This window comes from Amia ocellicauda, chromosome 6 (assembly GCF_036373705.1).
Source record: "Amia ocellicauda isolate fAmiCal2 chromosome 6, fAmiCal2.hap1, whole genome shotgun sequence".
Lineage (NCBI taxonomy): Eukaryota > Metazoa > Chordata > Actinopteri > Amiiformes > Amiidae > Amia > Amia ocellicauda.
The window spans coordinates 29352349-29424437 of record NC_089855.1 but is presented as its reverse complement, the minus strand read 5'-3'; the positions used below and the strand labels follow the sequence as shown (position 1 = coordinate 29424437).

Genomic DNA, 72089 nt, shown 5'->3' with positions numbered 1-72089 from the left:
TTAACTTTCTGCTGGGTTACTGTGCTCAGCATCTCTCAACATCTCAGCACAGTTCTGAAGACCACACTCCCTTCTCTGGCTGACACTCTGTGGATGTTTTTTAAACAACTAATTATAAAAAGAGTATTCAGGAAGCATTTTCTTCCACTCTAAATGAAACGCTCATGGTCTGATTTTTTTTTTAAGTAAACTAAATAAATAAATAAAATAAAAATTCCTTACATAAAATCAAACGGAAATGTTAACACAGTCTACAGGGACTCTTAAAGTAGTAACCTGAAAGATTTATGTGACACTTTACAACTCCTTTGCACTTCTTTCTGATTAGGATGAGTGCTAACTTAGGTTAGGTAGGTACATGGTTTATGAATAAAGCCCAGAGTATATTAACAGAGTAGCAGAACTTGTGGCTGTGTGCCTCACAGTAATATAAAAATATGAGGAAAAAGCTACTGGATGTCTCTATAGTACTCGGTATTAAAATATTGTCTGTGATGTCAATGTACTGTATGTCTTTGATCTTCACTCTTCCCCTGACAACATTCCTTGAATGGTTATTTTCTTTAAAAAAGAGAGGTTCTCTCCCAACTCAACTCTTTTCAGTTCTGTCCATATTTATACTATTTATATCTGCCCATCAAAATGATTAAGAATACAGTCATTTGCAAACTAACTCATATATATATATATATATATATATATATATATATATATATATATTGTACAAAAGAATACACCCAGTGTTACTTGTTTGATCACAGAAGCACTTTTATAAAATGGTTTTCCTTCCCTTTAATATTAAATTTGAAGTTTGATCTATTTTAATTTCTCTTTACAAACAAATATGAAAATGTGTTATAGTTACCACTAAGAGCTTGTGAAGTTAAGTGACAAAATGAGTTCTACATTACAAATACCAAAAAAATCACTCCTACTTGATAAAACTGGGTCTGAGACTGAAAAAAACGCTTCATATTGAAATTGCTTTCCCTTCTCTTAACAGCAGCAACAACAAAAAAACAGGATTCCACTGATATTAAAATTTAGTTATCAAACAAGAGGGTGATTTTTTGTGCCCCCCACAAAAGACTTCAATATCTGGAATTGAAATCAAGTATTTTGCTCCCTTCTATGTTTTCAAGACTGTTGATGAAATCCGATTATAAAATTGGACACATGGAATGTGGACTGAGGGAGATTTCTCATATCACCTCCATGCCTGAATATTGAGGAGATTTTGTATTAAGTATTAACTATGCATCTGATGCCCAATATATCAAAGGCAAATACATGAAAATCAGGGCATCACTGTCGAATGCAGAAATGAAGTTTCAGCGTAAAACTTTAAGTATGAGAAATACTACATACATACTACAGACACCCATCCTCGTGTTTTGAAACTTTCAGTATTTTAAAATGGAATTTTCAATATGCATTAATGCCAATTGCAAAGTTTCATTTATAAGCTATAAATCGTCCAGCTGCAAATTATCATAATATTCAGCATAGAGAATCCGCCACTGATTTTTTTTTATGATAATTACAGATTTGAGCACCATCCGCAATGGTGCTCTCATTACAGAAAGCCAAGATTGTCTCTCTGCCTGCTCCCCTGCCACTGACACAAAGATCCAGGCTCCCTCTCAAGTGAAACACAGCAATACATTTATAATAAAGCCAAAACCTGTTATTTCAATTGACCTTTTTCACATCAAGCTGTCAATGATCTCAACTGAGGACATAGAAAATCCCCTTCTTGCGGGTCGAAGGCATTGTAATGGTTATTTGTTTTAGAACATGGCCTTTAGGAAGAAGGCAGCCTAAATTTGGAGGAAAACGTAAATGATGTGACAGGGCATTTAGTCCAAGTGCATTTAAAAATAATAAGAGCTCAACAGCCAGGAGCAGTTATGGAAATTGCCAAAATGGTTGGGGGGGAAGCCCGGGCATACAGCAACACTTCTTCCTAATCCAAAAATGTATAATTACAGCCTAATGTGGCAGTCAGAACTCAAGTCATTTAACCTGCATAAGGAGTCTTGTCAAAGTATCTTCCCCCCTTTTTCATGGACTGCATTTTGTCCAACTGGGTCGGTTTGCAGTGGTCAGTAAAAAATAAAGCGCCAGCACCTTTTTACCCATGGAAGGACAGTGGCTGAGGGACGACGTGACAGAGGTTTTTTTAATCGTAAGGCTGAACCCAGAGCCAGTATTGCAAATTGCAAGGGTTGTCCAACTGAATACAGGGACACAAATGTGAACTTGGTTAAAGCAGCTCTCGAGCTAAATGAAGGCAGCGGTTCATATTTTGGAATAGTTTCCAAACTCCTGCTGTCACATCTATTACAGCACGAAACCTCAGAGTCGCAGTTTATTAGATTGTGATGAAGGGCCTCTTCGAGTGTAGGATTAAAAGTAGTTATGACTGACCTAATGGTCTAATCCTACTCTGGACTGTTGTTGTGTTCAGAGACTAATTTTCAATACCAGAATAGATTGGTATTAGTAGTAGTAATAATAATAATAATCTCCTCATTCCCAATATTTATTGAAATATAGATATATTTTCACTGAAGTAAACATAAAGGTACAAATCCCACATTTCAATGTAATTTTAATTACCACATGTATTTATTTATTTATTTATTTATTTATTTATTGTAGCATTTCTTTAAGTCTGTAGATAATATTAATACAAATAATAATTAATAACAATTATTTAGAATTTATCATGAAAAAGCAGTACACTAACTATCATCATCAGTGGAAGCAGAACATGGACAAGACAAGTCATACAGAACAATGCAACAGAACAGAATATAGCAGTCATTTTTACCTTTCAAAGCATGGGATATAGATTTCAAGTGCAGTATGTTGAAAGTATCTGTGGACATGTGTGATACAGACTGCCAGGAACAGGCAACGCACATCACTGGAAAGAGACATCACACACACACACACTCGCTCCAGACACCACCATATTTACTATATGGTTATTAAGTGAGACATTTCAAGTATGGCATTACTTGTGCTTGATTTCTTAACTGACTTCAAATCTATAGGCATTTTTTTTCCAATTCGAATGCTTCAGAATACCCTAGTAACCTGCTTTGAAAAAGAAAAAAAAAATCCGCCTTCATTGCTACATTTGAAGTTTAAATAAGTTTATAATCATACTTATATATATATATATATATATATATATATATATATATATATATATATATATATATATATATATATATATATATATATATATAATTTGTTAACTGCTAATATGTTATAAATATGTTAATACAGTGCTATTAAGTTGTTATTAATCAGTATTATTTGTTAGTTAGCAGATAATACGCCATTTATTATTGCTTATATTTTAATGATATCTGCTACGGGTTGCATCAAAATAAAGATGGAAACAAATAATAAATAACTAACAAAATGAATCCATACATTCATGTTTTTATCACGTGATTGCTGACAACTTGTACATGAGGCTTAAAAGATAGTGTTACCGAATATAATGAAGAAAAAATAAGTCGCTTTTTTTCTGTGTGTTGAATAAGCAGTCTTGCCACAATCATGAGCACAGGACTGAGTGGTTTGAGTCCCAGGCTCCAGGCTTGGGGCTTGCCATTAGGCCCTGTTAACAGTGTGTTAATGTGCTCTTGCTTTTAAAAGGTTTGTTCACACACTTTCCTTGGTGACAGAAAAAAAAAAGTAAGCAATGGCTTGGCAGACTCAGACTAGAAATACATTTGCAAACAGCCATTAAATAAACCAGAGCTCTTTAACTTAACTTTATAACTGTCATTACGAGTACGGTCAAACTCCGCTGACAAAAAGGATTAAACTTTCTATAAAAAAAAAAAAAAGAAATGTTTAATGTCACCAGGGCCTGGATTAAATCAAAAAGTTGTCCTGCTCACGAATGTCAAAAAATAACTTGATTGTGTCTTTCCATGAGGTAGGAACAAGAAGCCTCTGGCAAACCTGAAATTAAGTGACTTATTCGCAGACAGAGATTTTGCAGGTGAGACCGAATATTGATCCTTTCTGGGCCTTATTTTGCTTTTAAAGCTTTGTCATTTGGTACGTTAAATTGGCAGCTTAATAATATAATAGCTCTTTTTTAATATATATCTCTTTGCCCCTGGGTAGGTTTCTATATTATTTACCTTATGTCTCCTGATGCTGTCATGCTATAGGAAGGATAACTGTGCTCTTAGTTCTGAGCACGAGGAGCACCAGATCAGTAACTGAAAGAGAAAAGCAGAGCGAGAGAAAGGATGGATGTCAAAGTAAAACGCAAAAGAGACGCTGCACTTTCCTCCTCAAGCAAAGTCTTCTATCGATACGATCTTTATAAAAATTAGATGATACATCAGAAGGCCAAAAGAGTTTCTTTGATTGTGGAACTACAGCTGAAAAATATATTAGTTAGTGTCCTGGGCTCCAAAAAAAAAAAATCCTACATCTCCCCTTCAGTGTCTAGAGACAGGAGAATAAAAATACTCCGTGTCATTCTCAATTCCAGTGATCTAAATGTACAAGAATTGATGGTGCCTTCCACCAAATGCTGTTATAGGCAACCTGGTTTGTTTATTTAATGAACACAGTGTCACAGCAGATCTGCGCTCTGATGCCTGAGTCTGTGGCAGGTGTTGGTGGCAGCTTTCCTGAAACAGGGGCAACGAATTAACAAATTCGATTTACATAATAGCCGCCAAAGACAAGCACCTCTTGCTGGATATTGCCCCCTTTCCTCAGAGAGGGCTCTCCCTGACTGTGGCCCAGATGTCGGGCTTCACGTCACGTCAGATGCGGGGAGAAGTTAGCCACGGCTTTCGGGACGGAAGCAATGATTCACCAGTCCCGAGACATTAGAAGACACTTTCCTGGTACTGAATCACATCAGTAGAAAAGCCCATTTTGAGGGCTACTGCAGAGTCAGGCGAGACTCTCCAGTCAAATGATATTAAACTACATAATTAATAAACCACTAGTACAATGTATTAGGTTAAGATCCCTACAGTTTGTAAAGAAGGATGATGTGCAGAATCTGTGTCTTACATTGAATAAGTGATCATAACTGCTTACAATTCCCTTGAGTTGGACCAGTGTGTGTGTATGAAGACTGTGAAAGTAGAAGTGAACAGAATCCAAGTCTTTTGTGCTCCTGTTATCCCACAATCATAGATTTTGAAGCTCCTTTAAAGAGTTTCCTTTTAAAACACATTATCAATATGAAAATCAAGGAAGAAATTAAGAACATATCTGATAATATGTTTCCACTTCCTGATAACCATAAAAAGGGCCTGTATTATTTTCACAGCAAGGTTAGGTTCTCTTTATTAGTGTATCTAAGGCTTTGAATTGCAACTCAACAAAACAGAACCTGGCTTACTGTACAATTGAACTCTGAGAGTAATAAGGAAAAAATGCATTTGCTTAAAAGCCAGGAGCACATGCCGGATTTTCATCAGCTGGAAGGGGTGGCTAACCGAGAGCCCTACTGTGTACATTTCAAATTATTCAATTGTATGAATGAGCATATGCTCGCCTTAGCATCATAAAGTTAAATTATGCACGTTCTAATTGGATTTCTTCTGGGTTTATTGAGTTTGAAAGACAGCAATGCACAATATAAAACAGATTTTCAACTCTCCTTTAATGTCACATTAAATTGTGACCTTTTCTCCGACGGCGTCTGTATTCACACGTTCAGAAGGTTAATTTATTTTGGAAAAGCCACAGTGGAGAGAATTAGAAGTGAAGCTTTGGGATTCCAAAAGTCACCGTTTGATGAAGGCTATCCAGCTTTGACGGACATACTTGAAGTGTTTGGAAATAGATTTACAACAGGCAAGAAATATCTGTTAAATTCTAACAGTAAATGCAGATATGTAACAATCAAGCACAAAGTTGAAAGTCTCACTTATTTCTCATTTCCCAGAAGAATTTGGAATTTACTTAAAAATACACTTAATTAACCATTTGAGTTGATGATGAGGATGATTATGATTGAGAAAATACTTTTAAACAGGTGGCTTACATGGTTTAACTATCAGTAACCTACAATGTTTTACAAACAAATACATACCACTCAGAGTGTAAATTGGGTGATTATCGTTCACGGGGGTGGAGTGGGGTTGCGGTACTTGTGATTTAATAATCGCAATTGTTTGTCCAGATCCAAATTAAAGATCAGTCTACTGACAACAGTCTATTTGCAAGGCCAAGCTCATTTTCATTACTCTACTCAGATGATCTTTAAAGGAAATGTTGACAGAAATTGTAGCTATATAGAGACAGTACAAAAAGAAAAAAAGAAACGGCTGTAAACCACAACAATTCATATGACAGCGAATTTGGATGTGATGCGATTGAGTGACAGGGGCGGGTCACAGCATAGGACCACAGCAAAAAAAGGCCACTCAATAGCCTAGATAATATAGTTTATTTATATTTTTCTGTACTAGTCTTATGTCAGATTTGGGAAATTTCTTATAAAATTCTGACACTGAATGTACAAAGGCAAATCAGAAGTGGGGATATACAATGTCCCGACTGGGGATAAAATGTAATGACCGGGGGGGATAAAAAAAGGGCAGAAGGGGGGAACATCCTCACCATCCTTGTTGGCAAATCACACCCAGATACCATGTCACAATAAAAAAACATTTACCCATTACAGTGAATAAAATGCTGTAAATTGTAGCACATGGTTATTCTTGGTTCAAACTCAGCAATCACTTTTCAAATCTCCCATCTCCCAATGGAGTCATTACAATGGAGAGGAAATATTATAAAACATAATTTAATTGAAAATGTTTTGTCTTATGAGAAATACTGACAATGCATATTAATATTTTAAACTGTCACATTCCCTTAATAACCCACTTCTAAAATCATATACCATGCAACACTTTGGGATTGTCATGCAACTGCGAAGCAAGGATAAAGGCCAAAACTTTCAGATCTGGAGGGCTCAGGGTGGTAAAAGCACTCAAATCCTAAACATATTCACAACATAACAATAAAAATCTCATCCTCCTGCACATAATTCATGCTGCCTTTCAACACTTGTAGGAGGACATTGGTTACGTGAGGTTTTCGTTCATTAAAAAAGGAAGAAACAAATTTCTATTTAATGCAGGGAGATTTTGCAGAGGTTCTAGATTTTGCATTTTTATTTAATCTACTCATTTCTTTATTTATTTTTGCAGGATAATTACAGCACTGAGCACAGCACCACAGCTTTCCTCTACCAAATTGTTTGTACCGTCATTATGCAGTAGCACTTCCTGGACATGACATATAATTATTAGCTCTACTTATTAGACTCCCTTCAGACTCGGTTACCATCCTCAATTGGCTCATGTTGGTGGAATCCCCAATTTAAAAAAAAAGATTGAGTATGTTCTTAACTATGTAATTAAACTTCCTACCATGTCACCACTGTTCTTAGTCTTAGTCATAAGTCTTTAGATGCATTGTCTAGTATAGTCTTCAGTCTCTGTAATTGTAATTATAATTTGAACAAGGCACTGACACAGTTTTGTGAGAATGTGTAACCAGTGAAATGTGAAACTCTGCTACATAGCGAACTGAAAAACGATAAGATATGTAGTCAATTATCTGATGCCCAATACAGGCTGATATCAAACAATAATATTATTTTATTGAAGAGGGCAAACATTTATACCAGAAAAAAGTGTAAGAAAATCCCCGGCATGTCATGTCACTGAAAGAACTGGGTCAGAGAAATGCCAGAGACTTTATGTTTTGGATGTATATTTACAGCAGACCACCTTTTGATTCATGTTTCTGATGTTGACTATTAAATATTGATAGACATCTGGTGCACCATTCATCCGTCAGCAAAAATTAGCGGCGCACTGAAGTCTGTCCAGTTTTCCTCCAAGTTGTACAGTACATACCGGGGCAAGTTGACTGGATTTACTCTAAATCAAGGGGTCTGGAATAGCCAGCGCATACTTTCAATCTTATTTTGCACAAGAAAGAATGTGCCTCAAAGGCATGCTGTTTTGGCAAGCCTGCAGAGCATATTAGCAAGACTACTGGGGCAGGAGGAAAATGTGCTTGCCTAACACTTTCGTTAATATTGTGTACACAGAAAGCTGTATGTATTTATTCCAGAGTGTAACAATAGTGGCTTTGTTTAGTCGTTTGAGGAGCAGAGAGTTGGAATACCATTTAGCCGTTTCTTTTTTTTATGAATTATTGTGTGGTGTACATATCAATAGATCGAATTAAAGTTTAAACCAGACATGGCAAAGTGGGGACACTTCAGTGCTGTAAGACAAACGTTAACTCTCCAGTTTTCCTATCACTGGGTGGTGCCCAATAAATACATATCTGCTTTCTGCATAAGTGTCTGCAACCAGCCCCTGCATAGGGCACAAAGCAGCTGCTGTGTTTGTGTCTGCTCAGTTTTGTGTCTGGTGTTGTGTCACATGCTGTGCACCCTTTCACTTTTTCAAGACTTGTTTTCACAAGTCAGGGCTGTGCATAACAAGTGTATGGAAAACCACTACAGACAGTGCTGTAAAGCCCTTTGTTTAATATGACCACTTTCTTGAATGAAGAGAAATCTGTTTAGTCTTGTAAGCTTTCATTTCTTAAGCACACCTCACAACTGTGCCAGGCCTGCATACATCTACAACTATCTCTCTCTCTCTTTTGTTTTAAAGGATAACTCAGAAATGTTCTACATTCAATAGACCTGCTTTCACTAAGCCTCAATTTATGTATGGCACGTTTCAAATATTTTGTATAGGGTTAAATTAAAAACATGTGGTGGAAGTGGTCCCTAAGCACAAGATAAATGTTTCTCTTCTCCATCATTTCAGGGAAGGATCCAGAAAATAACAGACCTAGGCTGCTAGGCCTTAAAAAAAGAAAAAAAAAATTGACAAGCCTCCTTTGTCTTTCCCTAATTATTCACGGAGAGGGCTGTACTTTTTCTTTTGTGATTTGTCAGTCGAGGTGTCCACAGGTAGACGCAGGCTGGCGGTGTTTATGACACAGCCTTTTGCGAGCCACACAGACGAGGTAGATGTCTCTCCGGCGTGCCAGGAATCAAAGGCAGCAAGCAAAATCACCTCCAGGTTTATCTAAGATGATGGCTCTTTAGATAAAAAAACAACAACAACAAAAAACAAAACAGCAACCTTGCGCTGCGCTCTAATCGCTTCAAATAGAGTAATGAATGAGACATTGGTGATGCGAGCTAACTTTCCTGTTCAGCAAGGTACAAGACTTGTTTGTGAGAATGGCTGGCAATTAAAAATAATTGGGAAGCAGGTTTGCCTCTAAATCTTCCAAGAGTGCCAGTTATGATCTAATGATGCTTCATTAGGCATGCTGAAAGCTGAGAGCTCTGTATGACAACGGCAATTAGGCAGGATCATAGGAAAAATCATTAAAAATACTCCGGCTAAGATTAGCTTTTCACTTAATGACCAATTCATTAGCTAATTGATTTCTTATTAGTTACAGGCAAAAAAGCCTGTTTGGGCTTCTGCACAGCTAATTAACATCATTTACACCATTAGTCAATCGCCTAATTTTCAGGAAAACAACTTTGGAATGGAGCATAGCTCTGAGGCTTTGGGCCATTTGCTTTACTGTGTTATTCTTTCTAATTTCGACTTAATATTTTCGAGGATGTATTGGTTTGGAAGCTCTTTTGTAATCAGCAAAGCAATTTATTTTGTGCACTTCAGTAAGGGGAAATATTCCTTTTGGCAAGGCAAAACAGTATAGAAGCATTTGCTATGGAGGATATAGAATCCCCCTGTCATGTTGCACGTATGTTATGCATTTTATATTTAATGCGGTAGCACTTTTGGGTTAATTTAACTCCCTCCTATAGATCTGAGGTATCCAATGAATACAGATATGTAGGCAAATGAATTATTCCTTATGGCCACAGAGACCAATTTTGACTTTTAAAGGATTTTTTTTAACACTTTTAACACGTTTTTTCCACACTAAAAGATTACTGCACATTATACATTAAGAGCTTCAGAAATTGCGAGAGGATCTTAACTTTCCTCTAAAGCTCACATCTTTGACACCATGCAAACACTGCCTGAACATTTGGGCATTGCTATTCAATAAAGTGTCATTAATTCAGCCAGATTTAATTTGGAAAAGTGGCTACGTGTGACGTTCCTTAAAAAATAAAGCACATGATCATGTCAGTTTGATTTTAATTCAGAATTAATTGATGATGAATTTATGGCAATTTAGCTTCACTGTCAAATTCAAAGCTGCTTTCTTCACCTTCCAGTGCATTAATTGATTTACAAGAGTACTGTTCAAGATTAAATCCTACCTAATGGCTCCCACTAATTTTATAATGTTTCCAAAATGGGAAAGAGCTGGCTGTGACAGGAGGCTTGATTGGAGAAAGATATATAGTCCCACTTAACACGAACACTCCCACACCAAAACGTTCCCACCGGACCATGTCCATATATATATTAAAAATGAAGTAAAGAGGTTAAAAGAAAATAAAAAAACGACTGTGCTAAATTAATTTTCCCACATCAAAGAACTGTCACTCGACAGACTTGGATGATTCACTGTCTAAACAAAAGGGGACAGGCTGGAAAGAAGAGGAGGACATTTGGCCCAATGCAACCTATTCCTTGCCAGCAGACTGAGCCCCGGGATGCTTCCTAATTGTATCTTGAGTGACTCCTGTACATCCAAAGCAGTCCTGTGCTATCTTGCATTATTTTTCGTTGTGCAAAACAATAAGGTGCAGTCCCATTCCCCTAGCCCTGTTTCATTGAAATGGGTAGAATTGACAAAGAGAGATGCTGTATACTGCGGCACAATGCCAAACACAAAACGGAGCAAAACCCACACACACACACACACAGCAGCACCTGATGCAGATGCTCCTGCAGAAAGCTGATGAAAGAAATAAGGAGTAAAATTTGTATCAGGCATCTGGATTCAAAAAACAAGATCCATCCACCAGCCATGTAACATATCGTATCTTTAGACTTATGGCCAAAACATTATAGAAAACTGCTAAAATAACTGGTCATTTGTAATTATTTTAATTAACATTCATTATTAACAAAAGCCTAGCGGATTTGCATCAAGTGATTCATATAAAGCGATCTGATAAAAATGTGTTTTAATATTGCTGTGTCATATAGATGCCAATCAGAGAACTGTATATTCAAGTACAAAATAAAGCAACATAAACCTTGCATAGTAATGAAAGTCACTCTACTTAAGATCACTTCTCCACCCCACAACAAACATCATTCTGTGAAGAATTCATGCATCTCCTTTACACAGAAATTAATACATCATTATATATCCCAACATAATTGTATTTTCTTTATTCTTGTATTATTAGCTTTCTGTAAATACCAACTCGGACCAAGTCTACATAGACTTTTGCAGTACACCTACAGAATCACCAGTCAACCATTTGCCCCACCCTGTTTTCTAACATCCTCATTACAAAGATACCCCAGCTCCTTTCATATCAACACACCATGCTGCATTGGATAGGGATAGTATACAGTCTAATGATAGTCGATACAGCTTCGAAGGCAGGTGGGCCGGCCAGAAACAAACACCCGAAACGAAGGGTTCCTAAGTGTTTGTTATGCGAGGTAGGCGTTAGAGTTCTTAATCTCTCCCGGCAGTAGAGAATATCCAATCCACTAATCAGGCTCTGAGCCCAGGAGGAAGGAGCTCAGGGTGACAGATGGGAGTAGCTGAGACTGCGCTCGGGGACTCTTCCACAGATGGTTTTTCCCATCTCAATCCACAGCACTGAAAGACCACAGGAACCAGCCCCTGCCGGCTACATACCACGTACCACGCACACAGCCTCTTAAGCACTGGTGTCATTGTGAATCCCGCCTTTACTTAATCTTAACGAGTTGTGCTGTTTGTGACTTTCTCCTTCCTAAGATGGGTGCATAAATCACCCGCTCTAAAAGACTAATGCCACCATCTTTAGCTTTCATAGACAACCAGAGGGGCTTTTTTTTAAACAGTTTAATTGCATGATTGAGCAAGTGTAGCCCACTCTAATAATGCGTGGCTGTATGCATGTCAAATGGCTTTATGCTCCCTAATTGACGTGAGAAACCCTTAGCCAGGGATAAAGCTATGGATAGCATAAGCTTAAATGGAAACTCAAGTGGAACTCATCGGTCTCCAAAGGCACTGTTAGCATGTTGGGAGATGTGCATCCAAAGGAAATTTGATGCATCTCCACATTAGCAAAATGAACTATAGCTATCAGCAATAATAGACAGGGACTTCTTTAGTCAAATATAGTTCACTAAATTACTCAGAAAGCAAATTGATTCTATACTATCTTTCTATTCATCCACCTCAGTGTTGATCAGTGTTGGTATAAATAAATGTATGCCCCATAATCACTCTCAAGAGACAGTGTTACTGATGAGGTCCCATGAGTGAGAGGGGCATGTATCTTTTTTGTTTGTTTGTTTGTTTACCCCGCAACTATGTGATATGACAGTACATTTTACATCCATTGCATGAAACATATTTATCCACAAATTAGCGTGTCTCTAATGAAAACTTTTCCAAAACTCCCCCCCATTCTCTTGTACCTCTAACTTTAGACATTAGTGTTCAAAGCTGTGCCTTCACAACACACACACGGAAAATTACTGCTCTCCTCTGTCTTTAATGCAAAAGACTGCAAAGAGATCTGTAAACAGAAACAGAGTTTAAAGGAATGGGAAAACTACCTCCTTACAGTGATTGAAATATTATACCTTCATTAAACCCATTTGTTTGCTTTGGGGATATGTATCTGGGGATCATATTTAGCATATGAATTCTGTCCACCAGGAGCATCTGTTTTCAGTTAAGATAATGGGTCTGGTTTAATACCAAAGCACATTATGATATTTTTGATAAAGAATTTAACACAGTTAATTGATACTTTTTCAGGGCCTTTTAGAAGTTTTTTTTTTGGGGGGTGTTTAATGTAGGGCCTTTGTATGATTTATCTTGCAACAGAAAGCCTCTACATTACGAATACAGTAATCTATTTAACCTACAGTAGGATGTAGTGAATTTTCTGCTGCTATATCTTACCTTCACCGCTTGGCTTCCTACACAAAATGTTACTGTAGCAAACACATACGTAGCAAAGACATGCTTGTGAGAAAATGAGAAATAAAGAATTAAACTTCTGAGCATACAGTTTGTGTGTGTGTGTGTGTGTAGGTGCATGTGTGTGTGTCTGTGTGTTTATTTTTTTATTTTTAAGTATTGATTTGCACTTTATGGTTTTATTGTACTGTATGTTCTTATTTCCCAGGGGGCTGAGAGAGACAGATGCGCCTCTGATGTCATAAGGTAAACAGACTCCCTTTGCTCAATCCATATTGTCATGTCTCAGCCTGGAATGAACACAGACACAGCTCTCTTCTGTAAGGTGCACTTGACAAAAAGCTTCAGAGCAGGTCAATGGTGTTACCCTGTCTCATCAAAGCCACACACTTTGCATGTGAGCTGTTCCTATGTCATTCTATTCTGCCAAAAGCTACCTGGAACACAGATGCAGGATCTATATATTGTGACAAAAGCATGGAAAACAGCAAATATGCTCTGCAGATCAACCTGAAACATGCACCAAAAAAAAAAAAAAAAAAAAACCATATTAGAAACTGCTCTCGCTTTTACTCTTGGCTCATCAAAGGAAATGTCACTCAGGAATGTCCAAATGACCTGCTGTAAACAGTGCCTTTTCAAATCAAAATGTAATGTGAAAATTCCAAGCCCTGAAATTGGCACTTTAAACAATCAAATCAAATTGACATGTTTTTAGTATTGATTAGCAATGTGTTTGTTTGTTAGCCAGGTGTATATTTGATTACAGATGACCAGTATCAGAGATCCGCTGATTTTGATTTTGATTTTAATCTCTTTATGTCAATATTGATAATTTTCTTATTTCAAAATCAATCACTGCACAACCCCTGTATGAAGTATATATGGGAATAGTACCACTTTTAACTGCTTAAAAACAAGTCATTAAAAAAAAAAAAAAAAAGTAATAACTAAAGGCTGTCTGGGACTGTGCTGCACCAACACTTGCATGACTCCTTATTTTCATTAGTACGTGCAGCCTGAAATATCAACAACAGCTTCTAGTTTGTGTTTGCTCAGCGTAAATATTATTGAGCAAAATCAGATATTACTTGTGTACCTGGGGAGTGTTCATTATAGCATGCTGTTACTGTATAATGTAATCCCCAGTGAAGAGCTTAGAAGCACTAATAGGCTTGTATTGAGCTTGTTAGCCCCTGTAGTACAGAGAGCACGGTTTGATTTATGCAGTCAGGTGTGGAGCAGGGTAAGGACAAGGCTTCATGTTGCATCTTTGCTGCTGTTACAAAATAATACGAGGATAATATGAGTGGAGGGCTCCGATGGTCTAACTAGTCTGAAAGGTGCATTACATCAGTGCCGGCCTAGAAGAGTACACTGTACTGGCTCCTGCGGTTGTTTCCCTTTCAAACTGACCACTGCTGAGGCACGGAATGGTAATTCACTTTCAAATGATGCCCGTTCAATGTCTCGTACCAGTACAGAGGAAAAACTAAACGCTGCCACCCGTCGGAAGGAGAAATGGACAACCCAAAGAGAGAATGCGTCAGCCTGGCCTCAGTCTCGATTTCAGTGCCGAGGAGCCTGACCTATTCACTGTGACACTGTTCAATACAAAACAGCGGGATCCCTGGCCTTCTCATTACTCTATTGCTAATAATGTTTCCAAAGCAGGCATGGAGAGGGATCACTTTGTTCACCCACGCAAACAGGAACGCCCGTCTATCAGTTCGGCTTGATTACCGAGCAAAATCTTTAATGAAGACAAATTAACAGCTCAACAGCAAATATAAGAAAGGAAAAAACATGCTCTTCACAACACAGTAACCAATTACCTGGATATTACCGGGAAGGTGTTGGGGGGGACAGAACCTGCTTGTCTAGTCTACCAAGGGGAGTGTTTTTTGAAGCCCCAGAAATGTACACTGGAGGGGAGCGAGAGAAAGGATTTGTAGGGCTCGGATACTTTATCAACTTCTGAGTTCTTGAGAGACAGATTAGCTTTCATTACAGGAAGAGGCTGGGATACTGCGCGACGTTACACCAGCAGACATGTGGTAAGGTTTACAAATCCTTCCATGATGACCAACATATAATGTCTTTAAACAGGGGAGGTTGATTGGTAATGTAGTTAATGCCGTTTTGGGCGCGTCTTACTGCGTTCTCCAGTTAAAGGGGAAAAAAAAATGTTTTTGTAGGAATTGTAAATGGATTATGATGTTTTCCCAGGAAACCTGCCATGCATTTCAAGGGCTAATTTCAATTTCATGTCTCGTTTGGGTTTGAAGCGTGTGGACTAAATAAAAGGTGTTGGTTCCATGTCAAAGAAAGAAAGAGAGAGAGAGAGAGAGAGAGAGAGAGACAGAGAAAGAGAAAATGTAAAGCCGCAAGGTATTTATGTCTGCTGGAATTATGTGGAATTTGTTTTCGTGCAGTCTAGGAGTTTTACTGAACTCTCTTTCGTGGACTTCAAGGAAGTGTTTGGCTTGGTTGCTTGCCATTCAACCTTGGACACCCATGACTGAAATTCAGACAGGTTCATAAGGGAAATACATGGGGTTGTATCAGTTTAATACCCTAGTGGACAAAGGTGAACATGACAACAACCAAAGAAACTCAAAACAAGGCCATAATTACATTCAATACAGTGTCAAACCACTTTGCAAATAAATCAACGGTGAAGCTATGCCTCACATTCACCTAAGAAGCTGTTAATGTCTTGCCTAAGCAGAGTCCCTCGTTACTGCAAGCCAACAGAAGCTGCAAAATCCCTGTACTGTGGAAAATAAAGTTTGAAGGGATTCTACAATCATTGTTTCAGACCATTTGTTTACAGCCATACGGAGAACCTTCTAGCGATCGAAACTGAACCGTTATTTATTCCTTCTATAATTATTTTGCTTCCCAGGAACCTCTGGGTCAGAGATGGTTTTCTTAAGCTGTACCTCATTGTTCTGTGAGATTTTTCATGCAAGTTGCTGTAGTCTTCAAGCATCAGAAGAAGCTGCATCCAGATGTCAACGTCCCATTTCAAAGCCTTTCACCTTGGACCAGGCAGCGTCTCTATGCTAAAAGAAAGGCCTGATTAAAAAGACAACAATGGACCACTTAAGGAAAAATGAGCATCAAACAGAAACTCCCAAGGATATAAAGTTAGTCGAGGCATGTGGTATTAGGTTCTAATAATAAGAACCGGCTCCCTATCTCTTCCTCTCCATTTACGTGTAACTTATTCTGTGCGTTTGTGCTGCCATGTAAGGAGATGCAAGTGTACAAGACATTTTTCAAAGGGATGCCAGATGTGCCCCCCTCCTCCTCCTGATGACATTGAAAACACCATTACCCCACAGTGCAACATCTTGTTGGGTTGTGACTGCAGGTGGCAGAAGATTATTTTCTTTTCTTTTTCATTTTCTCACGAGGAATTCTCTGTTAGGTTCTGGGAGCACCCGTGCTGGTGCTAGGAAGTCCTAATGAAAATGTGGATGGGTTCTGAGACTTTGCTAAACAGTACAGCAATTGTACATTGGAATGTAAACTTATAAAGCAATTCATTGGCAAATTCCTAACATTTGTTAATGGATTTAATTATCATTTTATTTCTTTATCAATTTCTTATAACACATTTGCTTTCATTATCTTTTTCTAGATGATTGCTGTTTTACGATTTATTGTTTTGGTTGCCTTAAATATATGTGTATGCTTATATATGTGTGCTTGAATATGTATATTTACACATGTATATTTTTCCCCCCATTTATTAGTTCTGTTCAGTGCTTTGTGATTTTTCTATGAAAAGCACTATATAAATAAAATGTATTATTTTTTGTCTGATTAATTGACACACAATGAGTCCCACATCTTATTCAGAAGGATAATAATTACAGTGTGAAGCTAAAAAATCCTTCTACACATCTGTTTATGTAACTTTATTGTTTGTAAATATATCTTTCGGATACAATGGGATCAGAATCAGGACACCGTGCTATACATATTGGTGAAAAGCGCAACAGAGCAATGGGAAGGAGTGTTATGAAAAGATGAAAGTCTGTCTGAATGTTTCAACTTGCACATTACATGAACTGAAAACCACGTGGGAGGTTGTTAAAATGTTGTGTAGCATCTTTAGTCATATAAGGAGGTAATGTGAAGGTCGGAGGTTGTTTTGTCACTGCACAAACAGGAGATATATTAAAAAAAACAGACAGCACATTTTTAAAGCACCAAAATAATTCTATTCTATTCAGTAAAATGCAATAACCCTCAGGATGCAATTTGTGTGTGATTGGTTTTTCTCAATGGAATAATTACCCTAACACAAAGCTTTTGCAGGTCTCGGCCATCAAACCCACTGAAATGTTATGGGATAAGCTTAACAACATAAATATGTTGGAGTCAATCAGATTCAGATACAAGTTGTACATTATAATAGCTAATTTCTGTGAATCCCCAGTTGCAAACAGGAAGAGAGATTTTGGCAAGGAAAAAAGCAAGAACCCCAAAACAACAAATCAATCTTTTCTATTCCTGTTTGGGATGCGTAGTATATTTTCACACAAATCCTGTCCTTAGATGTATTTCAGAAAGAGTCCCCTTAATGTTGGGAAAGTTTAATGAAGTTTTTAAAGTATAATTAAGTGTGATGAGAACACCTCTTCATGTTATAAAGAGTGTTGGCCACATATAAATAGATTTAATTCTTTGGGGTGCCACCCAACGCCATGGAATTACATTTTTCCATGGCTTCTCAAATCACCAGACATTAAATGCATTGAACGTGGGTTGGCTGTTCCTTGACACATTTCCCTCCCTTTCCCGGGACTTCCTTGCTCCGAGTGTGTTTCAGGAACGGGCTGTAATCCAACAGGAGCACTGGCTGTTGATGTTACCCACACAATATGCTGCCTTTGCATTAGGCCAAATATTGCCAGTCCTTTCTTACTGTGCAAGACAAAGTTTTGCCAGACCTGGTCACTATGTATTTGTGTCAAGTCTCTGTTCACTGTTGATGGCTTAAATTTAGCCAGGGACAGCCTAGATGGAGAAGAGTGGGTTTCACCACCACTGCTTTAACTATCTCTTTTTTAATTAACTAAAACATTGGTGCGGTTGCACACTTTTTTTTAAGCTTATACATGTGTTTACTGTGCATCACCATGCTAAAGCACATGGTATAAAACATTGCATCAGTATGCTTCAAAGATTTTTGGGATTTTGGGATGTACCATAAAGCTTCAAAGCTTTATGGTACAACAAAAAGAACCACACTAATGAAACAAAGAAACAAAACAGCTCAGTGCCAATGAAGCCAAAAAGTGCATGTAATATGTTTGACTCATTAGCTATGCCCTGTTAAGAGAATAAAAGTAAAGAGAAGACGCTCTATGGTTAAAACCACACACAACATAAGGGAAATTGCCCCTTCAGTACAGGCAAGCTAACCTCACCACTAACTTGTTATCTGAGATTCATTTCCATATTCAATCATTTTAAACTTTGCATTTTAAGTCCTTTGTGTAATGACCTAAATGTATGCAGCAAACCAGAACTGGATAATTTAACTGTTGTCTCAGGCTAGAACAGACATCGTATTAATACTCTTGAGAAAAAACTTTTAGTAAAAAAAACAGCTAAAGGAGTTTTCTTTGCAGTACCTCTGGTGTGGCATGAAAACAAAAAGCATTAAAAATTATAACACAGTTTTGCTATTACTTTACATGTGTGATGGGCTGGGGCACGTTAAATGGAAAATTGACTGACCTTGTAAATATTTTATAGATTATAGTTTATGAGCTGAAGTAAAATAATGAGATGTATTTAGAAAACAAATATTACAACAGTAATGACTTGGCTTACTTATTGAGCTATTTGGAATTAAAGTATATTTCTGAGGGTTATTTAAAAAAAATGGTACAGATTTTCAGAGCCTATTTATGGGGGAAAAAAAACATAATTGCAGCTTGGTCCATTTCTACATTGTTTGACATTAAGATGGTTTTTCTTCATTTTAATTCAGAGGTACTTTTTTAAAATATACATTCAGATACATTGCATTTACTTGAATCTTAAAATGCCCAGTGAGAATGGTCTTGATAGTGTTATTAAGATTTAATTCCTGGACATATTAATCTCTTGCACATAAGGATTTCATTTATGTCAGTGAACAAGTTCAAAAGCTATTATGACATTTTTCAGAGAATGCTCTCTGTTTCAACAGAGAAGTCTTAGTGCTCAGTTATCAAATTCTTTAATAGCAAGTTGTCTGCTCGTTGCAAAAAAGCACAGTGATGCTTTAAAACCTGGCACTGGGACCCTGCAGTACAGAACCCAGTACACAAGTGTTTTTTCTCATGAAAAGGTGAAATCTCGGTGCCAATCCATATATTTTAGGAACAGTTAGATATTTTAGAAGACCACACAAGTTTAATATGTATTTTTTTACTTCTCAGCATGGCATCAAATTTAATAATACCTTCTTATTAGCTAATAATGTGCCAAAAGCTAATCAAAGGTAGGGAAGGGGAACAGCTATATCATCATACAATTATGAATACTAAGACGCAATTACGTCTACATTTAGCATAACTGGGACCAGGACTATATAAGCTATCTGTGCCAACTGTTTAAGCAAAGGGAAATTATTCAGTCCAATTATTTCTTAAAGCGGCAGCTTTCCATCTGCTGGCATTTATGAAGCAGATATTAAACACACAAAGTGGACTGCTTGTGGTCGTACAAAAGGACTTTATTAGAGATGACGAGGACCCATAATTCCCATTGAGATATACAAACAGAAATAATGCAGGCCTAAATAGGGATGAGTGTTGCATAGCAAATGATAGCTCTGCATATTGCAACTTTGTATATCTGTAAGCCACATGCCCCCTGATGTAAAGTTGATGAGTTGCTACAGTTTTATTTACTGCCCAAGTCAAATCTCTGAAGAAAAGAAAACAGGGATTTTATGTAAAACAGTTTAATATTTACATGCTTGCTTTTAGCCATCCTTTGGTAGAAATCAGTTAACAGTGCAACGGGGCCCTATTAAATTGCTGAGCTGCAAAAGATCTCAGATTGATCAAAGTTGCTCAAATTATTCTCCAGACTAGTTTCTGTGTGCCATCCATCTTCCTTGAAATAGATGAGGGTAAAGTTTGCTGAACAAGTAAGTATGGAAAAAATTAAGGATCGGTATAATCTGCATAACCCCCCCCCCCCCAATATATTATTGTAATTTGGACGGTCCAGATATATTTGCAGACACATACAGAAAGTATGTAGAAATCAATCAATCAATCAGGTGTTTGTAACTCGAAACCGCTTTGTCGCAATATAATTAACTTTCTTCGTACAGGGGGTCACCTAATAAAAACTATAGGCTACAATTGTTTATATTCTCAAGAAACACCCAAAGTTTCCAAATGTACATTAATAAAATACGAGGCCGAATAGCAAGCAATAGCAGAATGATTAGTCTTATGATGGAATAATCAATTAACAGAGACGTGCATAAACACAGATGTGGATTACCATTAATTCTATAATTATAATTATAGCGTCTTCTCACAAAATACAGTTAGTACTGAATCAAGAACAAATAAAGCACTGATTATAGTCTTAAAACGCAATAATCTAAACATAATACAATTATGAGACTATTCAAAAATACACATAGTAAATCAAAGGATCCCTTTTAAAAACAATGTAAAGCCTCTAAATTCAAGATAAATTGTTTCAGATTTATCTTACTGCCGTCGTATCATAATGCATGTATTCTTGTGGTATCATTAAAAGCTTTAATTTGTTTTATTTTTTTGGACGCTTATATATTTATTAATTAATTGAACTTCCTTGATCACTAAAATCCGAAAATGTGTGTGTATATGTGTGTGCATATACACATATAGTGTTGTTATTGACATAATAAATACTTAGCTACTTCATATTGAGATTTATGTTTAACATCTTATCCAAGAAACTATTTTAAAAATTCTTTAATAGTAATCCTAAAATAATAATGTGACGAAACTTGTACGCATTTAACATGTATCAACTCTATTATTCATAGTCTCTTAGAAACTGAAAACCAGTTTCCATTTAGAAGTTAAAAACATTTTTAATATGGGTTGCTTAAATCCGTAGTTTGCATCAAAAGTTTTTAAATATATTGAGCGAAATGACGGAGACTAATACATTTTGAGTAAATCAAACTTTTTTATTTGTTTTAGTTTAACATCTATATTAACTGGGAATTATATATTCTTATGACTATGTGCAGTGTCTGGAGTTTGTCCTGCTCTGCTCTGCTTTTATCCTCACGGGGCAGATGGGGAACCTATTGTAACACATTTCATAATTTATATAAGCGGGTAAAATCATGCACCAGTGTACAGAACTTGGGGAGATGCATTTCAATTTGCATCCTTCTCTCTATAGGATTAAAAAGCACGCTTCCATAATTGAAAAATAAAAATAAAACAACAGCAACTAAATAAACACACAAACAATTTCGTGTATTTCTGTCCAGCAAATGCACTCCTGGCAGTACATGTGTGACGCAACATTATCGGAATCAATTTAATTGAAAGCTTGGGGGGAAATCAATTAGCAGTCCCAAACCGACTATAATAGCCGGCTGTGTTGATAGTGGAGGCACATCTGACTAATCCATGATTGCCTTCAGGTTTAGATTTTTATCAAGCCCCACCTTAACATCGACAGTCGTCAAAAGGGGCTTCGTGTTTCAAACACCAGGAAATAATCCTGAAAAGAACAAGAAAAAAAGGAAAACTCGGAGCCATGAGGCTGGGAGGGAGATGTGCTGGTGCTCAGGCAAGCTGTGCAATTGAAAAACACGCGTCCTGTTCCTTTAAGCAGGTCTCCGCAGCGGAGACTGAAGCCGGGCTGTGTGACTGCACTGATGGTCGTTTTGGGCTCCACTATCCCTTTACCCTGGGGGCTGTGGTTAGATTGGGAACCACATGTGGATCATCTAAGTCAATCGGCCGACATTCAGTCATTTTCAAAGATTTATTAGGACCACTTTGAAGTCTCGCATTTGAATCTTGATACAAGCACCGCACAAGCGAAATATAGGGGCATCAGGCCTACACTTTATAGCTGTTCAACATTGTGTTCTCTCTAGCCACCCGCATCCACCCTTATATGTTAATGCTCCGTTTACTTGTGTTAAAAAGGCAATAAATCGTCACAGGAAAAAGAATAATTTTGAACTATACATATGCATATACATATATACTTACAAACACATTATATTTAATGCATACGAATTAAAAAGTAATCGGCAATAATAATAATAATAATAATAATATGAGATATAGGCCTAATATTAATTAATGTTCTGATAAATAAAAGGGCTTCTCTTAAAAGGACCATCTTTTCCAGCTATAATAACACCATGCTGCCCTTAATCGCACGTATAAGATACCTGTAAGAGAGCAACCAAACACCTGCCTCAGCCCTGTCATTGAGATGCGCTTTTCTTCTGGAAAGGATTGGATTTAGTCTAATACTAATAATCGCCCCATCGTACGAGTTACATTTCAATATTGACGCATGAGATTTGCTGCCATAATCATCGCGCTTGACTCACGTTGGAGGAGGAGGGAGGGTCTGATGTCATGAAGCACAAACAGAAAAATCATATTTTAGCTTTTGGGCAAAGCAACCAGATTCCTGGGGCTTTCAATTTTCCAAATGTGATCCACACTAATGGTGCTTATGTGTACAAATCAGCCAACGTGTGGAAACAGCAGACTGGAGAGACAATAAAGCAGGGCTGGCCGGTCAGCATTGGAGAGCAATGATTTGAGTGACTGCCGCGGCCAATTCGGCCATCAGGAGAGAAATAAGGAAGCCATAGTCGGATATAACTGCTGGACAAGTGCCAGAAAGTGACTCAAATACGCAAACATTTGTTCTAGTGAAGTGGCATAAATTGTATAGGCTATTGAAAAATGAAGTCAGGAATATGATGGTCACTTCAAAGCTGAAAAAGACCCTATATGATAAACACACACACATGCACACTGCTTTATTCATAATGCATTAACACCGCAGACTGTAATTGAGAGGTACACAAGCATTGTGAGCATTAAGGACGCCGTATTATATGTTGATAACCACAGAAACACACACACACACACACACACACACATATCTACATATAGATACTCACACTGCAGTTGATTTTTTTTGTTTGTTTAATTTCCTCTTGTTTTATGTAGTATGGTATGGTAAAGTATGTTTGTTAAACATGAATGGGACTTTGCTGGGCTAAACCAGATACTGCTAGACCCGGGACATTTCACATCACATCCATAACATAATTCAAATATTTCATTGTGTAAAATATGCAAACACACAGTTAACAGATAAAACATTGCCTTTAATGTTTGCTGTTTTCAACGGTTAGGCTTCATTTAATAGTCAAAACGATCTAACATGAAATTGCAGATCCCACAGATTTCTGTTTATTACATTCATGTCTGAAAACATTAGCTTACATGTTTTGTAACTGAGTCATCCCAATGCGTCACATTATCATAAGGATATCTTTATTTAAAGGTAAAACATGCAAATGTCCCAATCACTGGGTGTGTGTGTGTGTGTGACTTTTTTTTCTTTTATTGTAATTTGGATAAAAGTTAACACATGCAATGTTGTGCATGTAGCACATAAACATATTTTTATGTCACGATAATAATAAAATACTACAATTAACAGGGCAATACATTAACTATGCCTGCGTGTTATACGTGTAACTTAAAGCATTGGAAACGAACATATACAATATTAATATTGGCTACTGTTAATTTTAAATTATAATTTTCTCCCTGCAACGGTAGCGTGAAATCTATAGGCTACGTTACGGGTTTTTACATTAAGTTTTTGGTAATACAAAAATAAATAAAAATAAAAACAAATCACTATATATGAAATAAGGCAAAATATAAAAAATGTATCGAGAGCAAATTTTGACACATGCAAATCGACTGAAAAATATGTTATTCAAATAATATGTATTTATTTTGCTTATTTAAGGGCTACATTTGTATATTTATATTCCCAAAGGTCTGGGCGATTCCAAAAAACTTTTTTTTTTGTTCTATACTGTAAAGTATGCCGTTACAACGTTAAGTAAAAAATGATTATAAAACTAACTGTTAAACTAACTCAATGTGTTACATGGTGCTTGTTTGTGTGAAATATAAAACTACTCATCATTAGGATAATATCATTTAATTGAAGGTAATTATGCCAGTGAATGGCCGACAACGTTTTAAATAGTTACTTTTCTTTTACTAAACAAATAAACAATCAAAAAAATGAAATACATATATAAATAATAACATTTAAAAATAGTGTAATCAATCGAATGTGATAATTAATATAAGAATTAATGTCGAGAAATTGCAAAGGTGAACTTAGTAATTTATTTATTTTTGTATTGATGCGTTTATTTTTTTGTTTGTTTGTTTGTTTGTTTGTTTGTTTTTACCAGAATGGCATATTTAAAAATTAAACCCGGTGCTATATTCACATCTAACCCACATATCAATCGAAAAACAAGCATCAGTGCACAAGATCCACATTTCAAGATGCAGATTTCGGACCCTACCGACACGAAATTATAGTAACACTAATTAAACCTACACAATCTTCAATGCGCATTTGTACTGGAAAGCTGTTCAGGCCACTGTCGCAGGTATCAGGATGAAATGCAATTCAATTAGCAGACTCCATTGCTGCGTTGATTTGGGGAAAAGCTGCTGAAAGTTGCATTCAGACAGTGGGAGCCGTCTGTAATTGCTCAAGACATGGAGATGGGGGCTGGGCTGAGGTAGCCATGTATAAATAGTGTGATCTCCAAAACACAGACATAACAGCAGGAGTGATCTAACCTTCTACACCCCCATATCACCGCCTCCGTATCCGAGCAAAAGGACCCACATACCGTTAGTGAACATAAAGTGGATTTCTGTGAGCAGGACCACTAGACAGCCATGGAAGAACTTACTGCTTTCGTCTCCAAATCTTTCGACCAGAAAACCAAGGAGAGCAGCAAGAAGGAGAGTATCACGTACAGGGAAGTTTTGGAGAGTGGCTTAGCAAGAGCCAGGGAGCTGGGGACCTCAGAGACCAACCTCCAGGACATTACCGAGACCAGCAACCACTGTCCGGTGCACCTTTACAAAGAGCACGTCGAGCTGGAAAAGGACAAACTGAAGGAGTTTAATGTAAGCAGGGCTTCAGAAGGTAAGTTGCATTTCCTCTCCCGGTTTCTGCTGCAGCCATGGCATGCTAGTCGGTGGTGGGGTTTGTGAAAATCGGAAATCCTCTGTCGGGGAGATGGCTGTGATGAAAAAAAAAAAACAAGCAAGCAAGTGTGTGCATGGAGTCAATACATTTCCAGAAAGTGAAGACGTTATGGTCGGTGCAGCCTTCAGCAAACCAGGAGATCAAGAACAAGTCGAAAAACACAGGCATGGTTTCTCAGCTTGCATCTGAAGGCAAATGTCCAGTTTGTACGGGAAGCTGTGGTGTACACTTTTGTTTTTTTACATTTACATACTAGACCACGCGTGTGCTAAAAGGGATATATTTTCTTAACATTGCGCTACAGTATACATGCACTTTAGACATCCGTAAGTGTCTGATTATTTGACATTTGTTTGTATTTTTAATTATCCAGTTGATAATCAAATTAATTTGAAAATACACTGGTGTGCTACTACTACAAGCACTGTCTTTTCAATTGAATGCCACACATAAAAAGAGAGGCCTCTATTAAATTATAATTAATACTCATAATACAGACATGAAACAAATATTACACAATCTAAATTATAACACACCTGTTCTAATGTAACAATTTCAGTTTAAATTGGGATATCTTATTACGCGATTTTTAAATTGTGATATTTAATACGAGTTTAATCAAACGTTTCTCCGGGTGTTAAACTGCTTTCCCTATGATGCTACGATAGATATGCACTTCCTAAAATAGGGTTATTTAAAGCAATAACAAGGTAGTTTTGTTGAAACTTGTACACAGCCTAGTTGCAAACGAAATTGAATTTATATGTATTTTAATACCGTGGAAGTATGTATATTCCAGTCTGATCAGGTCGTGTCGTAAAATGCACGTATTTGTATTTAAATAAGGATGGGTACATTTTAAGTCAGAGGTATATATCACTTAGGATTTACCTTTGTACATATTAGCCTACATGTATTTAATAAAATTGTGTTTTGCTACAATGAACAAATAAATACACAAATAAATGTATAAATAACACACTTATGTTCGGTTTATAAAGCATATTTTTTTAACAGCAATAAAGTTGCACCTCTCCCTTTTTTGTTTATGTCCAAAAGAAATATTGAATCGATTGCTTTGGTAAAGTTAAATTTATCATGAAGTACTTCACACTTTTAATGCTGGCCTCAACATGTATATGACTTTATAGTATAGTTTACTGTACAGACAAACTGGACTAAGCTTTCAAGAGAAAATGTTATAAGCTTAGACCCATATTTCAAATAAAACAAGATTTTCAAGATTATTTTATGATTATTATTATAATTATGAGATTATTAGCAGTTTTATTGATCCAGTGGAAGTACGATTGTTATTGACTATATACGCACAGAGTTACTATTAAACGTAATGCATTTTTACTTTCTACACAATACATACCAGCTTCAAATACGAAAAAATAAAACAACAGATGATCTTAAAAGTTATAGATTTAATATCAATATTCTCCCTGGGAGTCTATTCTGAATAATATTGCTATTTCAGTTTTAATGTTTCACTTTCTTGTAGTTTATAAGACTGGACTGTGGGTAAAGTAAAATGAATAAAAAGTCATTTAAAAAATACAAAGTTAAATCACATGTCCGAATATAACTGAGTGCATTTTAAACTGGTTGTAATTGAATAATGGATTCGGGCCCAGCTCTTGCTGTCAGAGCATGCATGATGTCAGATGGTTACATTTTCTCGATCTGTCCGATAGTCTACTCTTTGAAGACAAATTCATTGTTTGTTTTCACACATCAAGGAAATGGTAAAATATAAAAAGATTATTCGCTGGTCTGAACAATAATGTTATCGTATAATACATGCATTATATATAATTCATGCACCGTGCCTATGCTTTGTGGCCTTTGTGTAATCTGAATATACTTCTAACAGTTTATAATAAAAAGTGTCAATATTCCTATACCCCCCCCCCCCCCCCCCACACACACACACACACCATCATATCTAAGAAATTATAGTCTGTGTTTAAGTTTGCATCACATATGCTGGAAGTGGAGCTTATTCGGAGATCCCAGTACACCCAAACATGTAGTAGCTGTTCTGCAATAGGCAACACCAGGATGGCACCGTCCCCGGACAGAACCGTGATGTGTCTGAACAGTGCTAAGCCTGGTCTAAGCATGTCGTTTTGCTCACGCAGGGATATATGAATGCAAGGAAAAGAAAGAGGAAGTGAAATCAGAAGACGAGGACGGACAGAGTAAGCTGAAACAGAGACGGAGTAGGACAAACTTTACTTTAGAGCAACTGAACGAACTGGAAAGGCTGTTTGACGAGACGCACTATCCGGACGCCTTCATGAGAGAGGAGTTGAGTCAGAGACTGGGGCTGTCGGAGGCTAGGGTTCAGGTAAGCCTGTACTTCCCTGTTACAATTGCATTCATGTGTCCTTCAGGGTTACTATATTGTAGGGCATGTGTTTGTTTGAAACGCATATGTGCACCAACCGATCAATGCACACATGATTAACACGTATAACACATGCAGGTGACATTAAATATATTGACAGATAAGCAATGTACTCGTTGTAGGTATGAATGCTTTAATGCAGTACAGATGTGATAAACACGTGTATCTTTTTCTTCATCTAAACATGCACACGGGGTTGTCTCATAGTTCTTGCTTTTGCACACACACACACACACACACACACACACACACACACACAAAAGTATTGTATTTAAAATGTCTGCTTCGGATTATTCAGAACGATTGTTAGGATCTTTTACCAAGAACTAAACAACAACCACCAACAAACAAAAAACGCCATTTAGTGGACTATGTATACATACGATACAGATATAAACGTGCATACGAGAAAAGTGTTTAATTGCACAAAGTTGAACTCGGTTTCAATTTAGGAAACAAAACTGAGCAGTGAAACGTTGGATAAATAGACTCGAATTGATACTGTCATGTTTTATTACAAACACCTTGTTTCATGGTTATCCAAAGCCATTTCTACATAATTTATTCCCCCCCACCTCATGAAAAGTGAGCAGGGTAGGGTTTTCTTGCACATTTAAATACATTATTTAACAATGACAGACATATATTGATTTTTGAAATTGATGTACAGATTACAGAACTGATAAAGAAGTGGAAGATATTACAAAACAGCTGGTCTATTCTCTGAAGTGCTGGCTATTATAGTGTTAAATCCTGCTCGTTATTATCTTTGTGAGTTAATACATGAGTTAAAACGTGTAAATCGCTTACTTTAAGGAAGTTTTATATTTCAGTTATTAATATACCAATGCCCGTGAGTCTCAAGGACGATTTCGCTTCCCAGCGTCACCTTTTCTTCATGAAGAAAAAATCAGAAATTAGATTATAACATAATGACGAATAACTGTACGTATTAAATGCTTTTAGGCTTTTGTTTTATTTTTATTGTACTATATTTTATGCATAGGCGACCAATAACAATGCATTTTAAAATAAAAAACGAATGATTATAAAGTGTAACCATTGAAACAGATTTTTAAAACTTTTTTCCTTTTCTCTCTAAACTTTTTCTGAACCAGTTTAAATACATGTTATATATGAATGTAGTTTGTAGTGCTTCTATTATAATCCGTCATTATATTATTACTACTCATAATAATACTATTAATCATAACAATAATAAACTCAAAAGAAGGCTACTATTTCGTTGTTAATTGTTTCTTAAAAACTTAAGCCGATAGGTAGGCTACAGGGCAAAGTTTTAAACATGTTTTAGATGTGCACTTACAGACTTCTTCTTTATAACTTTAAATATTGTCCACGAATGCCATGCAACCAGTTAGACTATATGAATAATAGTATATGTATATAATATACGTGTGTGTGTTTGTGTGTGAGAGTGTGTGTGTGTGTTAGGTGGGTTGATTTTCCTGTATGTTCACCACAAACTAATAATAATAATAAAAAGTAATGTTAATACAGAAGAGCTAATAAAACGGCTTTATATATTCCGCGTACACAAGAGTAACCTACATCTATACATAATGACTATTATTTCCAGTTGGGTGGAATCGCATTGTTCAGCATTAAAAAATTACATTTTAATTAACATGCATTAGTATTAAAGTAAGTCTTTGTCAGATTAATTCCCCTGGTGTGGTGTAAAAGATGTACTCTAGCCATAAACATGTATTGATTGAATGTGTTTTTGTTTAAACATTTGATGCCTAGATGCAATTTATAATCTGTTGATCTTTGAACTAGTATAGGACGATGTATGACCACAGCAACAGTAATATCTACTAATAATACTCACAGTAGCACCATCACTAAGCAATGGGTAATTCTAAGTATAAAGTAACATTGTTGCAGGTATATATTAGCTTTTAAAGGATTGCACAGGTGCAGAAATGCGTTTGTGCGTTGCTAACTTAGTCTGGTTTAGAAGTCCTTACTGCAGCTAAATGCACTAGTGAAAGTTGCTCATGTACTGCAGATACATCTAACCACATCATAAACATTAATGAAGAGATTGAACTGCCGCTGCAGGGGACACCTGCTTATGTCACTCACCTCATTTTGTCTAACGTTATCTCTGTAATATCCGCCAATGGCTTGATATACTGCTCCCATAAAAATGGATTAGAAATAATTGAATTTCACCGTAACTCTTTCAGTGGGATATCACTTGTTCTCTACGTTAATGGGAAGACGAAGCCACAACGCAAGGCTTTGTGACAGCTTGCAAGCACAACAACAGCCCAAAACGGTCCCTTTCAAACAACAGCAACAACAAAATGACTATACATCAGGGTAATACTAAAAAACAAAACGTTACAGTCAGGAAATCAGGAAAAAAGCATGTTAGCTCGCAGAAATATGCATATCAACTCGCATAACATGGCTCTGAATGCGCAAAAGGCTGAGAGGGACATTTGGGCAGTTTTCGGATATTGTACAAAATTGCGGTATATTTCACGTCAGTCGCTAAGGGACCCATTTTCAATTTACGCCGAAAATCTATTGTAAGTAAATTGTGAGTCCTGTGGTAGAGGGAGCTCATATTAACCCATATTTTTAGTGTGGTACAGAAAAGCCCACACCAGCCAGCTGTCACAGGTCTAATTGAAAGTTATGAGACCGTAGTGAGGAGCAGGCAGTAATTCAATTACGACTAATATCTTTTGGTTTCTGGTGCAGAGCTAAATTAAATGTCATTATTCACTGTCTCTAATAAAAATCAAAAGGAAATCAGATTAGAGTATTTGTGAAGCGCATCATTGAGTGATCCTTAATGAAGAAATAACTGTCTAAACCAGTGTAGTTCACTTTGCTTAGCATATTCATGGCTAATTGGGATTGATCTTGAGCTGTAAAATGCTTGATTTATTAGCCTTATGAGAGTCTCTGTAAACTAGTCCTTAATAATAATAATAATAATAATAATAATAATAATAATAATAATAATACATATAACACATATCCATGCGTAACCCTATCACTTGGTCATGTTTTGGTTTACATTACATATAAAACGGAAAAGGCTGTGTAGAGACAATACCTGTGTCTGATGGATTTGTTTTTATCCTTGATACAATTATAAATATATAAAGTTTTTAAACAATCTCAAACACTTTCATAATATCTAACATACCAAAACATCACTGCGTCCCCTGGAGCAACTATCTCTAGAAAGTTTTATTGTAATTGTTTCTAGTAAACAGATTATTTTGTCAAAGATGGCTAGATTTCAGTGTGTGTGTGTGTGTGTGTGTGTGTGTGTGTGTGTATATATATATATATATATATATATACACACACACACACACACACACACACATATATATATATATATATATATATATACACAGCTCTTGAAAAAATTAAGAGACCACTTAACATTGATTTCTGAACTTGGAGTGGTCTCTTATTTTTTTCCAGAGCTGTATATATAATTTTAATTGGGCTATCTTTAGCAGTTTATACACAAATCGACTGTGTTAATCTCCAGTACTGTGTATTTTATTGACAAACACATAATTACTTCTGCATTGAGTTGTGGTTTAGAAAATTTAAACCGTGTAAAAAAATGGCGTCGCCACCTTGGGTGATTAAACAATGCCCTTTGATGTCTTTCTATCACTAATTACACTCTTGCAAATGACCATCATTAATGCCGTCGGGGGAAACACGGTAGATTAATTTAATGTGGGAAGTGAAGTTAATATTAATTAACCATATGATCTTTTGGCAAGTGGGATAACATCAAAGGTTCAAATTCCGAAAATTCCTATAGCTTTAATCACAACAATAAATTAAAGTAAATAACCAGGGATTTACTCAAGACATTAAGTATATCAATATAATTTTAATTTTGCACTGCATTAGAAAAAAACACCGGTGGACTCTTTCGTAAATTGCAAGTTCGGGAATCACCTAATGTCACATTAAAACCATGTGCCCATATGCTTGATTTTGGAAAATAATTTAATAATAATAATAATAATAATAATAATAATAATAATAATAATAATAATAATAGATTATATTTGGCCAGTCAAATTGGTTTTGGCTTAGTATGCTGAGGTTAGAAATCGAGTGTAATTTACCGTTTTACCGTCTCACGTACTTTATGAATTTAATATGAATGACTTCAACCAATGCTTGATTGAATTACTTACATTGTATTTTAAATTAATGACGATGTAACTGAGAATGTGCTTCATCTATCTTCTCTTAAATGACAAATCGAATCAAATTCATGTTCATCGATCCAGTTTCACTTCAATTTCCAATGGCCTTTTATTTTTTAGGTTTGGTTTCAAAACAGAAGAGCTAAATGTCGAAAACAAGAAAATCAAATGCATAAAGGTACATTAATTTGACTTTTGAATCTATATTTATTTGATGTGATTAAAATGTACGCCCTAATATATCATACCGAGTAATTGGTAAACATTGATGAAGCCGCAGGCTTTGATAGAGTCAACGATTTTGTAAAACCTAGAGTTAATCGATGTTTGTATTGTGAGCATGTCGAATATTATGTTTTATTGTTGTAAAAAATGGCCACGCAGTAACAAACCAGGCATTTACAACAGTGCTGTGCGCCGTTTGTGTAGTTAACGACAATATTCGCAATGGGCAATGCAAACGAAACCTGCATGCTAAGAGAAACGCATTTTTACTGCTTAATAAATTGAGGATACCAGTACGCTTTAATTGTGTGGTTCACTGACATGCTATTGTTTTTCTCTAGGTGTAATTTTGGGTACAGCTAGCCATTTGGATGCCTGCAGAGTTGCCCCCTATGTGAATATGGGCGCTTTAAGAATGCCTTTCCAACAGGTACCTATTTTTCATCTACATTAAACTGCTCACCTAAAAAATAACCAATATTCTCACTGAGGTACACCAGAATGTGTCAGACCAAAACATTGACACATTTCACAGGAATGTGTTAATGTGTCATCTGACCTTTATCATACAAAACAAAACACATACACAAATAGAAAAACACACAAAAATACTCAAGTCCTGATTTAGAGTAGGTTCTATATGGGAGGATCTTTAGGGAATTCAAGTTATGGTTTCATGAAATTAGCATGTGTAAAGCCAGGTTCGAATATGAATAACCACTTTTCAAATGAATTTAAAAGCACGGATGTTATATGAATAGGCTTCAAGATCATATTTGGCCACTCGTGCTCTGCCTTGTTTATGAACACAGACATTTGCTTTGTTTGAACTTAGCAATATGTGCAATATCAGATTGTCAGATGCATAAACACTAAATGGAGACACTTTCCTTATTATCCCCCCCAACCGCCAAAAAAAAATAAAAAAATAGAAAAAACATAATAGAACAATTGCGGTTATATGATAAGCCATTCAGCATGATTTTGTAATGGAAATGGCTTATTATTTTAAGACAGTATATATGAAAGGCATTTTTGAGAAGTAAAATACTTTCAAATTATGTAATTGGAGATATAATTGTACCAGTTTACACAGACCGTACAGTATATTCAAGGCAATCGACAGTGGGTCCCATTGGGCCTTCAAATGCTGGTCAATTTTCAGATTAGATGCAACAGCTGTCTTACCATCAGTGAAATAAACATATTCAATCACCGCATTCAAAATGTAGCGGGGGAAGGAAAGCAGTTAATTTCCAGAAGATTTGCTAGAGTTATTGCCTCTCCGTATGAAGGACGCTGTGAAACAAAGAATAGCACAGTGTAAATGTAGCTCAGTCCAGGGTCTTCTTTTACCTCAGGGGCTCGGGTTTGAAAGCGAAACATTAGACCCACTCTGTGCCATTTGATTTGGGGTGTGTGTGCATGTGCGTGAGTGTGGAGCGAGAGGGAAAAACGTCTGTGTTTCCCGGCACTAATTAAGCCAACAGAAAACGTAGCAGAGGGAGATAAAAGAGGTAATGAAAGGCAGAAATATAGAAATGCTGGTGATTGGCTGTGAGCGACACGGGCAGCACAAGGGTAGGAGAGTTGCATGCCGACGGGTCTGTGCTGGTACATACAGAGGAGTTCCCATCTCTCTCAAATGGCCACCACCTGTTGCCCTGCTGCTGCGATACACTGCTCAACAATGGTATTTCCAGGAATGCAATATATACTTCAAAAACAAAAGGAGGAAAAAAAAAATATATATATATTTTTTCCCCCCAGTGTAGTCATGCTACACTGAAAACATGCTACTTCCCACTCTCCCCACCCCCGCGCTTTCGGTTGAATGTATATGCGTAGTATACTTATTCTTTCACAAGGGAGAGAAAAAATATATAATCTGAAAATCACCACAATAAATCAGACACCCGCAGTCCCAGTCATAGTGACGATTCACGTTAGCTTATCTCCAAGTCTGCTTATCATTCCCTAACTGTTCAATTACGGACCAGGGAGGTTGGTAGACAGTAGCCTACAGTGATTAATGGGGGCCTAATGGGGGGATCGTGGATGTTTGCTGAAGATGCACAGGGCCCTGACACATGAACACGGGCAGCCTCCACAGATATGTAGGCAGAAGCACACCAAGCACTCAAGCACCGCAGTGGCGTCGAGCCCGGCCTTGTGCATCATGCGGGGGCGGAGGCCAAGGGTCATGGAGATGGCTGAAATTTCGACCAGTGGTGCCGAATTAGTGTTGTGGGGGACTTAGACAGGTTCATTTTAATATGGGTCGATGTGTGATGCGTGATTAAAAAAAAATAGCATCCTGAAAATAATTTGTTCATTCTGCTGTTTTTCTTTAATGATTTCTGGAAACACAGTTTTTATTTCCATTTTCTCGACTGCCTGCAACACACCCACAATGCAGTTATTCCGTTAAATTAAAATTAAGTTCCAGCTGGACAAAAAACAATATTTATAAAAATAAATAATTTACAGGAAAATAAAATCATCATAAAAACATACAGTTATGGTATGAAATTGTATAGTGTTTTAATGTAGCTTGTAAGATGAAAGTGGTCATATTATTACACCAATTTCTATTTCTTCTTTAAATTGACTGCCTCAGAACAACATGGTAAAATCCCTGTGCTTTGTTTTGAAGAATGTATTGTTTTGGCCGGCAGAGAAAAAGCATTCACCTAGTTCAGCCCTTATTCTGCGTTGTCCTTTTTCTACTCATCATTTTCAAAAGCTAATTCTGGAGGGGGTGGGGGCATTTTAAAATATAAAACTGAGAAAGAGAGAGAGAGAACATCTGAAGATATAATCATTTATCTGGAACTCCTGGCATAGTAGATGCATTGATAACACACCACTGAGAGGCGATGGCTAACTTCTGTTCAGCGTTTAATTCAAATGTTTATAATCTCAGCCCCTGTGTGAAGGGACTGTAATCAAGAATATCAATTCTGACGGCTGCCCGTTTTCTTCCCCAGGTTCAAGCCCAGCTGCAGTTGGAAGGAGTAGCGCACACCCATCCTCACCTCCACCCCCACCTGGCTGCCCACGCCCCGTACCTGATGTTCCCACCCCCTCCTTTCGGACTACCAATCGCGTCGCTGGCAGACACTGCCTCTGCCGCGGCAGCTGTGGCTGCTGCCGCCAAAAGCAACAGTAAGAACTCCAGTATCGCTGACCTCAGGCTCAAGGCAAGAAAACACGCAGAGGCGCTAGGACTCTGACCTCCACGGGCATCTCCGGCGCTCTGAACTCTAATAATTGCTTCTCACACAAGACTGTGGCTGTGAAAAGGCCATGACACACACACAATTAAAAGAAAAAGAAAGAAAGAAAGAAAGAAAGAAAGAAAGAAAGAAAAAACCTAAAAGAAAAATGTCACAGAACCAGCTGCCAAAACAACCACTTGTAGAAGATAATAGTTAAATACCAATGAAATCAACCTTTCCTATTTCACCAACAGGCAAAGACTCGGCTGGGAGGCATCTCTACAGGCCCGTGTTGGTCACTTTCCTCTCGAATGAATACAGCCCAAGGAACATACAAAAATTGTGTGGATCTCTGTCTGATGACCTGCTTATATGATAGTAAGACTTTAAACAAAAACTAGCAGGCCAAACAAACAAAAACAAACAAACAAACAAACAAAAAAAACAAGAACGTCACTGATACCGACAGACAACCTGTGTTGACAGAAAGACACTGAGGCCTTGGATACTCAAACTTGCAAAAATGGCCATATTCGCCTCCAACCACTGTGTTCCTGCCTTTGCCCAGTGCATGCGTCTGACTGAACTAATGACTTCTGTGGGGCTGGCCTCCATCGCACCTGAGATGTGTCCAACTATATTAATCACTGCCATGAAAACAACTTCCACTATTTGAAATCTTCTGCAAAGATGTTTTAAATTATTACAGCTTATTATTTAAGCTGTGGATGCCTGCGAAACCGCAGTAACACAGCATTAGTTTTAACGTGTTTGCTCATTTTAATTCTTTTTTTCTTTCTTGCTTTTGGAAGGAATTGTTTTGTGTGTTGCTGTATTTCTGCTGAGTATATGTTGGCAGGAGCTTTTTTTTTTTTTTCTATTAATCATGTTTTTGACCGGAAAATTTAAGTGAAAATAGCTTTTGCATTTCGGGTCATGCTTTCTAGTTGTTTACAATCCATGCTACAAGCAAATACTACTTCTAAATGAGGGGGGTTAAAAAATAAGAAAAATGCAGATTGGGGTGAAGCTCAGTTTTGCAAACCCTTCTCAAATGTCACCAAAAGGCAGTATTGTGACATGTTTGAAAAGGACAAAGGGTAACTGCAATTATTTAATTTTAAATATGAATGAAGCATCAGTCTAACTGAAATGCAATTAAGTGCAGTAAAGTGCAATACTGTAAATATTAAAAAAAAGTTTAGTCAGAATAGCAGTAAAACAGTGATTTTCAGTCTTTTTTTGGCACTGATAATCAATGTGTTGAGTTTCTTTGCCAAACGGACAGGTTTTTCTGTTTCTTTTTCTTTTTTTTTCAAAAAAATGTAAATGGTATGAATTCATAAGCAATCATGAGCCATAACTCCTGGAGTTTGGTGGTAATTAAACATAGTTTTGTACACATAAAACAAAAATCAACAAAGAAAAAAGTATTTAATTTGTTGAGGTAGACAATAGCACTTTTATTTGATGTTGTACAGATCAACACTAGGATCTAGAAAATATTCACACACAAAAAACAACAAACAAAAACAACTGGTGTAAAGTATTGACACTGGTAAATCCATTTTCAAATCCACCAAAGTTTAAAAAATGTCTTGTTACTTAATTTAACAAAATACTTAAAAGCAGCTGAGTAATTTATACATTGTTTTTCAAAACAAAATGTAGTTTAAATGCCAAGCTTATTCAATTACAATAGAAACTACCTTTGTCATATTCAGCTAAAACCAATGGAACCATGCTGACAATTATATTTTTATGCTGCTTTTTGTAAAATATAACTTAACATACTTTACCCTATTTTTGTTTTACGTTGGTAGTTTATATCGCATAATTCATTTACTTTGCTTTATGGTTATTAAAAATGAATTTAAAATCTTAAAAATATAAACAAATGTATTAATTATTATTATTATTATTTTGAGTGGTGGTGTAAGAGGATGACGCAATTCCACTACCAAATGAAATGGACTGCTTTGTCAATACTTCATCATTGCCTTTGATCTCAGTAATGATCCTAGTAAAGGTCTACCTCTAACAATATATCACTAATTGTGAAAAAAAAAACATTTTTTCGGTTCACAAGCCATCTTAGCCATTGTTTAGCAATGTTTCCATTTCTTTTAATGATTGAACTCATGGGTGCTTTTTATTTATTGTTTCGTTTGAAAGTTTATAAATGAGGAATATTTTAATTATGAGTGTAAATTTTTACATGGCTTTGCATTTATTTTTATATTTTTTTAAAATGTTACTTTTGCAACCTTTTGAACAGAACGTGTGAGTGTAGTACACTGTGTGCTTAATATGTAGTGTGTCTGAGTTTACAAACATTTCAGGGATGGTAAGAAAAATGATGAAACTTTTCAAACATGTCAAAAGTTTTCTTTAAGCTCCATAGAGATCTTGTTGTACCCAACATTATTATAACTATTATTATTATTATTTTATTTTTTATTTTTTGTGATTTATGCAAGCATGCTTAAACATGGGCTCACCATACAGTTTAGTTAAAGGGTGTTTTTTATTTGTTTGTTTTTTTAATCACACAATATGAATGTACATCTTGTACAAGTAAACTATTAATAAAGTTATAAGTATTTGTACTGCAGTCTAATGATAATTTTATGCCTATATTTAAATCTGACAAAGGATGCACTGAGTAGTCTATATGCCTGAAGAAAGAAGGCAACATATGATGGAGCTTCCTGGCCAACCTACGCAATTGTTATATTTAGTATATCTACAAGGCACTTTATTCTCGACTGACACAAAATAAAGAAACAGGGAATTTCAATATTAATCAATACGTATTAAAAAAAGGGGGGTGGGTGGTGGAGGCAAAAAACGATTACAAAGCGATCATTCAATAATTAAGGCAAGTGGGATGATGGGTGGATCAATAGCAATATCAGTCTAGTGCTGACATTTTTACAGTTTCCATGTGAGTGATCAGAATTCTTACAATGCAATTCAACATGTGCCAAGAGAGAAAATTGAGCTAGCTCGAACCAAGATCTAAATGCCCCTGAAGGCAGACTTGACATTTTACCCTTAAAAAAATAAAAAAAAATACTTGAATATAAATATGATGTGCATGAAAACTATAAGTTGTTAAAATGGAGCCAACTTACAGGAAGAAAACAAAAAAACAAAAAGTTAAATGGTAAACATTCTGGGAAGAATGCGTTATAAACAAGTAAGGTGACAGGGAGCTGTCTGCCTGTGTTTTGTAATGAAAAAACAAAGTTGATAAGTATTGTTGAGACAAACCTTCCCCTCCCCAATAACAGTTTTTCAAAATACAACCCAAATTCACCGCTTGACTATACAGGTTTTGAAATGTATTCTAGAGCTTTGCTCAGTTGGCACACTTAAACTTTTCTTTTGTGCATTACAAATGTCTACATTTTTGATGTATATTAGTTTCCTTTGAGAACTTAATTCCAGATGTGTGTACATGGAGTAATTATAGCACGCGGCATAATGCTTTCTTGTCTGAATAACATCAGGGAAATAGTCAAACAGCTTCCTGTTAAGCTAGTACCCTAAAAGGTTGCTGCATGTGTAATTTGTACTTCAGCAAGTCATGCATGAAGACTGAATGATATTGGCCCAAGATGATAACTATCTATGTAGCCAGTAATGCTTATATCACATCTAAGAGACTAGCAAAAACAACAAGGAAATTGAAATATATCAACACATAGCAGCGAATAAGCAAACCTCTCAACGACCGTTGTGTCATAATGTTCTGCATTACGCATGGGGTCATGCTATTGTCAATGAATCTGCAAACAGTCTGAAACCCTAAGTCCACACCACCGCCTGTGTCCAATTTCTAACCCACACTCCACATCGGCATATTCATGAGTGAACATCAGAGACAAAGTGTTGCCAGGTTAAGTGTTACTTCTGAGCTTTTAAAACGTCTGAGGCTATACTCAGTATGGCAAAGTGAAAATACGACATCTTGTTTGAAGTTGAAAATCGCAATCTAGGTGCTTGGCTCCTGAAAGAGTGGCTAACTAGTGGTGTCAAGTGAAGCAGTGATTTGATTCCCCCTCTAGCACAGGGCCCTGATATGTTGCTGGCAAGGAGGTGGAGAAAGCTGACTGATATAAATTCACACTCAAATTACAATAAATTCTCTCAGCTATTCGGGGGCAGTTGGCTGCCCTTTTTATCCAGAGGAACGTGAACAATTTTTGAACATTAAAAGCTGCTATTTTTAGCGCAGGCCTTTATTTTATTTGCAACAAGACTAACAAAGAATGCTTTCTGGATTGCAAAGGGCAACTAATTATATTTGTTGTCCTGCCATTTAAAGCACAATTTCCATGTTTTCTTTCATTGCCGATTTATTTTAATTATGATTACAGGGGAAATACTTAATGCAATTAAGCAACAGCATAATCATGCAACCAATTCATAACATGAAAGTTATGATTGTTTTTTCTCTGAAAGCAAAGTGGAGACCATGTAAAAAGGTCTGCTTGAAGTCTGAGAACACAATCATGAGACACATAAGACAAAGAATTAACATTTTTAATCTGCTCACTTCAAAGGATGATTGACTGTCAAGTCCTAATGCTTTTGCAGCAGCATTTATCTCCCCTAAATTTTCTTTCAGCCGCAGTACTGTAGTGCATCAGTTTGCATTTTGCTTCGAGGAGCACGAAAGGTAAAGGAAAGAGTGATATTTTAACAACACAAAACAAATGGATGCATTAGGAAATTATATATTAAAAATAAACCACAGGGGATAGAGCATCTTCCTGGCAAATTACCTAAAAAGCAGCACAATTATGTTGTGAAAAAAAAGAAAAGAAAAGAAAATGGATGCTGCAATGGAACTGAAATGAAAAGCTTTGCAACCAGCAGTCTCCAAATTAAGCTGTAACAAAGGGTGGGCACATCCACTGTGTAAGAAATGCAGACTCGCTGTTTCAAATTAAAATCTGGCTTAGTCCCCCTTGATCAAGAATGTGGGTTTCAAAACAAGAAGCACAGAACCACAATAAATATTACGCTAAACAGAGAAGGGGACCCTCTTACATGCCTGATTGTTTAAATGTTATTCGAAAGACTGAATACAAGCTCCGTATATACACTGAATATACGACAATGGTTAGCAGGGACATATTGGTGGCCTGCTCTATTTTTTTCTGCTTCCCTTTCTTTCTTTCATTTTTTTCAGCACGTCATTTAACAGATGTGATCAAGGGCCTCTGCTGAACCATGATGCGATTCACAGCATATTTCAAATAGACAAGCATTGTGGCACGAATGGAATGTGCGAGAGTCATCACGAAAACCTAAAGAGTTAGCTAATTAATTAAATGAGTTTGCTTTACAAATAATTGTACTGCATGTCCTTATACATATCTAAAAATAAATAAAACCAACTTACTCACTCTGTGGAGAATATTGATTGGTTGTTTATTATATGCTTTATTTTCCTAGATGCAGGTGAACTGTATAGTCACAATGTTCCATGTACAACGACTTGTTTGTTCCAGGTTATATATAATTTTCTGATGTCCCCACCTATTACAGAGTAAAAGAGAAAATGCAAGTGAACAAAAGGAGCCAAGAGAAAAAAAACAAGAAAACTTTACTATGGTGCCGTTAGATTTTTTTTTTTTAATGCTCTTACTCAGGCATCAATATGTCTTGGTGTATTCCTTCTTAAAGAAAGGCAGTTAAAATTGCCAGGTCTGAAATATTCATACACATTAACGTTGCAAAATATCACATCTGGTCGTGCGTAAAAGACACTTAACTGCATATTCATTGGAGGGCCCGAAACATGCAAAGAACTTTGCTTTAGCCATGCAGGAAAACTTTCAATACTAGGGTCAAATGGGAGCAGGTCATGTGAAAGTGGCATTATCAAATTTCTGATATTTTCATGATCGTCTCTGAATGTCAGGTTACACACTATGGCAAAACTGTTTGCTTAATAATATTATTCTCTACCTAAACTGCAATTCCAGCAACACAAAGAAATGTACATGAGGACAGTACTTACTTGTTCAACACTTCAGAAGCAGGGAGACTGTTTCTAAGAACAATACTAAAATAAAATAATTAAAACCCAAAATAAAAAAATAAAAAATTGAAGGCAACTCATTCAGGATTGAGACAGGATTCATTGTTTTTAAAAATTTTTACATAATAGAGTTACAAGGGTAAAAATGTATAGTTTTCATGTTTTAATCTGGATTTTAATAGGTTCATATGCTTTCGATTAATTCTCGTGCTCCTTCTAAAAGTTATTTGCAACCTTTTCACCTTTCAGCTGGAGTTTCGCTGCTTGTGTATGTATTGACAACATTTTTATTCCGCTTACTTCAATTAGTTTGGGACATTACACATGAAGCATTACTACTACTTATTCCAAGAATATACAATTTCAGCACTGTTCAGCCAATTTTAACAACAACCTCCCACTGAAACTTCAGAAGAAAATAATAGAGCGAGTGCTGAAGTCACTGTAAGTGACTAGAGATCAAAGGCCATCTTTCACTAGAGTTTATTTTGGTTTAGCTTAGGTTTGCTTTGTTGGCTAATGCCTATAAATGTAGCAGGAGTCAACCACAGTGCAAAACTATATTAAAACCAACATGTTAATACTATGAAAACATTTTTACCTCACAGTAAGAAAAAAGCAGCCAAAATGAAACATTTTTCAGTGGATCAAAAATTAATTAAAACAATGGCATGAAAGGTGGATTACCCCTAATTTCTTGTACAATTTTTAATTTAATAAAAGCAAACAATGTACTCAGATGTTGACCCCCCAACCCCCTCCCTCACCAATTTGTTAATGAATGTATGCATAATTGTCTAAATTGAAAATGTTTGCCTTGCTTGTAATTAATGGCTGCCCATTCAAAATAAAGGATAATCAGTTTAAAGTAATGGCCAATTCGATTTTGATATTGTGCTCACCATCCCTGTGCAAAAAATTGAAAGTTCATTTCTGAAAATTGAGAATGTTTTAAAGGATGGTGCTTTAATGACAATCTCCCACTGAGAGAAAAGAAAGTAGGTGTTTGAGAATATGTACCACATTCCAGTCTGTCTTAATAATAACTGGCATCAAACATGTTTTTTCTATTAGTTTTTCAGTCTCATCCTTTTTATTAATGTTGGCAATGTTCATCAAATCACACAGCTCATCTTTCACCTATAAATAAGGCAGTATCAAAAACACTCGGCAGAGCAATTAATTAAAATGGTAGTTTATTAAATAAGGAAACCTTACATTTGGCTTCCAATTATTCTCTTCTCAAATATCTATTTGCATATTCCTGCTTACTCTAACAAAGCCAAAATATACAGACCATAGCAAATACATTTTATAATGTTGAATTAAATTGCCTGACAATGCCTCATTCTAAATCTTCTCCTCTTGGCCTGTATTTACATTTAGTTTTTACACAACATTATTGTTTCCCATGTGCAAGAAGACCCCTGCCTAGAAAGTGAAGAACTATTATTTGGACAGGTTTCAAAATGGTTTATAAATGCTGATGGAATGCCATTTTTACTGAAAAAACAGGATGCTTACAATATAATAAAAATTCTAAAGACTTATTCTAAAGAATATGTAATTTGTAAATGTTTTAATCTGGGCTTCTTCTACACCACATTGGCAGGAATGTCATAATTATTATATACAATAACTGGCAGTTGATTGATGTATGCTTTAAAGAGGTCTTAACCATAAGAGTTGACCCAGGGGAGAGTCTGGTTGCCCTGAAACCAAAGCAAAACAAAACTTTTGTAATGGCATAAAAATATGCTACTTAATTAAAATGTTGAGACATAAACTTTATCAGCAGTCACAGACCAAGATGCCTTCCCAAACAGTAGGAAATAGCCAAACAGACTATTTTGGACATGTTATCTTTGTTAATTTGTTTTCTTTTAGAAGACATTAAAAAAATGTTTTCAGTTTAATGAAATTGTTCTAGAAACGTTTTGATCGAATGTTTGAAGTTGTAGTTTGTCTGTGTTGAAAGACTTACAGTCCCCAAGGAGTTCATGGTTTTGAGGTAATATTGAAATATATTCAACTCCTGAATTTTGCAGTCATTGTAAAACAGGGAGATTAGTTACCTGGCACAATAGTGATCATATTTGCTCCTTTTATTACTAGTGAGACAAAGGTAATTCATTCAAGGTAATGGTGTTACAGTGTGATCCTATATTTAATCTTAAAAGACCATAAGCTGCAGTTGTGGATGCTACTTATAAAAACTAAATCTGCTTTAATTGAAATGTTGAAATGTTCTTCATGTTCTTCATGACATTGACTGTAAATATAGTTTTGGGACATGTATTTAAATACATTTAAATGCACATTAAATTATGATTGTGTTTCAGATGCCCTTTTTAATTACTATTGATAGAATTAATAATAAAATGACCTGAAAAAAGTGCTTTCAGAATCATACATTGGTGTCTTGCCGAGAATTAACGTACATATAATATAGAATGGCATGAAAAGGCTTGGTGTACATGATCAGCTAATGAATAGAATAGGCCTTATTAACGAAAGGCAAATTAAACACATTTGACAGTCTTGAGTCAGTCATGCACTGGCTACTGCACTAACAGTTTTCCTTTTCTCTTTATTGTACCCTTTCGTATCAGGCATGTATTCAGGATGTGAGTCCCATTTGTTTTTAATTTAATTAAAAAGTAATCCGTCGGCATTAGTAATATGAATAGGTGCTCAAGAGCTCATTTTCTACTCCAAGGTTTGATTGCCTGCTGACCTTGTAAGTTATAGTTGATTTGTAATGTGCAATGTTTAAATGGACAGAAATGTGCTTAGCATAGGATCGCATTCCATTTCTCTGACACATGACAGCCCGGGTCCTTTTCCATTTCAAACCCGAAAACCAACATGAGGTCAATTACAAAGATTGATTGTTTAATAATAGCGTTATGTTCTATGCCGCGGCCATGCAATTACAGTGCATTTATGAGCGTGGCTTAATCAAGAAAAACAGCAGTTAATAAGGTGTCCTTTGTGAAGCTCTATGAAGTAACACAGGAAGAGTAGGAACTCTAGGGCCACAGCATTCCTGCAACAATACAGGGTATGTTAACTGTCTGCCCCTTCAGCTTGTTACTCAAAAGTCAGGAGGGCAGGGAGACAAACAGGGAATAAAACTAAGTGAATAAGACAAACAACTCCCCCACACACACACACATGCACACGCACACACCCACACACACACACACACACACACGCACAACGTAATCTATGCTGAATTGGATTCTTTCAATGCAGAAATGGTAAATAAGTGGCTACAGAAGGGAATGGTTCCCATGATTGTTGAGATCCAAGTAGGTAAGAGAGCTTGCAATCAGAACAACCTTAACTAGCTGTTCTTTAATGGTTACATGATACTGTTCTACATAATTACACCCGGTGCCTGTGTTAGCAGCTCATACAGTATGAAACACTTTCAGGAAAAGAAGAAGCAGTAATAATTAAAGGAGAAGAAACATTAAAATGGCAAATCCCCTTACTTACAATATATGCAAATGTAATTGGTCACGTGACAGCAGGTGATCCACTAGGCCTACAGAGTTTGACCAAATTAAAATTATCCAACCCCAACCATAAAGGAATTACCCAGTTTTCCAATAAATTACATCCTGCTGCATAAGCATTTGTGACACAACCTGCATGATGCTCCAAGGTAGTATTGACTGCAGTGCTTGTGCATGCTCTGTTCTGTGATTGGTGTTGTGCTGCTCATCCAAACAAACTTTAAATTATTATACTAGTTATGCTAAGTTATTATATTATGTTAGTTTAGCAAAGCTCTACCCATACGCAAGACGCAAAACACCTTCCATTCATGACTCATGTATTGTGTGAAATACAAATCCCTTCCAGTACAGTCAGCGTACTGACCTAATCCCTAATCTTGAACAGGCAAGCAGTTCCATCACTTCAACCCCATAATACACACACACGCACACACACTATGAAGCACATAGATTTATTTGCTAAACACATTTTGTACACTAACTAACCTCATGGCACATTCTACTGCATTAACCACATTAAAATGAGCCGTCTTGGCATAAGGATAGCATTATTATAGTCATTTTTCAGATGCTTAGAGAAACTAAGACATACGCCTTATATGTTCACCACAGCAGCCACAGTATAGGACCATTATTTTACAATCGCATCCCAAGGACCGAGCAGGAGGAGGGTCTGTAACAATAAGTTCTCTATGTTTTGCTAATTTTAAGATGGTAGGGTTCTCTACACTGCTGTAAATATGAGACTATAGATTTGTTGCTACAAAAGTAGCAGTTGTACCTAGTCAGCAGTGGCAAATTTCACTGACATAATTAATCAAAATACAGAAAACGTATAAATAGCATAGGTACAACTGAAGAAAAACAGGAAGTCACACTAAGATAAGACAGTTTAGATTGCACCAATTACCTGTGTCTGAACTTGAACTCGGTTCAGTCAACTGGACTCTTTATAGTTTAACCCAGGGTTACTCAGTGTTCAACAACCTCCATAAAAATAACACTGATATGTATATAACATTTATAAAAATGAATCGCCAAATACCATTTTTCCAAACAAAAGGTGTAAATACTTTCAACTAAAACTGTATTCCATGCAGTAAACAGGTGTAACTGTAAGGAGATGTCTTTTTTACATACTACCCTGTCAGGATAATTTTAAAAATAAAACAAAAAGATAAAATACATCTGAACCCTATGCACAGCAACATGAAACCTTGATTTTTCTTGATTTGTAGAAGGTTGTGCTAATTATAGCAATCGTTTTAATAAACTGTGTCAAATAACAGAAACATTTCGAAGCCTTTAGTGAGAAACACATTTTCACTATATTTAACACTTAAAAGTCTTAATATTGACAGCAAGACCCAGGTGCCTTTTCTTTGCTTTCTACAGTTAGTCTTGTTAGGTGTTGGCAGAAGTAGAAATAATCACCTTTAAATACTCAACTACAATGGAAGAAAATTCACAGTTTTATAATCAACAAGGGCAACCAAATCAACAACAGCAAAAGACTGGCTTGCATCATAAATGTAAAAAAGGAATTTCAATGTCATGTTCTTCAAAGCTAGTGGCAGACAAACAGGCTCCAAAAATCAAAACAAAACAAAATTAAAAAGCAATATAAAAATAAACATATTTACTTGGTTATTGAACCTACTGATAACATTCAGCTGTCAGTGACAGGGGTTATGAGCAGTTTATTAAAATCAATATATAGGAAAATGTCTGCTTACAAAATCAATGGCTATCTCTTGCAAAATGGCAAAAGTTAAAAAACGAGGCGGGTTGTCAAAAGCCTACAGGAAGTCTGGGTTGTTCTTTTATTTAGTTTCTTTCTTTTACCATTATAATAATTAACTATACCAACAGCAAGAGCAATATATTTGTAAAATACAACCATTGCAAAGAATAGATACAATTGAAATTTAAAAGCCTTTTATAAAAAAACAACAATTCTTACATAACAATAGTTGAGTTAATAAACACTTATGAGCTCAGTATGATAAAACCATATGCTGTGGTCGTCATATCACTTGAAAGCTTGATGTTAATCATGGTGTATAATCTCGGGGGTAATTTGGGGACTTTCTGAAAATTAGATGTTTATATCTTGGCAAGAAAGCATGTGGCTTAAGGCCTTAAAGGTGTAGGAATGCCAATTACAAAAAAGTGTTAAATAGTGTGAAAAACAAATGACCCTACAATTTGTAGAAAAAGTGTGGAAATCTTCATGGAGGTATGTTTGGACTCTATTGACTTTTAAATCAATAGTTAATACTACTACTACTAAGAATAATTATAATAGTAAAATAATCAGGGTTCCAGAATGACTCGTGAAGAAGATGATGATGAAGATGAAGAAGGAATTTCTAGGATGGCACTACAGTATATCTGACTACCATCTCTTTTAACCAACCCACCTTTTGAACAAAATGACACCCAACCAATGGAAGCAACGGGCAAAGGACCTCAAGTCCTTGACGTGAAAAACAGCATTAAGTCTGTGTTCCATGCTGTATGATTTTAGATCTATTTAATCAATAACGAGCTCCTTCAGTCAGTTGGAGCAGCTTGCTCTAAACTGGTCGACAGGTGGGGGCAAAAAAAAAAAAAAACTTTAAGGCATGAATGTTTGCTGTCAGGAAAGACATCACATAACACTTAATTTCCCAGTGAAAACGGGTTCTAATACATCAAACTAGCTAGACTGTCTTTGAAAAGAGCTGGCCCACATGATGAAAACAAAAAGCAATCATTGCTGGGAAAAAATGAATGTTTACAGTGACGTCCTTACAGGAAACCAGAAAACGAACACACAAGAACACACCTATAATCTCCCTTGTGCCACTGCAAATGCCAAATCTTAGAAATTAGAAGTTCCACCAGGGTAAAATAAAGAGTATTTGTATTGCCATTGCACAGCTACACCCACTGCTTGGCCAAAGACATGCACTCAAGCCAGGATTCACAACCACCTGCCCAACAAATGACAAAATTGAAATTGCATCCATTTATGGGGGCTTCAATAGATTTCTCCACTCCACCCAGGGAATTTGGAACTTTGGGAACCAATCAGGAGCCTATGTTAAAAGATTTAATTTAATTATTTAATTAATTTTGAAGACCAAACCTTTTCTAACAGAGGCTGTGCCAATCATACATATCAAAACATGCCACATTCCCACAGATCATGCTATATTGCTTTAGATTCCAAGTACACCATTCAGAGCCTTGGTAAAGAAAAAACAACAATACAAAAAGATGTCTTATTTTCCATGTACAAGGCACATTGTGTGTGTGTGTGTGTGTGTGTGTGTGTGTGTGTGTGTGATGTGTATATATGGACATAGCAGAGCATTCTGAAATGGAAGTGTACTGCGACTGAACATGTTTATTTAGACTAATGAAAGCAATTTATTTTTCGGCTCCATTGTTTCTCAGAGCAGAGTATCTGATTCCTGCTTTCAGCAATAGTTAAAAACATCAAACTACTGGATTTCTGCCTGTGAATGCATCAAACAATCCCCCTCTCTTCTGTATCTATACTCTACAGACAGGAGCCACAGGGGGCATCCAGGATTTCTTTGCTTTTTGCTTTAAGGCAATTTTTCTACCTTTTTTATTTTAGAAGAACACATATGACAAATTCAGTACAATCCATTGGAAGGTAAACAATTTCCCAAAATAGCACCCAGCATAACACACTCAGTGTACACTGAATTCATCTCTGCATCATAAAAGCAATGATCCCGTTCCCATAACAAGAGACCAGATGAAACAACAATACAGTATGTCAACTGTTTATCTTGAAATTAAGCTGACTCAGCATATACTGGTTCCTTTTAATTATGTTCCACTCAGAAGTTCTATTTTCCCCCCATTGTTATTTCAGTATCCCAAATTAGCGGTCAACCGTTTACTTTTTGATGCAGCATTCTCACTCCCTGTGCAGAGAGTGAGATGATCTTGGAGGAAGGACTTTGTCTATGTCAAAGGCGGTCAGGAAAAGTTTGCGAAGTCTATTAGAGCAGGAGAGTGAGAGAGAGAGAGAGAGGGAGAGGGAGAGAGAGAGGGAGAGAGAGGGAGAACAAGAGCCGTAAGTGCCAGCACAAAACATTGTATGATTACACAGTCCCCATATGACTGTTGCACAGCCGTCTGAATGTTACAAGCCGATGAAGGAAGTGCTGATCTCTGTTTAGCGTGGACACAAGGCATATAAAGAGTGTGAGGCAATGTACGCCCTTCCATTGTAGGGTAACTCTTCAAGTCTGAGTGGACAGGCATACCTCAATGATTTCTCACAGACATGTACAAGTTCTACACAATTTCCAGATTACCAAAACAGGGCAGATGGCTTTTACAACAAGCCAGCAATCTCACCCAACATGGCAGAGACCACACCTATAAGGAATCGAATCTGTATGTCTACCATAATGTTACCTCTTACCACTTAATCTTTGGAAGCCTGAGGAGTTTCTTTCCCTGCAAAGAAATGGTCAATCCAGGAGAATCATTTGGACATAGTGGAGTGCATACCTGTGTCTTTAAAGTTTCATTAAAATACTATACGCAAGCACAGCAAATGTGATTTGATTCTAGGGGCACAGGCTGATGGCATAACTGGAGTGTGACACAATGTGCATCAGTTTGTGAACGAGGAAGCACATTTGAAAGCTTTCATAAGAAGACTCAGAGTTCTAATTTCTGGAAATTCACTACTGGATCCTCAAGAAACAAAGAGTCACTGCTGATCAAAATGTCTTTCATCATTATATTTCCATGTGGGAAAAGCTAATTATATGCAATTATACTTGTATACAATAAATTAGTACAGCTTTAGCATTATTAATTAACATAGCCTTTTACAAGATGCATCGCAGCTCCAAACTAGATCAGTTGTAATAAAGGATGCAGCTTCATTCTTGCAAACCATAAATTCTGTCAACCAATCTTTGGCAGCAGGCAAGGAAAAATAATGGGTTTTTATGACTTTTTAACTATAGCTATATCATTATAAATACATTAAGACATTCTTTAATATTTAAAAGGATCACTGTATTTCAAGTCACTTTTAGCAAGAGTTCATTTTCACAGATCAGACATTAATTATTATTATTATTTTACTTTCTTACATTGTAAAATCTAGATGACCAGTAAACACATATGAACATTTTAAAATTATCTTTTAATGTGAGTGAAAAAAACAAAAACAGAATAGGTACAGAATAAGCTTAATGCTTTGCCCTGACATTTTTTTCTTAACTTGTTTCCTTTGAACATCTCAGAGTGCAGGGCAATGGTCTGGGCTGGACATGTGACTGGAGACTTTTGGGGCAATCAAAATTCTTTAAGGCCAACATTAATTAAGTCAATGCCTTCTCAGTTGGTTCTGATTTTAAAGCGTATAGAACTACTTAACCCTGGGCTTAAAAAATCATACAAAGGTCAAGAAGGAATTAAGGGAAATGTGATTTATCAAACCGAGTGAAGGTAAAGCCCTTGATAACCATTTGTGCCAGCCCTAATTGCTTCCCATTTATAGAAAAATACAAGAAAATATAATAAAAGGCATAAAATACAACACAGACAATAAACCAATCTGATGTGTACCTAATTAATCACAGTTTGCCTGAGGCATTTTGAGGAAAAATTATCTAATTTCAGAAGCCGGCCTAGAATTGTCTATAATGATCTTGCGGTAGAGCCCGCAAATGTGTTTTTGCTTATTTTGTGTCAAGTCAGGAGACCTGGCAAAACATCACAAAGTGCAGATAACCTATTAGGAGCGGTCCAGGCACTGGTAAAGTCCTTCTGAAGGCCTGCTTCAATTAGCTTTCTCTGTGATACCCAAAATATATATCTCATAAGTATCAAACATGAGCAAACGGTGTCTGAAAGAATTAAATCCATGTGTTGCTGGGTGCATTTGCTTAAAACAGAAACATTTTAGTTTTAGTAGGCCATTAGTATACTACAGAAACGTAGTATTTCAGTTAGACATTTCCTCATCCAATCCACATCCCGTAAGATATAAAAACAGAAACACTGTGACCTAGGAGTCTACGTGGACTCCTCACTTTCTCCATCCAAACAATGTGGGGAAGCAACAAAAAAGGCAAACAGGATGTTAGGGTATATTGTCAAAAGTGTAGAATTGAGAACAAGGGCAGTGATGTTCAGACTGTACAATGCACTAGTTAGAGCTCATCTGGATACTGTGGACAGTTCTGGGCTCCACAGTTCAAGAAAGATATCGCTGCTCTAGAGGCAGTTCAGAGGAGAGCAACCAGACTTATTCCAGGTCTGAAGGGAATGTCCTACTGAGAGACTGAGGAACTGAACCTTTTCACCCTGGAACAGAGGAGACTACATGGGGACTTGATTGAAGTCTTCAAAATCATGAAGGGCATCGACCACATCAAACCAGAGGAGCTTTTCCAGATCAGCAGGGATTCACACACCCGGGGACACAAATGGAAATTGGGCTTCAAGGCATTCAAAATGGAAAACAGCAGACACTTCTTCACACAGAGAGGCGTCACAATCTGGAACAAACTACCCAACAATGTGGTAGATGCTGAAAATTTGGGAACATTTAAAAATAGGCTGGATAGGATCCTTGGATCACTCAGTTATTAATGGACATCAAACGACCACGATGGGTCGAATGGCCTCCTCTCGTTTGTAAACTTTCTAATGCTCTTATGTTCTTATCAAAATAGGGCCATTTCATAGCACTTTGAATTGGGTGGTGGCATAGTCTTCCCCAGGCCTTTTAAGCTGAGGAGCTATAATTTGAAATGCACGATTACCAAGGTGCTATAATTTTCAATTGCTCTATAAATATTGTACCAATGCCCTTACATTTCAAGAATTTGAAGAAATATTGCCATTTTCAAGATTTCGAAACCTGGGCTGCCATTTTGGTATGTACAAAAGCCAATCTCGAATGTATGCTTCTGATTGGCTGACGAGCAAATTGCAATTTCCAATAATACCCATATTCGTGCCATCCCCGCCCCACACTTCTGATTGGCTGACGAGCAATTCATAATCTCCGATTATACCCAAAGTACCTTTCATTATACCACATGAAAAGTACCTGAAAGATACCATCAGTCAATTAATTACAAATATCAAAAATCTGCTAACTTGTTTCTCTCCACTAATATCCAAACAATCCTTCTACCTGTCAAGTCTTCCTTCATGGGAAAGTCAAAATTTCATGGCAGCTGCTATTCATCTGTTTTTATTCAACTGATGTGCAAGTGCCTACAACAGGAATTGAATTCAAAAGGAAAATTTTTTTGTATAAAGCAAAATGACTAAAGTGTTAAGCTACTTGCTGACCTAACCAACAATTTTTGCGGTAGAGTTGCCCCATCTCTAGTTCTAGATGGAAAAAAGAAAGGAAGAAAATCTAAACATGGGGCACTCACCGGAATCCAGAATCTTCCTACTAGTGCTATATGGAAGCAGAGGACGCAGAAGAGTGGGACACCAGTTGAGGTTCACAAAATGTACAGTGAATATGTGATCTCATCTCTGACAAGGCTCAGTTGGCAGGAAAATCCCAGAGCTCTCCCTGGAAAGAAAGGCACTGCAAGCGAAGAGCTCCTGAAATGAGGATTATTCAACAGCCTTGTACTGAGAAGCAGCTGGAGTCCAATGGTAAAGATGGCAAGCATGGCCTCTAATTTCCCTCTGCCTTGCATGTGCAACCCACTGGTATGTAATCTCACCATGTCAGGGATGCGCTTGAGCATCTATAAAGTGCCTAAGGGAATGCAACCAGCACTGATTATGGCCCGTTTCTCTATTTCCTGGCTGTTTTATGTTGCTGACTGTTAATCAATGCATGCAAACATCTCCAGCCAGCATATCCCTCAGAAGGGATGGCTCTGTGCAGGTCGAATCTCTTACAAGCACACAAAACACTCAGAAGCCATTTATGGGGCTTTAAATTAGCTGAGATCTGTGTTAAAGAATCCATAATCAAATTTCTACAATATTTTAGATCAGCAGTCCGGCCCAGCACAATTTTCATCACATTTAAGTCTAATTAGGTCAGCTTTGTTTGGCTCTTTCTTTCCTGTTGCTTTCTATTGATTTCATATTGATCTTGATGTACAGTTGAAATAGGTCTAGCTACTTAACCTTTTACCCCCCCCCCCTTTAATTCCAAACAATTACACGTTACAGTTAAACTGCAAGACTGTAACTTGGGGCTTCTTTAGATGGGGCCGATAAACTGGATTCCATCTCAGTACACTGCCGTTACTCAACCGCATTTACAATACAGCCATCAAATGTCACATGGAGGATGAATACCGGCTGCTGAATTCTGGGTAGCCCAATGCTTTCCACAGATATTGCGTGCATATGCATGTGAAGATCAGCATGGAAACTGCATAAAACACTTTAAGTATTGAATACCTTAAGGATTACATACAGCAGCATTTCCCTTAGGTTGTGTAGTGACTTTAAGGAGTTAGGATTCTCCGCGCAGGCACCCAGCAACTCAAGGAACACCTGAAGGGGTGGACTGGACTGATAGCAACAAAGTGAGGATCTTGTTATGGGACCTGTTTCAGTGTGAGCAGCCGACTGGGCAGCAAACACACCCTGGAAGCCATCTTGCCAGCTTAATACTCTTCTTTTAAAGATGTGATGCTGTTGCCCCAGGCACATTTCAAGGATAATTATATCACTGATTTGTTTTTTCAGATTGCAGTTATGTACATTGTGTCTTGGCTTTACAATATATAAATTATTATTACAGACCTGTTTGACCCTCTTCTCTGCAGTCCCATTCACACAGAAACTTATGCAGCCTTTTTCATAGCATTTTGTTGCCGGCAAGGTCTGTGTGAATGGGTTTATGCCAGCATTTCGACACCAGCAATTTTCCACATCGGGACCTAGTCTAAATGCCAGCATTTTTGCAGCAACACATCTGTGTGAATGGAGCAGGATTAGGAATGCTGGTATATGACGCATCAAGTCCTTGCATTGTTGACGTAGTGCGTTAGCTAACTGGTGTAACCAATCAGAATAGGGGCACGTTTTTGCGTTTTGACCACATAAGCCACCTTTGACCAAGAACTTGTGAACGTGACAGGAAAATGGACAGGGTCGTTAGAAATGGCGGAGATTGAAAATAATGTATTTGCAGCAATTCTAAATGTTATTGATGAACCAACAGGTTGATGATGTATACAATGCTAACTATTGTCACACATATGTGTTCCAAAAAATTGGAAGAAGTTTTTTTTTAAATATTATATCGGATTTTGAAAGGCCATTTCTGAGAATGGACCTTGCTTAGTCCCTTTGCTATTGCAGGATTTAGTGGCAAATTTACTGTATTCAGTCAGTACAGTTCGAGCAAACATAACTGGGCCATCTAGGTTATAAGTGTGCAATGAGATTAAGATATAAAGTCCCCCCCAATGCTGTTTATAAAGGTACTAGAAATTGTTTAATTGCAGCTGCAGTAGACAGTACAGATTAGGAAACTACGGGCTGGTTTCACAGACCTGGATTAACACCAGTCATGGACTGCTCGATGTTATTATAGGTAGAGTATTTCTAGACTAGCACTAATCAAAGGTCTGTGAAACCAGCCACGTCTTTATATTCAAGATTTCTTGAGCCCCGTAATGATTCCTTTCAAGAAAAGCGAAATACAAGATATTGAGAGGATCCAACGCAGACTGATACAAGAGATCATCTTTGCTTATATCAATCTGTGCACAGTTAAAACATAAATAAGATTCCAGTATGAATGTTTTAATTTTAACAATAGCACATCTACACGGTGTGCATTAAAAATCCACCATTTCAGCATTAATTCTGTGTCGAGGTTCTGTCTAACAGGAGGATCGGAGCTGTGAAGTTAGTGCATTATGTGCACACTGATGCATATGGAATGTGTAATAAGCACGGAGGGCATATTGATGTGTTTAAACCCACAGGGATCATGTTTTAAAGAGCGAAGACATTCTTAGCTCATAATAAACATAACCTCTTAGCACAGTTTGTTCAATTTTACCCTGTGATGATACAGAGGATGAATTTCAGTCTATGATTACTGGTTTTGTCTTCTTAGAGATCTCATGTAAAGCTAATAAATGTCATAGGTACATAATCCACTACAATGTTATGAAAAACTATCCCCTCTGTTAAGTTATTTCACCATCTTTCCCCCAGGGCTGGATATTTTATATTGATGAAGGCATTAAGAAGGGATGATTTGACTGGAGAAACACCTATATTAGATGAAGATGTGAAAGATGAATTCAATTCTAATTTAAACAGCACAGCAAAGACCCACATCTCACACACAATGAGGCAGGGAGCAAAAACTGCTGTACTATTGAATTTTACTTCCCTGGCAGAATACTCACAACCAGTAATGGCATTTTGTGTGACACCCAGAAAAAATTAAATTGCTCATTATTTATATTTTCCTTTTTAAGGCAGTTTTTTAGCCAATAAATCAATAATTTGCTCCTCTCAATAAATAAAATTGACTGTTATTTTTATGCACATATTGTGGCCCATCAATACAGAATTGGACAACCGATACCTCAGAATCAAGTTTTTCTCAGAAGACTTCCACAACATTTTAAGATTTAAAGGTGGCAGTGTGGAGCAGTGGTCATGGCTTGGGATGCTAGAGTAGAGAGTTGTGGGTTCAATCCCCGGGTGGGGGACACTGCTGTTTTATCCTTGAGCAATGTACCTTACCTACATTGCTCCAGTAAATGCCCAGCTGTGTAAATGGGTACACATACAAAAATAATGTGATATGTTGTAACAATTGTAAGTCACCCTGGATAAGGGTGTCTGCTAAGAAATCACATAATATACTCTTCAGACACTATGGACAGGTTTCACAGACCCATATTAGTACTAGTCCTATACTAAACAATGTTATTTAGATAGGGTAATCCAAGACTAGAGTTAAACTAAGGCTATGAAACCACTCAGGTTGAATTACATTTCTGTTCCAACTGGAGTGATTTAGCATTCCATTTTCCTTGCTGCATGTATAGATTAGTAACAGTGGATACTGGGATGGAGAAGGTTGAACTGAATCATCAAAGGAAAATCAGTCCGCTGTTTAACAGGCTGTGCAGCACAGTTTCATATCCCGCAGCAAAGCTGCAGTTATGGACAAGTCTATGTGGTTGAGTCATTAAAGTCCAATAAAATTCTACAACATCAACAACAACAACTGAAAACACACAGAAGAAAATCAAAAACATTCAATGCTTCATAAATGGTTTGAGTGCAATTTAAAGCGATTCTGTAACAGATACATCCAAGCATTGAAACTGACAAGCGCCTGATGTTAATGAGCAGAAGACAAACTGTTCAAGAAATACACGTCCTCAAATAAATGTGCTGTAGACAAACATAACGCCAATTGACATACTGTACATAAACACAGTATAGGCAGATAAACACATACCTGTTCCACAAATAGGCTTCAATATGTGAGCAATACACAGGGGGAAAGGGGAAATCAAGAAGTGGGGCCTGCAAACAAGGGATCCAGAGTTCGCTGGGTGGCTGATTAATGACAGTTGGCATTTTTTAATATTTGCGGTTGTCTGTTACACAGAATGCCTCTCTGGTCTGAGGTTCAATTAATTCAGATTGATTGATGAAGGCCAGCATGCCTGACCCAGATGGCTGGGTTTTGGTTGCAGGACGGAAGTGACATTGCCATCCGTCTACGTGGCATTTAAGATGAATACGGCTGGGTAGCCCACTACTTTACACACAAAGGTAAGGGGATTAATCACTGTGCATCATGGAAAAGGCCAGAAAGCAGAAAAGGGCTGGGCAGGTGCTCCATTTTGACTTCTAATTTATAAGGGCTGAAGACAATCCCCATGCAACACAGAGGTTAAGACACCTGATAACACCACAGCAACATACTTTATAGCATCGGACCAAAGCCTAATAAAAATACATTTCCAAGTAATTTCTATGGCTACCAGGTAGGGCCAATGTGTCATACATGACAATGGAGTACCGATTTTCCCCTCCAAAGGCAGAAATCAAGACATTCCAGTCTGTCTGTCGTCTTTGACATTGCACAAATTGGACGGGCAAACAATCTCAGGAGAGTGGTCAGACCCCAATCCCATTCATAGAACCTATAAATAGATGGCTCAGATGCTACTTTCCCAGCATTCCTTGTTTCACATCCCAAACTCCATCTTTGCAGCACCCTGCCTAGCTAATCCACAGTGTGGGGGGGTGGGGTTCCAATAACTCGTCCACCAGGCCATCATTCCCCCTCAGCCAAGCAAGTTCTTACCAAATCTAAAGACATAATTACATTCCATCCATACAAGTCATATAAGGTTTGGGCCAAAACTCCTGAACTATAAATACAGTGTACGGAATGTGTGCAATTAGCATATGATTTCAATGAGGTAGGAAGTTATGCAATCCACGTGCTTTTCAGGTAGTCTAAAGCAGGCTGGATTTCAAAACAGGTCAATCAGTGAAGAAGATGGGAGTGTGACTGACACAGCACTGAGCACCAAGAGGTCATCAGACATTCACTCATTGCATTGCTTAGGGATGTGCTTTCCTCTGTTCCCCCCACTGTTCTTGCCATCCTGAGCATTACACTTTGAAGGATTTATTCATTTTAGCATCCTGGCCCTGACAAGACCACCAACCTGACCTAGTATTTCTCCCTCAGCCTACCCGGCAGCAAGACATAATATTTCCACTCACCTGCTCCTCACCAAACTCATTGGCTGCATTGTGTTCCACCTGGTTAATCCACACTTCAGAGCTATGGTATTAAACTAATGGAGAGTGGCAAACCTAACAAGAAACCCATCTTTATTTGACTACCAACACAAAGATAATAAAAACAGACATGACCTAAAGACCTTGTTGCACACACTTATTGCCAAGCAGTAAGATGTAAAGCCTGTAAGAATGTATTTTCTTTCAAAGGAAAAAAATAATGCTGATATTTATTTTAGTATGAATTAAGAAAAAACTTGACAGAGATCAAAAGAAAATGAATGGCACTCAAAGCATTTAAATTTATATTTTCAATTTACTGCAGAACGTTTCCGAAAAGCACTAACAAATTGTCAGCAATTATTAGAACAAGTAAGTAAGAATATTGGAGTGTTTGGTATTTCTTAAAAGCTGAAGCTATTGCTTAATATAAAGTTTTCAAAACATTAATGTTTCCATTGAAACTGTAAGATCCTTTACAGTAGGTCTTGCTTGTTTCATGCATCTCAATAACTGGGAATGAACTAAAAATATACTCACCATGAGGCATTTCAATCCCAACTGACAGACGTCAATGAAGAATGACAAATTACAAAACAGACCATTGGCATCATGAAAATGCCCTGAAATTGTATATACCATGTGAACATCAACAAATTCACATTGTACCATTGTTGATTGCAGAAAGGTGGGGATGGGAGGATATAGTAGCTATGATGAATGGTAGAGGCACTATGTAAAGGTTACTGAATATTTTATGAATCGTGTTTAAAATTAGCAATTGCCTGAAAGGAAGACTTTGTGGAAGAGAATTAAAAAAAAAAAAAAAAAAAAATCACACATGAAAATATACTGTACAGTACAAGCCCAAGTTCTTTTGAAATTGTTTATGTGGGAATAGATCCCTATGGCCAGATAATCGCAAGGTTTCTGAGATCCCTATGGAGAAAAGGCTTTGTTAAGCTTTCCTTGTTTGCAATAGCCCTAGTGATATAGCCTCACAGGCTTGTGAACAGAAGTGTAATTTTCTGGATGGATGATGCCATGAAAACAGACAATTATCAGGCAGTCAGTAAGGTCTCCCAGGGTTATGGTTCTAGTCAGATTATTTGTTTTATATAGTTTTTGAAGCATAAGCTTTAAAGTTAAACAGCCCTGGGGTTTTTCTTCTTCGTATATTGAATGGACCAGTTTTTAGATAATTTAATTGGCTATTGTTGGATGTTTGCAGACACTTATTAAATGCTTGGTATTTACAAAGGTATATCTAACATAAAAATTAATTAATTTGGATTTTCTTTTTTGGGGTCATGTTCAAAGCACACGAACTGGAAAGAGCAGTGTCTGTGGCCTAGCAAGAACTTCAAGGCAATTGTCAAGACTAGATATTAGTACAGTACACATACAATTCCAACAAAGAGTAAGGGTCACAAGTCAAGCATGTTCCTGTTGCATTGCGTTATTCCTGATGATACTCAATTTACCTTTGCACAGACTGAACAAAAACATCCACACAGACACGATCCTTTCCTTAATGACCAAGCTAAAACTCATCAGGTCATTGGTTGGAACAGACATTGATATTATTCCTGTTAGTGTTGTTATCATGGATTGAGTACCATACAAATGAATAAATAGGTAAAACACACTATATATATATATAAGAATATACTTACATAAAAACTATATAGATATATGCGTTTGAGCACTAAGTGGCCTGCTTGAGGTTATATATTTGCCAAACAATTCCAGATTGTTTGGGACAAATAAGTACAATTTGTAGTTTCAGTGCTTTCTGAAATATCTCATTAAGCAGACACTTCCACACTGCGTTAAATGCTCCTATACTGTCACTTTAAATAAAATCTTAGCTTTTGCATCTAAATTATTGCACTTAATTTCCAATAATGCAACTTAGACTGATTTTTCCCTCATGCTTTATAAAGTCACTAGTGCTTGCTATATTGTAAATGCATTTTAATACACTTTTGATTAACTGAGTAGCATCGCACAACCTCTTGATTCTACTGCATTCTCAGGGGTATTCAAAGCATGACTTCTTTGGTCACTTCACCGTTTTAGTAATGAATACTGAAGTTGCTTTTAACTGCAGAGACAGATTATTTATTTATATTTAACGCTGATCTTGTTGAAATCTTGGACTGATTGCGCTTACCTTTCTTGTCAGCATGTTTGACTGGAGTTCTTCAAGCAAAACCTGACCTTTTTCAATAAGATTAGTCTCTCTCTGGTTTAGAAAGAAAAGAGAACAAAAAAAAAAAACATTAATTCTGTTTGTTGGAATAATTTTAATTCAGCGTAAAAATAAAACTTACATAAAAGGCAAGTGAGATGGAGAAATGTTGTTAGTATACATACAGTTTGTGTTTTATACCCTACGCTGCAGTGGAAATATATGGCAATAAGAAACACAAAATGAAACATTTACTTATATGACCTATTTCACAAAACAGCATCTAGAACAATTTACATTTTATATTTGAACTCAATGAACATTTCCCCCAAATTATGAGCAATGTTAAATAATTCACACAACCACTATCACTTAAATAAATTAATTTAAGTAAGCGGTATTCTTCATAAACACAATTGCTGTGAAACTTTGTCATGCGGAGAATATTACATTTATTTTGAGCAAAAGTATGTCTGAGGAACAAACCTGAACCCTATCTGATCCAGGAGTCTATTGTAGTTTGCCAGTCAGCTGATGAGAGTCTAAACTCTTTCCTTACAACAGGGGCTGGTGTGGGCATTCAATAAAATGCAATTAAGTTAAATCAAGGGTTCAATTAAACAATTGAGAACTCAGTTGGAATGAAAACTAGCAGGGTAGGGGTGGCTCCAGGACTGGTTTGGGAACCACTGTGTTAAACAGGATGCCAATAGCAAGCAATTAAAACATATGGAGTCTCAAATGGAGTCATATAGACATTTCGCAATACTCTGCTCCTATGGTTTGCTGATGGAAAAGTTTGATTACCAAAGCTTTCAGGATAATTTCTTTTTTTTTAAAATGTATTGCTTTGTAGGGAGCTGCTGGAATACTACTACTACACGAAAATTCACTCGTTTATTACAGATTTTTTGCTCTCTTCGCTTGTTTGTTTGTTTTATTTATGAAACATCGCAAACAGCTTCAGTGTCTCTTGTAGTTTTGGCGATTTACATTATTCATTTTAGTTAACATATCAAATATGGAACGACAACAGCTGTACCTTATTATTACAAAGTATTTCACGTGTTACAATAGATGAAGCGTTTCTGATTTAATTTGGTTTTAGATTGCTTTCACAGGAGAGGCATGATTGACACCCCAGTGTCCAGGATGTGTTAATTAATCACAGACCTTTGTCTTTAGGTTTTCAGAAGACAGCTCTTTCAGAAGTGTTCATCATCATCATCATCATCATTGTTATTATTATTAGTTGCAGTTGTATTTATTACATATATGAAAACCATTAATTTATATTAAATATTCCAAAACCATCACAGAAACTTCATTTCAGACATTACTAATTTACTTTTAAAGGCATTTGAATGCAGTATGTATATGCTTAAATGACATGAAATGAGTAATGTTAAAAAACAAACAATGACTGAGATCCATTTATGTTTATTTATGTTAATGGGAGTCCAAAATAAATAATTACTTTTTAAATGTATATTACAATGCTTTTTCATTTTTTATACAACTGCTGCCATTTTAGAAACAGACCATATTTCAATGTATAGTGGGAAATAAAATATATACATCCAGGCAACATAAGAATACCAGATGTCAAAATGTATTATTTTGGGGTATTATAATGGTATTCAGAATTCCAAATGGAACACTTTGATTTCTAAGCACATTATCATAATAAGAGCATGACTAGAGAATGCAGTGTTTGGTAGTTTGCTTAAACAACCCAAGGACATCTCTATATGAAATATTCAGTTTAGAACAGTCTGAGGTCAAAGGATATGATGGGTCATAGTTGGAGTGTCTCACAAGCTTTGAAATTAAGAGATTGACATATGTAAATAGTGTGTGTGTGTATATTACACACACACATTCATATATACGTACAGTATCTATGTATATATGTAAGCATACATATATGTATATAACTAAATATACAGCTCTGAAAAAAATTAAAAGACCACTGCAAAATTATCAGTTTCTCTGGTTTTACTATTTATAGGTATGCGTTTGGGTAAAATTAACATTTTTGTTTTATTCTATAAACTACTGACAACATTTCTCCCAAATTCCAAATACAAATGTTGTCATTTAAAGCATTTATTTGCAGAAAATAGTCAAACTTACAAAAAAGATGCAGTGTTGTCAGACCTCGAATAAAGCAAATAAAATAAGTTCATATTCATTTTTAAACAACACAATACTAATGTTATAACGTGGAAGAAAATCAATCAATATTTGGTGGAATAACCCTGATTTTCAATCACGGCTTTCATGCATCTTGGCATGCTCTCCACCAGTCTTTCACTTTGATGTTGGGTGACTTTATGCCACTTCTGGTGCAAATTCAAGCAGCTCAGCTTTGTTTGACGGCTTGTGATCTTCCTCTTGATCACATTCCAGAGGTTTTCAATGGGGTTTAGGTCTGGAGATTAGGCTGGCCATGACAGGGTCTTGATCTGGTGGTCCTCCATCCACACCTTGATTGACCTGGCTGTGTGGCATGGAGCATTGTCCTGCTGGATAAAACAATCCTCAGAGTTGGGGAACATAGACAGAGCAGAAGGAAGCAAGTTTTCTTCCAGGACAACCTTGATTCATGCGTCCTTCACAAAGACAAATCTGCCCGATTCCAGCCTTGCTGAAGCACCCCCCAGATCATCACCGATCTTCCACCAAATTTCACAGTGGGTGCGAGACACTGTGGCTTGTAGGCCTCTCCAGGTCTCCGTCTAACCATTAGATGACCAGGTGTTGGGCAAAGCTGAAAATTGGACTCATCAGAGATGACCTTACTCCAGTCCTCTACGGTCCAATCCTTATGGTCTTTTGTAAACCTCGGCCTGGCTCTTCTTTGTTTCTCATTGATGAAGGGCTTTTTTCTAGCTTTGCACGACTTTGCACTGTTTTTGCCATCCAGCTGGTCCTATTGCAAGAGGATAGTGATGACCACAGCAGTGGTTTTTATACTTTTCCTCGTTAAATAAGATTTGGTTCAGGTGATCACATAATCAGTAGCTCATTCAGTAGAATGAGGTGTGCCTGTGCTGGAATTCAACAGACACTGCAATGGAATGGCTGCCATACATGTAGAGATGCTGATTTAAGAAAAAATTGCAGTGGTCCAGAGCTGTATTGTGAATAAGAACATACAATCACAGAAATATATGGGATGCCCGTCTTTTCAGCATCTGCTTTATATATCTTTCTCAAGGGAGAATGTGTTTGAATCCCAGTATTAGAGTTGTATTTGTTTTAGATAACATGACATATTTTTCATGTCTAAGTTCAAAGCTACTACTTTTCTGGTGATGTCATTGTGTTCTTTAGACTTGAGCTTTTCTTTCCATCCCTTCAGAGAGTGCTGGGCATAGCCAACTGATACTGAAGATGGTCTCATTGGAAGCAGGTTATTGTCAAGACATTACGAGAAGCACAAAAGATCAAACTCTAAATTGGCTGCTTTCACAAGATCTTTTTTCACCCCGCAAACATAAAGGGAGACAAAATCCTTTAGGGGTGAAGAAAGTAGGTGTGTTTGATTTTTTTTTACATTGCTTTGTCTCATTAGTGCTTTCCCTGCAAGGATCAATGTGGATTGTGCCCCAAAATGCTGACCTTTCAGCTGTTCAGAAGGCTGCAGGGCCTGGGGACTCCGGCCTCGGTTTCGCAACTGCTTCCGTTTCGTGTTAATGAACTACCAATGCACACAGTGATCCCGAGAAATCGTGGGACAGAACAGGAAGTGGAGGTGGAAGTGCAAACGTGGCACACTGTTTCTAAAATGTTCGAGTTTCATAAGAGTATCCATCGGCACAGAAGCCAGGATATTCAGCAAATAAAGCCTGGACTCATTTTTGTGTCATCCATCAGTTTACTCATAACAACATCAAAGCCCTGATGGTGTCATCTGGATTATCCTGCTATTCATCTCCAATAAACTGATAATGCAATTCAGCCTGTCTGCAGTATTCTGTCAAATGAGAGCCAGTGGCAATTCCTACCTGAAATTCACACTACTTCCTTCACACTGACATTCTGGCTTCCTATCTATTGTGGAATTTTAGAATATAAGGTGTTAGAATACATCTTTAATACAATACAATTACCCATGACCTTTGTTTACTTGCTTTATTTGTTTTGCCATTATTTGATGACAGAACCCAATTTTAATTATACTGATCAAAAGCATAAATGCAACATGCAACAACTTATAAGATTTTACTGAGTTACAGTTCGTATGTGGAAATCAGTCAATTGAAATCAGTTAATTAAGCCCTAATCTATGGATTTCAAGTCTCACATTTTGAGGGAGTGTGCAGTTGGCCTGCTGACTGCAGGAATGTCCACCAGAGCTGCAGTCGGGTCAAGACCCTGCTGAGGACGACAAGCCGCAGATGAGCTTCCCTGAGATGGTCTCTAACAGTCTGTGCAGAAATTCTTCGGTTGTGCAAACCCACAGATTCTTCAGCCGTCTGGGTGGCTGGTCTGAGATGATCCCACAGGTGAAGAAGCTGGATGTGGAGGTCCTGGGCTGGCGTGGTTACACATGGTCTGCGGTTCTGAGGCCGGTTGGACGTACCACCGAATTCTTTAAAATGACTTTGGAGGTGGCTTACGGTAGAGAAATTAACATTTGATTCTCTGGCAAAAGCTCTGGTGGACGTTCCTGCAGTCAGCAGGCCAACTGACACTCCCTCAAAACTGAGGCATCTGTGGCACTGTGTTGTGTGACAAAACTGCACATTTTAGAGGGTTTTTCTTATTGTCCCCTGCACAAGGTGTAATGATCCTGCTGTTTAATCAGCTTATTGATATGCCACACCTGTCAAGTGGAAATTTGAGTGAAATAAGCTTCTTGTGCGTATGGAAAATGTGTTGCACGACACAATGGAGAGGTATTGGGGATCCAAGATATCTGGTGATCACAACTAAATGTTCAATCCCAGATTGAATTCTGTTACACACACTTGCTTTTATCTTAATTTACTATATGGCAAGAGTCCTTAAAGGGGAACACCTGTTTGTGTACATAGAGAAATACATTTACATCAACAACATCAAACAAAAAAGAGGAATATTCACTCAGAAGCCATTTGGGCTATTGTTTTATACCTTGCACAGGGAAGTACAATTAATTGAAATAAGAAATAAAAAGAAAAATGTAGAGCATACCAAATAGTTATGATTTTTAAAGGGATCAAATATTTGTCCGGTTTTTTTTGAAAAAAAAAAAAAGGTGAGGTGCGTTTTGCCTAATTACAAGGAATATGGAATACACTTTATTATAACCATATACCAACTTTGTTTTTCCATGCCTTTGGAATTGCAACTTTTTCAGCCTGTTGGTGATGTCACTATCAATTTTGTCTGCAACTGCATAGAAATTAGATTGGTCTGAGTAATTTGTGTGAATATGTGTGAAATCATGAAGTATAATGGGAGAGAATTTAGTTTGTTTCAATGTTATTGAATAGTAGACAGCCACCAGCAACTAGCTCTGTACCTCAATTGTTTTGGAGGGAAAACGACATTTACAAGCTGCAGCGCACATTAGTGCAGGGTTTCCAAAATGCATTAGACGCGCTGTCCCACCTATCTATAATTTTAATCTGATAGAGTCAATTTTGTCTTGGAGGCAGACGCATATATTCATAGCGTGGGCTACCTGTGAATGAGCGCTCATTTCATTGAATTAAATATATTTCAAATCAAGACCTTTCCTCTCTCTGCTGTCACTCTGTACATAAATTACAAACAGAACCCATAATAAAACATCTTGTATTTCATATGTAAAATCACGGATTTGTAAATGATTACATTCACATTGAAAAATAATAGGTCCCATCACATTCCCATTCAGCACCGTAGGGCTCTGCTGTAATCGTGCAAGAGTGGTTTTCTCCTTAAATGAAGCTCTCACTAGTTGCACACTATAATTTAAAGGAAGCCCATTCATCTATCTGCCAAGTAATGTGCATAATGAAACACTTCAATTGTTTTGGAGGCAATCTGATACTCTCTTATACAAGATCATTCAGTGTTTCCCCCAAACTACAGTCTATTAAAACTATAGCAATGGTGCAACTGCATTTGCATAGATAACCAACTATCAATCTACTATAATATTATTATTATTATTATTATTATTATTATTATTATTATTATTATTATTATTATTATTATTATTAACAATTGTTTCTGTAAGGGATAAATATGTAATTTATCCTCAATGTATACAAAGAACAGGCTTTCAACTGTTATCATTGCCTATTTTTCTTACACCAATTTGTTAAAATTTTGGCTACTCTTCAGTGAAAAGTAAATCCATGAAATGCACCTATAAGCAAATGCATGTACAATTTTCCACTACAGATGAACAAGCCTGTAATGTATGGTATCGTCGTGCCATGTTTTCTATTTACTGGTTTATTTTTCTCCCACAACCCAATGAAAACAATGCAAATGAGGCATAAACATGGATTTCAGTGTGGCATTTGAAAGTACACAATGTGCTACATTAACCACTGCTAATTCCATCCCCTGAAAGGAAAAAAAAGACACTGAGGAAAAAAAGTCGACATGCAATGTGTGATGGACATTTTGTACAAAACAACCAAATAGTCTTACCAATGTTTTCCAATGCACTTTGTTCTTCACACAGATTCCATTTCAGGCAGTACATAATTATGGTCTGTGAGAGCTTTCTGGCAGTTTAAAAATGATAACACGGGATTCTTGCACATTTTGGACTGCATAAGACATCACAGTACTGAAAAAAAAAGAAAGAAGCTGTAAGAAGGAAAATGATAATTACTGTACCACATCCTGGATGTCTATCAAAACCGAATGTCTAATGAATAAAAAGCTTGCAAGTGAATTGCAAAGTGTTTTTCTCACCACAACCCCACATTATGTAAATTTGACTTTTTATTTTATTTTATCAGGCAACATACTTTATTTAAAACTCGCTGCGGAGAGATAACATCTATTGACATTAAATGCAATGAGTGAGGAAAGGGAAATGTGAGGAATCGTTTTAAGTGGACAAGCCAAAAACAGATGTGGATGGCAAAGGAAAAAACAAACACACAAACAGAAAGAAACACATTCTTTTACACACATACACAACAAACACATACACAACAACCCTTCCACCCCTCCCCCTTATAAACACACACACACACAAACAAAAACAAAAAACCTTGGGAATTTAAATTGCGGATGAGATTCAGATTCTTGACAATAGATCTAAGTAAGTTCCCAGAGAAAAGAATGTTGAAGGCTTAAAATATCTTTGATAGTCTAGTTATGGTAATAATGAGGGCTCATGCAAAATTCATGAAGTGTACCTAGCAGATGAAGAAGATTGTTAATAATTGTTCTGCATGCACACAGGGAAAGAGAGAGTAAAAATGTTTCTGAAGTCGTACATAAAGACGTCTTTACATTTCAGTCTAATTGCTTATAGACAGTTAAGTGCAACAAAATTACTTTCATCTGTTCCAACATGTGCAGGGAAAGAGATTAGAGTCCTACCTTTTGGAACAGCTGTTTGGCAAGGGAAAGCAGAAATCTTGCCGTTACTTACTGATTACAAAGTGCTATTTTCTTGTAATTACCTTGCAGATTAGACCTATTAATTTATAGTTAAAACATGCTTTCTTTTATTTTTCGAATGTGATTTAGTTAAAATGCACTTGTTGTAGACTTTTTGCTTGTGAATTAACCCTCCTCCTCAACCCCCCCCCCCAAAAAAAAAAACCTATTAGCATATTCTCAGATATATAGACATATTTTCATGGAGCGTTTCTCATGTTTCTTAGGGACTGATTGAGCCTTCGGGGTATGGAGTGTATCACTCCTGTACTCATATAAATAGCTCACAGACCTGTACACAGTGTCTATAAAACAAGGGAAAAAAAGAATTGGGAAATGTTCTGGTTTTAGGAGGAATGTATTACAGCTACATCACTTATAATTATGTATTCGGACTTGGCAAATAGTGCTTTCTTGTGTGTGAATTGACACTTCTGAAATCACACATCTGTCTCAAGAAGATCTGTGGAGAATCTGTCTCAAACAAATTATTGGTAGCACTTTTCATAACGCAGATAAAGCACATTGGAAGTGGCATTGCTTCTCTGCGTTCATAAACCATGCCAGTGCTGTCAGCATCTCAGTATGTTTTGATTTTTTGTGAATGCCGTGCTCAGTTCAGATTAACCTATAGAGCTGAGCAATTTTTGGATCTCTTCTGAAAACCAGTAGGCTATTTCACGTACAATTACCCCATAGCCAGTGCGACAATGCCAAGCAGTTGAACCCCATTTGCGACTTGTTAGTGGCTAAGAGGGATAAATAGAAAGGAAAACACCTCAATTCCAGAAATTGCTAGCAGTAGATATATTAAACAATGTTGCATTTGTAATTTGTATTGGGAACATATAAATACAAAATCAATGTTCATACCTGAATCCTTGTTATGAGACACAGAATCTAATAAGAAAAATAATAATGTGCAAAGTAAATGCAAGCAAACATGCACAAAAAACACTTTGAAATTGAGCTTGTAACAATATTTCTTTACTTTTGTTTGCCTGTTTTTGATATTGGTATTTTAAATACATCTGAACTACTTCACGTCACAGTAGTTTATTGCTCTGGGGAGAGAGAGAAAAAAACAGACACCGCAGGAGTTTTGCTAAATGATTCGCATTTCCACTGTTTATTTATTTTGTCGAGGCCTACTGCAACTCTGCCTGACGTTTATAAACCATTAACTCAGATGTCGTTACCAATCTCTGGGTCGCTGTTGTTGCTGTTAACATTTGACTAGCACTGACCAATGATACTCCCAGGGCTGAGCGCCCATTTAAGGCTGCTGTCCCTCCTCTTGACCTGTTGATGTCCATCTGTCAAAGCCAGAGACTGGAGCTGTGTCCTCCACCTGCATGCCATTTCACTGTATTGATTTCAGTCTCTGGGACCCGTGATAGACAGCTGCACTTCAAAAGATTTTTTATTTTTTTCCCCCTTTTCCTTACAGTCATTGTCTACTGCTGAAGGGGGAGAAAAATAAAGGAGTGGAAGGAAGTATGGGGGCAATTTAGATGACTGATCTCAAAATACAAACCTAAAACACGTTTTTTTCCTCTGTGTTCTTTTAAAGTGACCCGTGCCCGCCAGTGTAATGTAAAATTATACATCGTGTATTTGTATTATGTCAGATGTGGTGATTTTCAGAAACTGTTAATAATTGTATAAGTGTTTCAGAGTGCTAAAGCTGTCCATCAGTCCATTTTCTTTTCTTGCTGTATGTAATAATATTTTCATTGAACTGCTGGAGAAAACCTACTTAATTCGTGGGAGATGTCACTTTGGCAGTTAAATTTGAATAATTATTAAAACGGATTATATATAAAAAAAAAAAACACAGTCCTTCTACTGAAAATGTCTTTTTAGAGTGAAAGGGGAACTTAAAAATAGAGTCATCAAACCATCAGTGCTTATGAAAATATTAAAAGCAAAAACTAATATTAAGTTGATAATCAACCTTTATACTTGCTCCAGAGAACATACCTGGGTCACACTGACACTACAGCAAATATAACAATGATAGGCAATCATATTGTACTACTGTATGCAATGGCTTGCGAGTTATAAGCACCAGGCAGCATTTTTCAGAGATTATAATATCTCTATATATACAGCCCATATATATATATATTATATATATATTACAAAATGAACAAAAGACAAAGCTTTATCCTGAGCACACACACAATGTGAATTTCACACGTTAAAACTCCAATTATAAGGTAGCGCTGGGATACCATGTTCGGGCTTAATTGCAGTGTAGGAACAGTGAGGCACTCTATATGCACTCAGTCAATGTTAATTTAATGTTCAGTGTAAACTAATTAATTCTGGCCCATACTCAAAGGACTGTTTGTCAGATGTGTAGGAAACTTGAGCAATGCAGTTTGCCGTAGGTAACTCGATATCATTAAACACAGTAATTGATTTATTTTAATTCATCGGGTGTTTGTTTGCAAGGTGAACACCAACTGTAAAATAAATATCCTGGCCTTCTAAAACAATGTGCAGTCTCGCTTTTATCCCGTGCCTGAACAAACAGCACTCCATTGCTATTCGACAAGAGGAACATTCGTTTCGCAGTGCCTCTCAGATGAGCAGTCGTTGGACACCTCAACTGAATATCTGAAGCTGAAGTGCTGTGCCAAGTTTGCCTGCTGTAAAAAAATATTTTTATAATTCAAAAAGGCAGCAAAACAAGTGAAACTGGGGGAAATAATTATTCATATGTGACGAACGCAGATGGTGTGTGCTTTTTTAAAAAGAATAAAGGACTAAAGCCTGAGTTTTTGTTACATTTTATTAACTCGTCCTATTAGATGTCAAATAAAAGCCAACAGATGAGTTGTAAGGAATTATTATTACATGGAAGCTATGAGATTTATAAGACAGCATTTGCATTCTTTATATTTTACTAGGAAGGTATAATGTTACATAATTAGTCCATGTTTGTGGACATTAGATTTATTTGTTACAGGTCATTAGTTAATGAATTCATAAAATATAAACCAAACCCTTAGTTATGGTTCTCAAACTGAAGCCAGAATGGAATAACTTCCCCCCCCCCCTCTTTTGTGTTGATGTTGAGAATTCACAAACCCTATAGACATATAAAATTTAAGGTAAATAGTGTTTATTTTGGCCTAGCTTGGCTAAGGGAACGATGACTTGGCCATGAGGACGAGGCCAACACAACCCCCTCCCCCCACCCAGAGGTGGAATGAGCCAAGGAGCTGCTGCAAAGTCTGTGTTTGGGGTGGAGGAGGAATGCAAAGCAATGCATGCTGGGAAAAGGTGTTTGCTGCTGGATACCTATTTGAGTGAAGGCAGAAGTCGGAGGGAGGGGTCCACGTTCAACACTTTCATGTCAATAAATTAATTCGCCATAATTTTCTTCTGAGTTACTCCCTCTCCAATCCCTGCAAACTCGGTTCACATATTGACCATATCTTAACCTTTTCCAGTCTGAAGCCTGTCCTGTATGAATAAACCTGTCCTCTTGTGAATAAATCTTGTCTAAGCATTCACAGGTGAGTTTGAATTCCGTGTACAGTTGAAGTTTTGACCTTGCCCTGCTTTCTTCAGTGCATGTATTTAATCATCCAAACGGACGCAGGAGAAGAATAATTTTGAAAAAATAAAATGGGAAAGTGGGTAGGGAAAAAGTAGATTGGGAGACGTGAGCATTGCTTTTATGCCATAGCTAAAAATTGTGGGGTTCCGGCTTTCTACAGTGAAAACACATTGAAACAATTGGTTCCATTAAACTCCCCACTTGCTTCGGCATGTATGGAACACAATAGTGCCACAACACACAAAGGCACACGTGTCAACTTGATAATAGATGTATCGGATACTGGGACCCCCTCCCCCTTTCCCCTCACGCTCCTGCATGTGTAATGCCTCTATGTACTACACGATGAATGCCTCGACAGAGCAGAGTGTCTCAGTGGAGAGGAAAAACCTGCTAAGTGGCTCTTTAACCCTGGTGGAGAGAACATTTAAACCAGGTGGCCCGTTGATCATGCCTAGCTATCACGGCCAATTAAACGTGCTTCACTTTTCAACAGGTGAAGTTTGGGCTTATGTGCATGCGCATAAATACATCTCCTTTATGCAAGAGTGATGGCATGGTATCAAAAATGCATTAACTGAATGCCAATCTTATTAATCTTATGGAGTAGTGACTTTTTTTCCCGTTCAAAAATGTGCAGCACATTACCACAAAGGGCTGTGTTTCTCGTTGGGTTTTTGCACGGGGCTCATGGCTCTGATGGAAATGTATGTCAGGGAATGAATCGCTAACATAACCAGACAGT

At 36.9% G+C, this 72089-nt stretch overlaps 1 protein-coding gene and 1 long non-coding RNA gene across 2 annotated transcripts; one reads left to right on the top strand and one right to left on the bottom strand.

Annotated features, from left to right (window-relative positions):
• Positions 1–15739: 15739 nt before the first annotated feature.
• Positions 15740–60721, bottom strand: LOC136751797 (uncharacterized). Its single transcript, XR_010817074.1, has 3 exons — positions 60649–60721; positions 60145–60216; positions 15740–16223 (listed from the first exon to the last, which is right to left on the bottom strand). It is a non-coding gene; the product is annotated as an uncharacterized LOC136751797 (long non-coding RNA).
• On the top strand, positions 25074–38208 carry shox (shox homeobox). Its single transcript, XM_066706801.1, has 6 exons — positions 25074–25434; positions 27648–27856; positions 32269–32326; positions 32715–32803; positions 35364–35541; positions 35849–38208. The coding sequence occupies exons 1-6, from the start codon at positions 25182–25184 to the stop codon at positions 35968–35970; spliced, it is 909 nt and encodes a 302-aa protein (XP_066562898.1). The 5' UTR covers positions 25074–25181; the 3' UTR covers positions 35971–38208.
• Positions 60722–72089: the final 11368 nt, after the last annotated feature.

Coding starts and splice junctions, on each gene's coding strand:
- shox (XM_066706801.1), top strand. CDS start 25,182: ATGGAAGAACTTACTGCTTTCGTCTCCAAATCTTTCGACCAGAAAACC. Junction 27,857..32,268: donor TGTCGGAGGCTAGGGTTCAG/GTAAGCCTGTAC, acceptor TTTATTTTTTAG/GTTTGGTTTCAAAACAGAAG. Junction 35,542..35,848: donor TGCTGCCGCCAAAAGCAACA/GTAAGAACTCCA, acceptor TTTCACCAACAG/GCAAAGACTCGGCTGGGAGG.